Here is a 72,089-nt window from a genome sequence, read left to right as displayed (position 1 = left end):
TCTAAAGGATACACTTTTCTATATTAATGCAAAGACATGAAACGATTAGGACTCATAATATTAAGTATTCTTGTTTCTCTTTAAATATCTAGTAATTGAATTCAGATGCTCTATAAGTTGACTGATTTTCAGTTGCTTGTATTTTCGTATTTGAGAATTGCACACAAAAGTACAGTGTATTTACATTGGTTTTCTTCCCTCTGCCTTTCCATCTCCTTCAGTGACCCCACAATCACCTCCTCTGAAATTCATCAACTCATCAAATATGATTCTCCTTGATTCATCAGTCATTGGGTACCTATAGTTTTTCATCTAGGGGTGTAACTTGCTGAATTTTTCCTTCATCAATACTGGCATACCAATTGACGTGTTCTTTTCAGGATTTATATAGGAATTTTAAAACATATGATTTAGAAATCATATGTGGTACATTCATTATAATTGTTTCATTTGCATACTGTCACAATCTGTAGATGCTTCTCTCTACCGTTTCATTGCAACATTTTTTTTTCATTTTATAAAAGCATAGCTTATGGTGTTGGGGAGATTGAGCACGCTAACAACTGCTTGATTTGCAAGGTTAAGGATAGCAGTTTAATCCTTTGGATTTGGGTAAAACAAGCAAGGTATGATAGCTCACACTTGTAATTCCAGTGCTGTGGAGACAAACAGGCAGCTCTCTTGGGCAACTTGGCCAGAAAGAGTAGCCTAGGTGACAAGTTTCAGGAGACTTATAGATGTTCTCAAAAATAAGGTAGATAGTGCCTAAATAATGAAACTGTAGGTTGTCCTGTGGCCTCTATATTACAGCAATAATCAAAGTATTAATTAATTGCAACATGCCTGCACCCATCCACATGTGACTTGAGTGAATAGCTAGCCAAATATAACTTTAAAAAATTGCTGTTGTTCTAAATCTCTTTTAGTATTTATACTCTGACTATTTACAAAATCTGAAAATGACCCATTGACTTGATCATACACTTAGGGATTTTTTCGTATAGTGTGGACAATCAATGAGACTAGTTCTATTGAATCTTCTAGGCCCCAGTTTTGCTCCTCTTCATTCTGAACAAAATGACTATTTTCTTTTCTGGTTCTAGTTAGCCTCTAAGATGATCCTGTATGATCCTTTCGGAGGAACAGCAGTTACCTGAGCAGCATTTGGAATAAGACACACATAAAGTGAGAGTCTATTCTGAAAATAAAGAATAATGTCTCCAGCTTTATCCACTCCCACGAACACTGTTAATAAACTTAAAGGCTACTATGTTTGCAAGTTTATTGTTCTGTGAAAAAGATATAGTGTGATCAATCTAGGAGTAAAGACGGAACTTGAGTTGTCAAAAATCAATCTCTCATTCATAAAAGAAAACATGAAACTCACAGAAGGACGGAGAAGTTATAAAAGAAAATCATCTATCCTGTTTTATATGGAAGATATGGGCAAATAGCCTAGAAAAACACTCTATTATTTTTCCACTCAAAACAGACAACTCATGACAAATATTTTATAATGTTTGTTAAAGTTTCCATGCTCAACATTACATACCTTCAATGTACAACTTATGAAACAGCATCCAGAAAAAAAATAAAACTTTGGCAATCTCTTCCTTTTGAAATTAGCTGAAGACACAGTCCTTGATTCTGTGCTAGACAGTCATACAATATATTGTCTCAAGATCTGCCTCTGGTAGACTAATGCTCCCATTTTCTCTCTTGACAACAAGTCAATAGGCAGCTATAAAAATGCTAAATATTTCACAAAAAAGTACAGTTAATTCTCTGTCTTACTGAGGAAGTTTATCACTTAGAGGAAAGTCTGAATGTTACTTTCAGGTGATCAGGATGTCATCACACTCCTGCCACATCTCACTTGAAAATAGTCAATCTACCAGATGATGTAATCAACTTGATATATAGGTCCTCTAACTGATCTTCTCAAGATTATTTCCTAGAATTAGAAATCCCTTGCTTACTCTGTAAGCATTCGCTCCATAGCCATAATCTCACCTCAGGACAACTGTGGCAGTTAAAGAGACTCTCTGCACATTGGATTCAGCCCACTCAGACATTCTCAATCTGACATTTGCCATTTGACTTACAATTTTAATAATGCTTGACTTTGTATACTGCACACTAGAATTTCAAGAATAGAGAATACTTTTTTAATTTGGATAGAAGACAGGGATTTATGCATGCTACACAAATACCACTAAGACACAACTCTAGCTCATAGAATTTCCAGAAAAAAAAGGATTCTAAAGTTGGCTATTTCACATTTGTTAGGTGCAACAGCAGAAAAAAAAAGCCAATTACCTGCAATCAATTGCTGTTGGAAGTGAGGAGCTAGCAAACTAACTAAGCAGCATAGCAGGGTTGAGAAACACAGGAAAGTAAAGGTGAATGACTAATTCTTCTTCTGCTAGAACACTTAAAGAGAGAAAATGTTGACACTAGTTTAAACTTATGTGGCTGAAATAGGCAGCCAGAACCATTTTTGATCTTCTGCTGTGGAGTTTGAAATCCCTCTAGCATTCATCAAAACTTTACATACTGGGAGCAAGGGTTCCAAGTTTCTGCAAGATAAAATTTGAAATGCAGTTTTCCTTTCTTTATTTTTCATCCATTCCCCAAATATGCTTTGGCAATTTTCTATTGAGAATTTACACTTGAGGGCGAAAGCATGTTCAATTTAAGTTTCTCCTTCAGCAAAAATGGCTTAAATGATATTTCTTTTCCCATGCCCGTAATAATCTTTATGGCAGATAAATGGGAACTTCAATGACTTGAGCAAATGTAGTACACCATTTATTCTGCAAACTAAGCCATATAATTCTTCTAAAAATGCTACATGAGGTGAACGTCATTTTCATCACAATTTTACACTTGAGAAATTTAAGGCTTTCATAAGTCAAATAACTTGCCTGTAATTGTAAGTTATAAGTAATGTGTTAGAATAGATTGACTTCTTTACTAAACATCACCCAATGCCGCTTTCATCCTCCTAGTTCATTTTTGCATTCATCCATTTCAGGAATCATCAGACATTTTCACTGCATGTATACCTTGCTGTTATTTTAACACATTCATTTTTTTTTGTTCTTGTGAGTTTTATTTTTTTATATTTTGACTTTTTTGTTATTGTTGTTCCTATAATTTTTAAACCAAAACATATGATGAATTCATGTCCCAAAGTAAACACAGGAAATTACTGAACTTCTGACCAATTTGAAATTCATTATTTTGTGAAAAATCACTATGCATGCTATCACAATGTCATGTACTAGATTAATCACTGAGAAATAAGATTGATTCAGTATATTGTGATTGGAATGAGTAACTGGTAGCAATAGACCAGCACTAAATGGAACGTCTTTCATGAATTTGAAGGTATGCTATCACATGGCTTCATAAAAGGACACAGTCTAAGAAGCCAATGATTTTATTAGGATCAGCATTAATCACTGAATGGAAACATGCAAATGGTTTGTTAAGAACATTTTCTTCATACTCAGTCAGATGACAGGCTTCAGAATGTCAACGGTAATAGAAATGGAATTTAATTAAATTTTCCTTATTATTTACAATCATTTAATATCCTTAAACTAATTTCAAAATTCTACTATTTAGTCAAAAAATAAAAACACAAAACAGAACAATGGAACAAAATATTAATTTTTAAATTATTTGATAGCATACATAGTATAGCAGGATTAGTTTTCGTGTTATAATATCAACATGCCATGCAAGATGTGCATGTGGTATGACTCTCACTACATACATCATTACTTTCTGATTGGATTTGTTTCCTTCTTTACAGAAAGTAATATTGTGTCTGATACAATTACCCTGTTCAAAAGCCCAGACCTCGGGAGAGGTGTCATAGGCCCTAGCATAGAAACTGATATTGTTTTATTAAGAAGTTATGGTTATTAAACATTATCTTTTGAAATATTTTAATCAATTACATTATCTTTTATTTAAGACAATTTTTCATACACAGAAATTGTAAGAAAAAAGGAAATAATTAGTTTCATTTTGATACATTCGAAATTATGGAAAAGCAAATATCTGTTCAATAACTACATTTTGTAAATGTGTTCATGTTTGTGTGTGTGCCATAGATAAAGGACCCTTTTCAAATAATCTAATCATTGTAAATGACATAAATGTACAGATATGATAGCATACAGTCATTAAAACACACAAAATATGTATATATATAATTTATATTTTCTTAAAAATATATTTAAGAAAAACTTTAATATTAAAGTCCCAAAACTGAAATCAGACCAAAATTTCATTAAACACCCTCTTACAAGGATGTAAGAGAAAGATGTGGGCATTAAGTAACCTTTCAGGTGAGTTAAAATGTAACTGCGTATTAAAGCTTCACTTTAGTTGACAAGATCATTCCATAAATGATTACATGTTCATGACTCAGAATGTTTTATATAGCTTGAAAATTTAACAAAAGAATGATTAAACCAGTCATTCACCATGGCATTTGGAAATTGTAAAGAATAAAGGTGAAGGGAAAAATTGGCTCAGATGGTCATGTTTAAAAGTTGGAAATATGAGTATCACCACATTCTCTTAATACATACATATTTATGTAAGAATACAGTTATACATTTAAGTATAACTGGACATAATCATTAATATTTACATGTATATATCTTTACTCTATAAAATTAGACCCCCTGGAAGCAATGATATCCAAATTGAAATTATCATACATTTCACTCAGATCTTCATTGTACTGCCACACACCACAAAAGAAATCTAAGTCTATGAACAAATCATTGGTACAAGGACTAGGAGAGAAGTTATACAAAATTATATAACTCAATTTGTATTATTGATGCAATTTCTGAGCTCTGAAATTGAAAATCAAAGGTATATTGAATTTTTTTTCTAATGACTCTCAGAATAGAAAAACAAATTCTGGTAAAGTGTAATGAGAATGGATATTCATACATTGATAAGAGTGTAAGTTAGTGCAACCACTATAGAAATCAATGTAGATGTTTAACAAATATCTAAAATTAGAACTGCTACAAGATCCAGCTGTACAATTCCTGGTTGTATACCCAAAGAAACACAAATGAGCATACAACATCATTGACACATCCATACTTTTTATGACACTATACACAATGGCATGGTACAGAAGCACTATCAGTGCCCATCAGCAGAGCAATGGAAAAGAGAATGTATTATATACACACAGTAGAGAATTATTAAGAAGTAAATAAAAAATGAAATTATTTTATTGCCAGGAAAGAGGATGGAATTAAAGAAAAATCATGTAATAAATATTACATATGATCTATTTTTATTAAGGAAAGGAAGACCATAATTGATACTTGATTAATTATAGTCACTATTATACATGATCATAAAGATGAAACACACTTTGGAATGAAATTTTCTAAGAATTACATATTCTAACACAATTTATGAAGATATTAGAGGAATCCTACAAGTCATAATCTCATCTTTGTATTAGTCATTAATATTAATTTTTTATTTGCTAAATGGCTATTACATTAAAATGTTTGCTTTTAATATACTACCTAGGTATACTCTACATGCTTCTGTGCTTATAAAACTGTATGTCTGTCTGCCTGACATAAATGAACAATTATCTCTTGTAAATTGTGTCTACTCTGAATGGATGAGATAATCCACATCAACTTATTTGCAACATTTCAGTAGATATTTAAATTTGTCAAGTGGCACACATTTATTTACTAAAAGACACACTGGCAATTTGATTGCCTATCTTGTTGGTACAGCTGCTTGTTTTCATAATCCAGTTGCATATTAGAGTATTTCAGTTTGTAGTTACACGACTAATCTTGTTTGTTTGCTGATGACTGCCTGTGTGAATAAATGAAATCATTAGGGCTCAAAAGAGTGGGTTTTACTAACACTTTTATCCAGTGACCAACCTGGGTGTTGGTACATAAAATAACAGTATCTATATTCAAATGTTTTAGTGCAGAGAAAGGTACTTTAATGAGAATCATTCATATAGATGTCTAATTTTTGTAAAGTTAATAAATAGATTGACAGAACATATATTTAAAGGTAAATATATGTACATATACACATTAAATATAAGTTGGCCTATAGCTTTTCCTAAAATGGAAAATTTTAGACAGTAAATTAATGCATCTCTTCTCTGAACCACTAATTATGTTTGTGGTGTAAAGAATATTATTGAAAACTGTTTTGGCAAGGAGTATCATTTAACCTGATGTGACAATTTTGTAGATATTTCATACTATGCTAGCATAGCATCAGAGATATCAACCAAATAACCAATGCTTTTTGTCTTTACAGGCTGAACACAATGCAACAGTGAATATCACACTTCTATTTACTGTGAATTAAAACTAAAAAATAATTCACTTAAGATATGCTTTGATATTTTAATTGGGAATTCTCTACAGAAATTATTTAAGTAATATTTCTATATTGGCATGGAGGTCAGAGTATGTGTCATGAAGTGCTTTCTAAAGTAGGAAGGCAATTTATGGAAGTTGCTTTTCAACTAACATCATGTGTTCTCTGGGTTAGAAATCAGATATCGCTGGGCGGTGGTGGCGTATGCCTTTAATCCCAGCACTCTGGAGGCAGAGCAAGGTGGATTGCTGTGAGTTCGAGGCCAGCCTGGACTACCAAGTAAGTTCCAGGAAAGGCGCAAAGTTACACAGAGAAATCCTGTCTCGAAAAAAACAAAAACAAAAACAAACAAAAAAAGAAATCAGATATCAGTTTTGTCTGCAAGTGCTTTTACTCACTAAGAAGCTGGGCTATGGTGCTGCATGACTTTAATCCCAGCACTCAGGAGGCAGAGCCAGGCAGATCTCTGTGAGTTCAAGGCCATCCTGATCTACAGGGTCAGATCCAGGCACCAAAACAACACTGAGAAACCCTGTCTCGAAAAAAACAAATTAAAAAAAAAAAGAAAAAAAAAAAGAAAGAAAAAAACAACTCACTAATTAAGTATTTTGACACATAAGAAGTTATTTTTATGGTAAGTAGCTACACAAAATAAAATTAAAAAATGTGTCTTTCTTCCTTTGTAAAATAATGATCAAAATATATTGGATGAAAGTGGAAATAAAAAAGAAAAAATTAAATCATTGTTATTTTAAATCAGATTTTGCTTATTTATAAAGATATCTAAATATCAACTTTCTAAAACAGGAAATGAGTATTACCAGTATTGACTAATGCAATATTTAAAGGTGATGATATATATGTTAGTATTTTATGATTTATGTTATTAAAATTAGTATTAATTTGAAATATCATAATTCATAGCTGTAGTTAATATACCTAAACTACTAAATATATTACATGCTTTATGTTGTTAAAAGAAGTATAAATAATAAATACCATGATTCGTTATTATATCTAGTATACCTAAACTATCAAACATTGTATTTTAGCAGTACAATATTTTGTAAACTTTTAATTATATTTGATTTAATATGACTTATGGAGAGGTGTAATTCACTACCACTGCACATCATATCAAAAATATCATTCTAGCATGGAAAAAATCAAATTAAAAAAAAGCTAGCTTGAACTGAATATATATTTATTTTATGATAGCATGAAACCAGTATAGTATCATAAGTTGAGGATGTGCTAATTTTTACCCTCTGAATTATCTTAATTTGATGTATATGAGAGAAATATTTGTCTTTTCTAAATTCTGTGATTAGGAGCTGTGTCTGTCAAGGATATACACAATATCTATCAAGTATGTATACACACAATGACTATGATGGGTGTATCCTTACCAGGATAATGGTACTGCTAGGTCTTGTTAATCTTTAAGGAGGCCCTTAAATCTCATATTGGAGTATGGTAAAAAGAATTTGATGATCCAAGTTACTTAGATTTTCTTTTATTCAAACTTATAATGTTAACCACCACTCCAAAATGCATATCTTGCATAATATGCTTCCAAATCAGATAGTAAACCAAAAAAGAGTGACCTGGTCTTAGACGTGAACCTCCAAGGAGCTCTGAACTAAATAATCTGGCTAAATTACAGTGTTGCTAGGTTGACTAACGTATTTAGAAATAAAAAGATTTGATTCTATTTTCAAATCAGTAATATAATTTCATAATATTTTAGAATATGATAAAAAGCTAAAATCAATTATTTAGTTTTCATTTAGAACATTTACATTACCATAAAGAAAGGTGATTAAGCAAAGTTCTTTTTTACCTGTAGATCATTTTTATTTATATAGATCTTTATCTGACCATGCAATCATGGTAAATCAAGAGAACAATAAATGTTTAATACTAACATAAGACGACAAAGCAAGCAAGAGATGGCTTTATAAAAAGCAAATCATTTAATTCATTTGTTTCAATCTTTTTCTAAGCAAATGTATTTCAGAACGCCATAGAAGATGAGGAAACAAAACAATAGAATTGAGTTCTTCTATGGTAAAAAACCAAGTAAATATTTAACTGAAAGATAGTAAGTATTTTGATACCTATCATTGAACTGATCTGACAAGGCAATCTTCTGCACCTTACACTGGTGAGCAAGAGTGGCTGCTATAAAAATGCAGAGTCTCCAGAATAGTAGTTCTATAAGTTTCTCAGACATCAATGAATCTCTCATCAAGGCAGAACAATTGGATCTAAAATTGAAAGTGTCTGGGAAATCTGTTCCAGTCCCCCTTCCCAGGGAGATCCTTGCTTTCCCCATTGCATTCCTCCCTGCTACTTAGCCTTCCTGTGTGTGTAGACTGGAACATGATTATCTTTGTAGCTAATAGGTAATAACCACTTGTGAGTTCATGCCATGTTTGTCTTTCTGAGTCTGGGCTAGCTCACTCAGGATGAATATTTTCTACTTTCACACATTTGTCTGAAAATTTCATGATATCATTGTTTTTAGGAGCTGAGTAATAACCCATTGTGTATTTATACCATTTTTTTTGGTATATTCTTTAGTTGAGGGACATCTAGGTTGTTTCTGGGTATTATGAATTAAGCTGCTATGAACATAGTTGGGCAAGTGTTCTTATGGTATGATTGAGTATCCTTTGTGTACATGCTCAGGAATGGTATAGCTGGGTCTTGAGGTAGATCAATTCCCAATTTTTTGAAAAACAACCACATTGATTTACAAAGGGGCTGTACAAGTCTGCACTCCCACTAGCATTAGAGGAGTGCTCCCTTGCTCTATATCATCTCCAGCATGAGCTGTCACTTCTGGTTTTTTTATTTTAGCTAGTCTGACAGGTGTAAGGTGGACACTAAAGGTTTTGATTAGCATTTCTATGATAACTAAGGGTATCAAACATTCCCTTAAGTGTTTCTTGGCTATTTGAGACTGCTTTATTGAGAATTCTCTGTTTAGATATGTACCCCATGTTTAAATTTTATTATTCGTTTGGCAAGGTCTACTTTATTGAGTTCTTCATGTATTTTGGATATTATTCCCCTGTTTGATGAGTTAGCTGATTTTTTTTTCATTCTGTGGGCTGCTGTTTTGTCCTATAAAAAGATTTTGAGGGTGAACTTGGGTGGGTAGGGTTGGGAACAGGAGAGATCAGGTGGGAAGAAAGGGAGGGAGAAAATACTGAGTAAAAGAACTGGAATTGGAGGTAATTTGGGGATGAGGTGGAAACCTAGTGCAATGGAAACTCCATGGAATCTAAGAGAGTAACCCTAGCAAAGACTCTTAGTAATGAATGACAAATCTGACAACTGGCCAGATTCTGTAACCAAGAAAAGTCTCAAGTAGAGGGATTGGAACTACAATCCACTCATATGACCTTCAACTTACAGTTTGTCCTGGCTGCATTGTGTTCTGGAACTGAAGCCTAGCAGAATAGTTATCAAAGAGACCAGAGAGACTTCATCCAGCAACTGACAGGAGCACATGCACTAAATATTAGACAGAGCTAGGGGATCCTACAGAGGAGTGGGAGGAAGGATCTGAAAGACCAGAGGTGTCAGGGATACCAGGAGAACAGGGACCACAAAATCAACTGACCAGGACTCCTAGGAGCTCACAGAGATAAGGGAGCCTGTGGGGATCTGATTAAAGTTCTCTGCATATAGGTTATGGTAAGATAGCTTTGTCCTCTTGTGGGATTCCTGGTAGTAGGGGCATGAACTGTCTGACTCTTTTGTTTGTTTGTGGGACCCTTTACCTTCTACTGAGTTGCCTCCTCATCCAGCCTTGATGTGATGGTATGTACCTGGCCATATTGTGGCTTGTTATGACCAGTTTGGTTGACAGCCCTGGGAGACCAGCTCTTTTCTGAAGAGAAGTTGAAGGTGGATCTTGGGGAGAGGTATGGGGAGATACAGGATGGAGGGTATCTGATATATGAAATAATAATAAAAAATAAAAGGAAGTGTCTGGGAGCTAGGTAAAGGCAATCTAAAATTTGAGAGATCTAGTGAGCTTAAATGGAGTTGAACATATACAGAATTCCAAGAATTTATGTTGAGGAACCATACAATTTTCTTATTGTATGAGTCTGGGATAGCTCACTCAGGATGAATTTTTTCTACTTCCACACATTTGTCTGAAAATTTCATGATATCATTGTTTTTAGGAGCTGAGTAATAACCCATTGTGTATTTATACCATATTTTCTTGGTCTGTTCTTTAGTTCTGGGTATTATGAATAAAGCTGCTATGAACATAGTTAGGCAAGTGTTCTACAGGTTAAAACATTGTTAAAACAGTGTGAACATTGTTTTTGTAATGGACAAATTCTTGCTAAAGATATGCCTCACAAAGAACAGTTATGCAAATTACATCTTACAATTCAAACAAAAAAGTAACATTATTTATATGTGGACAATAAATACGGGCAGGCCCCAAAGACAAGTACCTAGCAAATAAGCACATGGAGAGTAGCACAGGGTCTAGTGTGCCCTGTTAAATGTGATATTAGCTTTGAGTGTATCATATTCTAACAATATCACATTAAGATAAACTACTTGTGTCTAGTTTTTTATCAACTATATCTATCACATTAATGAGATGGTTATTTGGTACTTAGGGCTCATTCTGTTAACATGGCATATCAATTTTATTTATTTCTGTGACTGAAATATTTTATAATAATAGATGAATGTCACTTGAATATTCTTTGTAATTCTGTTGATGTTCTATTGGATTCACATTGCTTATATAGTTTTCTACTCATATTCATTGTACGTGCACTTTCATATGGTATTCTCTGTTTGTATTCAGGATAACATTGGCTTTATAAATTGAATTTGGAAGTGGTTCCTGCTTTAATTTTTAGAGAAATTTTAGAATGATTGACTTTAATTCTTTTTTAAGTGTTGATATAATTCATTTTGTAAAGCCATCTGCTTTGTTTCATTAAAATGATTCAGTCTTCTAACTCATTATCAATGTGTGAAATTATCTACATTTCATGATCTATCCTGGGTCAGTTGTTCATTAAAAAATTTGTGTAACATATTCTGTTTTCCTCAGAAGCCTACAAAATTTTAGTACCTAGAACACACATGAAGGTGAAAGAAGAGAGTATGTTCCACAAAGCAGTCCTTGTCCTTTCCAGGTTCCATCAAGTGCGTGTTCCCTTACATACACAATAATGATAAAAAAAAAACCTTTTAAAAATCTTGAGAAAAACAGCAAATCATCTGAAAAGGAAATTAGGCAAACAACTATATTTAAAATAACAAAGAACAATTGTTTTAGGAGTCAAAGCAATTAAGCAGAAGAAAGACTAGTGCAATTCATACAACAAAATGTTGGTGAAAAAATTAAATGATGTACAAATGAATAGATAACAATTATGTGCTCTTATGTTAGGGAACAATACTAAAATTTTCAAGATAAGTAACATGTTTTATATATTCAATAATGAACTCATCCAAATATCAAAGGTATTTTTGATAGAAAAATCCTGAAAATGATTTCTGTGAATATGACTTTAAAATCACCTGCAGTAAAAAAAAATAGACAGTGAACCAATCTAAACTTGACTTCTACACAGCTAAAGAAACAATAAATTTAATTAAGTGTCCACATTTAGATAGGAAAAGGTATTTTAAAATTATATATCTAGTAAGATGCTAATATTCGTATTAAACAAAGATTTTCTTTAACACAAAAGGGATAGACTGAACCAAGAATGTCCCCCAACAGCTTACATAGTTAAAGACTTGTTTCCATCCCATTGTATTATTGGAAGCCAGTGGAACATTTGAAGAGTGAAACCTCACAATAGGCCTCAGGTTTTCCCTCTAAGGGATTTAGGCCTTGCTATCTCTTTCTCATTTTTCTATTCCCAGATATGGTATTCAGTTTCCACTGGCACACATTCCTACAATAATAATGTTATTATAAATGTAAAGCTAAAGAGGTAGTCTAACAAGTCTTGAAACTTAAAAAATACTATGCACCAAAATAAGTTTGCTTTATTAATTTCAGTCATTTTTCTCTAGTTAAGAAAAGTTGAATAACACAGCAGCAAAGACAAATTAATAATAATAGTAATGATAATAACAACAACAGTACCAGGAATGGTTAAAGACTATTATTTCTCCCACTTAGGAATGCATGTGGTCAGGTCAAAAAAAAATCTCTTGAGCATCATTAACTAATAAAAAGAAAACTAGATCAGCAGTATTTATTATTAGCACCCATATTGTAAAAAAGAGTTTCACTATGATATTTCCGCACATAAATGTTAGGTATTTTGATCATTTATGTCCCTTATTTCTCTTCTCTATCCTCAACCATTTTTCCACTTCTCTATGATCCCTCATGATCCCTCTGTTAATTTTAACTCCTTATCCATGCCACCTCTAATCAATATATGAGAGTAAATATATAACCTTCATATGTATTTGACTGATTTTTTTTTCACTTAACTTGATCTCTTTTGTTCTATCCATTTTGCTGATAATGAAATAATTTGTGTCTGGATGAAGAAAAAACTCTGGATGTTAAAAATTACATTTAATTAAAAGAAGTTCTACTTTTTTTTTAACCTGTGAGAGAAGTGTGCCATATATTTTCCCAAGCTGGAATATTTCCCTTTAACTAGTTACCAAAAAAGAAAGAGAAAGATGCTTTCCTCCTGCTGGGAATTTTGAGAATATCTACTCTTCATGGTTGTTAATATGGAAAAGGCTTATTACCATAAGAGTAAGCTGGGAGACTTAGATTCAGAGTCTACAAGCTTAAAACCATGTTTTAGACATGTTATTTAAAGTCTAAAACTCAATTTCATCATCTGTAATATAACTCCCAATTTACTGGCTTACTGTGAAAATTTAATGAGAAAATATGTGTAAAATGCTCGGAGTATGTCTTTGGGAACACAATATAAGATAAATGTTTTCTTATATGTGCTTTCAAGCAAAGAATCATAGTTCTTTAGGTGGCTGGGAGAATAAATAACTTCAATTTTGCCTACAGTTTCTTGAATGCTTGCTTTTAATTCTCAACATTGGCAGTTACCAACACTTTATGCTGGATCTAATTCATATACAGTTGAAAATATAAGCAGATTTTCAAAAATCTATAAAAATGGCTTGATTGAAGATGTATAAAGAGGGCTGAAGAGATAGCTCAGTGGTTAACAGCACTGACTGCTCTTACAAAAGACCTGGGTTTGGTTCCCACAGCCCACATGGTGACTCGCAACTACCTCTGTCTCCAGTTTCCAGAGTTTTAATGTAGTTTTCTGGCCTCTGAGGGCAATGCAAGCATATGGTGCATGTACATACATACATCAAAACTCCCATACAAGTGAAATAAAAATAAAATTTAAAATAAAAGAACTGTATGAAGACATCAGTAAAAACAAAATATTTAAAAGAGTTATGCAGTTAGTAAAAATCACTTATTTGATTTCACAACTTCACAGTATGTTTTGAACATATTTTATGATTAAGAATTATGTAAAATTTCAAATTATCTATGTAGACATATCACCCTGTTTTTTAGTAGAAAGATCAGTCTCAGGCTCAGCATGACACACTTCCCAATTGATGCTACAATGTCTTTCATCCAGTTTTTTATTAATAAGTTTATAGGAGCATTTTCTACAGTATAAATGAAAGCAGTATCTATTCTAGTGACAGAATTATGTGTTAAACAATTGTGATACTCTTTTGTTTTATGCATAAAATTGTGATTTTTTTGGTCTTAGAAAAAAATCTCTGATTCAACTGAATTACAATAATTGTATTTACTTGGAAATTTAGTTCATGGGTATGAAATGTTATTGACTTCTAATATATCTATGTGACTGTATTTAATAGAAATCATCACCTAGATTTACAGACAGTTAATATTTTATTATTCTGGAAAATAAATAATTTTGACAACTATACATCATTATTTATAATACTGTTTCCAATATATAAAGTATGGAAAATACTTAGTACTATAAGTCATTACAAGAAATGATACAAAATTTTTTTTCTAAGTTTAATTAAAAAAATCACATTATATTAAAAAACAATCTGCAAGTACATGCTGACTAAAAGGGAACTAGGGTCTTGAACAATCACTAAAGCAACAAAAATGAACATGAAAGATTTCTGGGTCCTAAAAAGATGGTTAATAGCTAAGAGTGAATATGCCCTAATGTGGACCCTAGTTGAGTTCCAAGCTCCCACTTTGGGCTGTGATCTGAGCAATAGGGGTTTCAAATCCTGCACTTGGCATACACAAGTACCTGTACTTACGTATGTAAACATAACCCCCATCTGCACATGCGTGCATGTGTGCAAGCATGCACATACACATACAAAGGCAAAAAACGTAAGTAAAAAATAAAAATTTACAAATATTAATAACATTTTAGGCCATACATTAGAGATAATGAGAGGGAGGAGAGAAGAGGAAAAGAAAGGAAGGGAGGAGAGAGAAGAGGATGGGTGGAGAGGGGAAGAAAGGGGAGTAGAAGGGAGAAGAGGAGAAGGGAAGTGAAGAGAGAAGAGTAGCTGGGCAGGACAGGAGGGACAGAGCAGGTTGAGGTAAGGAATTAAAATCTATAAAATCACTTAAAAGCTTTGTACCCTGCCATGGACCCTTACTAGCTTCCTGACTTCTATGATCACTCTGATTTAAATGCACATATTTGAAGTTTCAACACTAGTATCCACATATGATAGAAAAGTAATTGTGACCCTATCATTAATAGGGTCAAGAATCTTTAGGTGGGTAGGTCATAGGTGCAAAGAGAAAATATGCTACTATCTGCTAAATGGGGATAAAATTAAACCAACTCCTAAAACCTTATCATTTTACTAATAATTTCTGTATCTCTCAACCCTCATCAGAGAAACCTTTTTCTCCAGAAAAAAAGGGCAATTAACATAGAAATGCACAACCCAGGCTAGAAGAAGAAGAGTGGGGAGATTATAAGAAGAAAAAATGTAGCCAGGAAGTGGTGTCACATGCCTTTAATCTCAGCACTCAGAAGGCAGAGGCAGGTGGATCTCTGTGAGTTCAAAGCCAGCCCAGGCTACAGAGTGAGTTCAAGAAAAGGAAAAAAGCTAGACAGAGAAACCCTGTCTCAAAAAAACAAGAAGAAGAGAAGAAGAAGAAGAAGAAGAAGAAGGAGAAGGAGAAGGAGAAGGAGAAGGAGAAGGAGAAGGAGAAGAAGAAGGAGAAGAAGAAGAAACAGTGAATGAGCACAGAAAAAAGTCTTTTTCTAGACACAACATAGTGTTTTGTTTGCACAGGTGAACTCAGAGTGACTTGCGTAACATGCAGAAGGTCTGTGTAATATTAACTTAGACAAAATACTACATGAATGTAGAAGATGCAAGACAAGCTAAAAGGTTATGGGACGATAAAGTGAAGGGGTGTGTATGTGGAGTGATACAATAACACTAGACCCTAGAAAAAGTCATATAGAAACCTATGAGTGTGGAAGCCTCATAAAATATTGACATATACAGCAAGATATGAGGTGATCATGTTCCACCCCTAGCTGAGGAGCTGTTGGTAGTTTCTGGCTGTTTTACTTACCTGCACAGAGATGAATATACTGAGAGGCTCTCAGTGCTCCAGTAGATGTCCGTAAGTCCACACACAGAGAGCAACTGACTCAGTGAATTTGAGGAAGGCACATAAAATTGGAAGTAGAAGTGGTGGTTGGATAGGGTAGGAATTGTATGGAAAGAGATAGACTGTGAAGTTGGTCAAAACACATTTACATGAAGAAAATATCCACTATTACTTATTCATTAAACAAAATACAGAAAATTCATTTTGTAGTTTTTCAAACTTTCTTCTGTAAATTTAGATATATAACTTCCTCATTATTGTATTATTCATAATAAACTGTATTTAGGTCCTCCATATTCTAGGTTATTACACACCCCTGAGCATATTTTGTCAGTATTTATCTCTGCTTGGAATGTCTTGAATCTCATTTTCTCTAAAATGAATAAAAGTTTTTTGTTTGTTTCATGTTTTCTTTGAGTTCCTCTGGATCTACCTTGTGAATTCAAATATTCTCATTACTACCAGTTCATTAGATAGCTCCTGCTTCCTGGATAATTCGCTAGACACTGGAAAGGTTGGGAAATAGAGAAGTGGTTTCTTTTTTCTCTGATTTTTATAAGTAGATTGAAAATTCAACAGACCAAGGCCGGGCGGTGGTGGTGCACGCCTTTAATCCCAGCACTCGGGAGGCAGAGCCAGGCGGATCTCTGTGAGTTCGAGGCCAGCCTGGGCTACCAAGTGAGTCCCAGGAAAGGCGCAAAGCTACACAGAGAAACCCTGTCTCGAAAAACCAAAAAAAAAAAAAAAAAAAAAAAAAAAAAAAAAAAAAAAAGAAAATTCAACAGACCAAAGAATAGGCTAATTATTTATTAAAAATACATAATGAGAGAATTAAAGTAAGGATGTGTGATGGAAATCAATAAGCATGAAAATGATACGAAACTGGTTAAGACATCCTCCATAAGTTGAGTAATTTCTGGGTAGTCCTAAATTAATATAGAGCAATTATAGACTGAGGAAGCTCAGTGTAAAAAACACTAAAAAGAAAGTTTTCCAATCACTTTAGTTAGTAGAGTATTTTCAGGTCAAGAACGACATTTTAAAAAAAGGTATTACTGAATAGTCATTTATAGAAGAATAAAGGGGACATATACAATAATAAATTCATGTGTAAATCAGATGTGTATTGTGGGATAATCTTTTTGTATACTTTGAAGATGTGTCTCTGCTGAAGGTGCCTTATGATTGATTCAATAGATAAATGAATGACCAATAGCTAGGCAAGAGAGAATTGACTGAATTTCTTAGCAGAGATAAGAACTTTAGGAAAAATCTGAGGTGCATGGGATTAAGCCACTCAGACATGGAGCGAGTTGGATTAACAGAATGGAGGAGATATAAATAGCCACTTGGCAGAATGTAGACTATTAGAAATGGGCTAATTTAAGTTATAATAGCGAGTTGGGAACAAGCCTAAGCTAAGGTGAAACATTCATAATTAATAATAAGTCTCTATGTCATTATTTGGGGGTTGACAGTCCAAAGGAAGTCCAACAAGAAAGTCCTTCTACACATGTGGGTTTTTATCAATTTAACATTAATTATCTTTGAAATTTCCATATATGAGTACATTATGTATGTCATTTCCACTCCACCCCACACTCTCCTCCTCCAACACTTTACCCCCTCCTTTTTTTTACCTCCTTCACTCCTTCTCAACTAATGACCACTTCTTCAATTATTATTGCCACACACACACACACACACACACACACACACACACACACACACACAAACAAACACATGCACACCATGTATATATGAGTACTGACTTCTGATCCCATTTCATGTTGTTCAAATAAATAAATTTTTAGGGCTGACTATTTGGGTTTGGGTAATCTACCAGGTAATTCTTCCCTAGGGAAGATTAATTTTTCCACTCTGAACAACCATTAATTGGCTATAATTCTATGGGTAGGGCTTTGAGATTTCCATGATCCATGTTGGAATGTCAACTGGTGTTGTCAATATGGAAGTCTTGTTTAGGTGACCATAGTGTTAAGATTTCATGGTGCAGCCATGTGTCATATAGAGAAAACTCTTTATTATTATCATTATTTATATTTTTATATTACTGCAAACTAACAATGTGGTTCTTCGTCATTTACAATTATTCTGTCTCCATTTCTGCAAAGTTCCCTGAGCTTTAGGTGTAGACATAAGTTTGTAGATGTATCAATGAGAATTGTCATCCTACAATCAAATACTCTCTGCTTTTTGGCAAATTGTGGATTTCTGTGATAACCTCTACTGCTATTTACTCTCTCTCTATATTTTCAATATAGTACTTGAAGTCTTAGCTATACAGCAATAAGACAACTGAAGGAGACCAAGGGGATACAAATTATAAAGAAAGAAATAAAAGTATTTTTACTCACAAATGATATAATAGTATACATAAACAACCCCAAAACATTCTACCTAAGAACTCCTACAGCTGCTAAACACTTTTAGTAAAGTATCTGGATAAAATATTAACTAAAATAATCAATAGCCCTCCTATACACAAATGACAAACAGTCTGAGAAATCAGGGAAATTACACTTTTCACAATAGCCACAAATAATATAAATTATCTTGGGCTAACTCTAACCTAGTAAGTAGAAGACTTCTATGACAAAAAATTTCAAGTCCTTGAAGAAATGAATCAAGGAAGATATCAGAAGGCAGAATGATCTCCCATGCTCATGGATCTGTAGAATCCATGGTCTTAGCCTTATCTTTCTACCAGGTCCTCCATTGTAATAAGGAACCAGCCTCCAAAACTGCTGTAACCAAATCTCTCCAGTCTTAAGGGATAATTCTATTACAAGTTGAGCACAAGTTTAACATCTACTTCTTGAAAGAGGAGTGGATGCCATATGATATTATTGATTCTTTGTATTTCTTTAAATCTAACATTTGCACAGGAAATCATTCAGCTCATACATGGTTTGGGGGACAGCTATCATTTGGCAGTTCCTGTAAGGTTACTGGATAGATTAAAGTTGGCTGTTTGGAAGCCTTAGACTGTTTCTCTGTAACCTTATAATGCAATGCTGAGATTGGCTCACCTTTAAATTCTTCTGTCTGGGTCTGAATATCTCTACAATCTGTTTTAACAAGTTTTTCTAAAACTTTTATCTTGGTACTCATATTAACCAATTTTTTAATATGACAAAAAATGATCAAAGAAATAATATTTATAATTGACATTGCATGTATCCCATCAACATTAATTGTCCTCTCATTTAATTGTTCCATTTTCAGAACATCAATGGTATTATCAAACAGAGACCATATACTCTCCATTGTAAAAATATTTCCCATTTTTAATGTGGGGAAAATCTTTCCTTTAACTAATTCCTCCCTTTAAGAAATCCCAATTGATTCATCTTACCTGCTGACAATGATGATTCAGATGACAGTATGGCAGTGGCCTGAGGATAGGACCCAGAGAAAGCCAAAATGACCGGGAGAGGGAAGAATCAAAAGGTCCATCTGTCTGCACAGGGAAACATGCAAAAACAGCTAATTCCAGAATGTTTCGAGCCTGAGACTGGGAAGTTTGCTGCAGAGAGGCTACAAAACAAACTTAGCAAAGAGGTTAGGGAGTCTGGTCCAGCCAGGGTGGAGATTCTGGCCACGACTGCAAAGCCACACACAATCTTTTGTGTGTGTGTGTGTGTGTGTGTGTGTGTGTTGTGCAACAAAAGTTGGGCTCCAGATGTCACTCAAATTTTGAAGATGGAAGCCCCAATGTTACAGAGGAAACTTGGATGACTGTCTAGGCAGCCAGCTCTTTCTGTCAATTCTCACGTTTTGGAATTCTCTTGTTTGTACTTCCTGCTTACTCAGTTAATATTATTTTCTTCTCAGGTCTCTGTAGGAATTGAAGATTATATAGTTATAGTTATAGTTTTCCTTGTTAACAAATTCAGAAAAAAACTCTCTAAAGTGGTGTAAAGTATATAAATTTGAAAGACATCAAAAGATAGTTTTGGGTTGCTGATACAAGTTAGGATCCAAAGTGAATTAGGTACAAAACTTTGGACTCACCAAAATAGAATAAATAATGGAGAATTTTCTCTGAATTGGTCAAATGTTAATGGACTGGACATTGTTAATGTAATTCTTGACTGTATATTTTGTATATACTTATTGTACTTATTGTATATAATTTTTCTTATATTAGTTATAATGTTCTATTACTTTAGAAAAAAGAGGGGGAATGTAGTGATATATTGTGTACCCTAATGAACTTTGCCTGAGAATCAGAGGACAGAACAAGCCAGTTGATTTAACATAGTGGCCAGGCAGTGGTGGCACACATCTTTAATCTTAGCACTTGGGAGGCAGAGATCCGTCTGAATCTCTGTGGGTTTAAAGCCACCCTGGACTACATAAGATTGGCTCAGTCTAGGGTTGAAACAGAACCAGGCATTGGTGGCACATGCCTTTAATACTTGGGAGTCACATGCCTTTAATCCCAGCACTTGAGATACCTTATGCCTTTGCTTGGGAAGCATACCTGCCTTTAATCTCAGAAAGTGATGGCTTGCAGGCAAAGGTAAATAAGGTGTGAGGAGACAGGAACTAAGTTCTTTTAAGATGAGGAGTTGTTTAGGTAAGAGGTGGTGACTGTGGCTTTCTCTGTGGGTCTAATATTGCCTTGTTTACAGCCATTGTCAGCCTTTGTAAAAAGTCAGTAAATGATTCTTTTGATTTTTGGAAAACCTTTGAATATAGCTCAGTTGGTTTCCCTTGTTCTAGAATTTTTTTCCCAATCATTTAAAGCTGCTCTATGGCATAGGGATAAGGTAGTTTGTACATTTAAATCAGCAAAATGGCCCTCACTGAGAATTTGATCTTGAGAGATCTCAAAACCTCTGATTTTACCTTGCTGTTCAAGGGCCTTAGCCTCTTCTGTAAGCTGGATTTCCATTGTAAATACTGCCTGTACTCTTCGACAGCTGAAATAACTGATTCCAGTCATCTGGTATGATTCTATTTCTAGAAGACCACACATTTAACATCTGTTTTATATATGTTGAATGTATTTCATAGATGACTATTGCTTCCTTAATATTTTTTTAAATCTCTCATATGAATATGTTGTGAGATATATTGTATATATTCTTCAGGGTGTATATCATCTACTGGCTTCTCCTGGATGGAGACATTTTATAAGAGCCACCTGGTGATGTTATTACTTGTATGTCTCTGCCCTTCCACTTATTAATTCCTTTACTATTCTTACTGAGAGATTCCTTCAGAGCTTGATATTGATTAACTATGCCTGTTGCAGTGTTTGAACTTCCTATGTTTTAAAGGGTTCTAGAGATTTCATGGAATCTGTAGATGGGTTGCTAAATGGTCTTATTAGTAAAATACTCGGAGCCAGAACCTCGGTTTAAAGTCTGAGAGAGATCAGAGGAATAGGAAAAGCCACAGCTAACCTCACTTCACCAACTCTGCAGCTTCCAAAGTGAGCTACTTCCTGTCTACCCACACCTATATGCCTTTCTGTTTTGATCTCTCATTTGCTTTCTCAGCCCAGCTACATCACTTCCTCTTTCCTGTCCAGCTCAATCACTTCCTGTCAGTCTATAAAGACTTCCAGACCTCCATAGTTAGTGCTGGGATTAAAGGCATATATCACCATGCCTGGCTGTGTTCCCAGTGTGGCCTTTAACTCACAGAGATCCAGACAGATCCCTGCCTCCCAAGTGATAGGATTAAAGGTGTGTGCTACCATTGCCTGACTTCTATATTAATATAGTGGTTGGCTTTTTCCTCTGATCCTCAGGTAAATTTTATTGGGAGACACAGTATATTGGAGGACACAATACATCACCACATGTCCCCTTTTTTTATCTAATAAAAAGTAAATAAAAATTTAAAAAGTTATAACTAATATAAGAAAAACTATATATAATAAGTAGAATAACTATATACAATATAAACACAAACAATAAATAAATCAATAATATCTAGTCATTTGCATTTGACAAATTCAGAAAGAATATTCCATTATCTATTCTATTTTGGAGTTTGCTGCAGAGAGGCTGCAAGAAAAACTTAAACAGCAGGGTAAGGACTCTGGTCCAGATGGGGTGGAGATTCTGGCCATGTGCAGCTCTGGCTTGAGCCAGAGGCAAATGGCTTTTTCGTGAATTTTCACCCCAAAAGTTGGATGCCAGATGTAACATGAATGTTAAAATGATCTTAATAATAAAAACCCGGAGCCATATATTGGGGTAAATGCTGAAAGATCAGAGAGACAAAGGAGCAAGCTACAGCTACTTCTCACCTCGCCAACTCCATGAATCATCTCACTGAATGTCTCTGAGTCCTCAGCCAAAAAGGGTCCAGGCAAAAACGACTCCTCAGCCTAAAAGGGCTCCAGCTGAAAGGTCTTCCAGCTGAAAAAGTTCTTGTCTCCTTATGCCTTGTATACCTTTCACCACCCAGCCATATTACTTCCTTCCTAGTGCTTGGATTAAAGGCATGTTTACTTTCCAAATACTGGTAGCAAAGACATGAGATCTCAAGTGCTAGGATTAAAGGTGTGTGATTCCCAAGTCCTGGGATTGAAGGTGTGTGCTATCACAGCCTGCCTCTATTTCTCTCCTAGATGGAGTCAATCTCATGTAGTCCAGGGTGGCTTTGAATTCACAGAGATCCAAATGGATCTCTACCTCCTGAGTGCTAGGATTAAAGGTGTGTGCCACCACTGCCCTGCATCTATGTTTAATCTAGTGGCTTGTTATGTTCTCTGATCTTCAGGTAAATTTTTTTAGGGTATACAATATATCACCACATGCTTTGATATAATGGGAGTAGCCAACCAATGATTGGTCTAAATTGAGGCCCAGAACATGAGAAGGAGCCCATCACTTGAACTGCTTGTTGGCCAGAAACCCAGGAACTGGAGGGTAGATAGCTCAGAGATCTAGGACAGAAAAAAAAATCAATCAATAAAATGAATCCTAATGATATTCTGCTACACTCATTTATCAATACCTAGCCTAATCGTCAGACTGGCTTTCTTCAGCAACTGGTGGGAATTGATATAGAGATCCACATCCCATTAGTAGGCAGATCTTAGAGAACCACATTGAAAAAAAGGAAGGAATGATTGTAGGAGCCAGAGTGGTGAAAGATACTTTGAGAACATGGTCCACAGAATCAACTAAGCAGGGCTCTTAGGTGCGCACAGAGACTGAAGGGACAATCACAGATCCTGCAAGAGTCTGTGCTAGGTCCTCTGCATATATGTTATGGTTTTGTAGCTTGTTGTTCTTGAGAGACAAGTACTTGTTGGAGTGGAGGTATCTCTGACTTATTTACATAAACTTGGGACCCTTTTCCTCCTGCTGCGTTGCCTCATTCAGCTTTGATATGAGGGTTTGAGCCTAGTCTCATTGTAACTTGCTATGCTGTGTTCAGTTGATGTCCCTGCTCTTTTCTGAAAGGAAAGGGGAAAAGGAGTGGATCTTGGGGGGAGGGGAGTGGGAGGAGTAGAGAAAGGGGAAAATGCATTTGGGATGTAAAGTATGAGAGAAGAATAAATAAATTAATTAATTCAAAGCATCTTTAATTGGTAGTAAGACTTACACTTGTTCTGTGAATAAAATCATAGGTATTTTGAATTAGTTTGGAATTATACTGACTAAGTAAAGTGACAAAGAAAGTTTTCTGCCAGCATCCATGTTCTTACTAACTATAGGTATGTGGCTAAGTTTTTAGCACTAAGTTTGATCCCAGCACTCAGGAAGTAGAAGCAAGGAGATCCATGAGTTCTAGGCCAGTCTGGTCTACAAAGTGATTTCCAGGACAGCCAGGAACACATAGGGAAATCTTGTCTCAAAAAATAAAAAAAAAGTAAATAAATAAGCAAACAAAAAAAAATATCTCCCAGTGAGTGAGCATTATAACCCATAGGGTGGATACTGGTTATCCTCAAGTTACCAATGCCACTGTTGCACCTTTGAACATATCTTGCCATGTGGGTCACTGTTGACATTAATAGGATTTACAGCTTGGTTGAACTATTAATTGCTTTTTTATCTTGGCAGCTTGTGTGGCAACTTTGTTTGCAATGAGAGCTATTTCTGTTAGGTGACTTCCAAGTCATGTCTAGTTTCATTTCTACATGTTCTATATCTGAAATGTGTGGTTGTAAACAAATTTCTAAATGGTCTTAATAAATAAAAATCATGAAGCCAGAAATTTGGGTTAAAGCCTGAGAGAAAGATCAGAGGAATAGGACAAACCATGAGCTAACCTCACCTCACCAACTCCACAGCTTCCAAAGAAGTATACCCTGTATACTCATATTTATATGCCTTTTCTGTTCTGTTCTCTCATTGGCTTTCTTAGCCCAGCTACATCACTTCCTATACAGCTCTGCCACTTTCTGTCTGTCTGTATAGACCTCCAGACCTCTATAGTTGATACTGAGATTAAAGGCGTGTGTCACCACACTTGGTTCTATTCCCCAGTGTGGCTTTGAATACATAGAGATCCTGCCTGCTAAGTGATAGGATTAAGGGTGTGTGCTACCACTGCCTGACTTTTTTGTTTACTTATAATGGCTGGCCTTTTTCCTCTGATCTCCAGGCAAGCTTTATTTATTAAAGCATATAAAATATCACCACATTTAGCACAAATAAAATATTACCACATGTGGTATGTTTGGCAATGCAACAGGGTCTTACTTTTGATTTATGGGTAGCCACTAAGGACAATAGCAAAAACCATTGTTTATAGAGTCTTTATGCTCTTCTGACAAACAATAAGAGAGATTTCCAATAACTGACATTTGGATTTTTTTAGATACTATTGTGATATTAGGGGAAAAATTATCACTCTATGTGACATAATTCATAGACACAAATGCACACATGGTTTATAAAGATAGTAGCATGCAATAGAAGTGGGGGCTACAGTTCAAACTTAGTTTTCTAACAGAGATTAGATTCTTTTTAAAGAGGGAGTTACCAGGAATAATAGAAAAGGGAAGTAGAGATACACAATGTGTCAAGAAAATCAAACAGGACAACATAAAACAAAACAAAGAACAGTATCTTTCAACTTCGTCTCAACTCAGTGAATATTTACTGCATTCCATCAGTTTGTTGAAATGAAAATCATAATTTTTTATGGTTTTAATGAAAACTCCAGTATCTAACTAAACTATGGAAGTCAGGCTAGAAATATTTTTAATCTAAAGAGATATTTTTAATCTTCTTCAGTCAGTCCTGAGAATAAAAACATACTTAGCTTTAATCTGATTGCTATACAGACCCCTTTTGCTTTTGTAAAATTACTTAATCCTTCTGGTTTTATTGATGTTTGTAGGCTGAAGATAATAAGGCAGTTTTAGTTAGAAACAGGAAAACTATCATTAAAACTGAAGAAACTGACAAAAATGTAGAATTACATGGGAAGAATATTATTTTGTATTTTCTTTAGAAGTATTTTCAAAAAGTAAACAAAACCTGGATTTTATAAAATATGGTTAATTATGAGGCATAGGTTAAATCCTAGAGATTTAGGTTTCCAAAACAGAGAAGAGTCTATTTTCCTTAAAAACAAAAGAATAGTAAATGTTGTCATATATATCTGCAAACAGCCTCTAATTTAGCTGAAAATAATGTATTATTTAGAAGCTTCCATACATATAACCATAAAATACAAAGGGAATGGAAAAAATGAAGCCCTTCAGCTCTGTAGAACTGAACCATGTTACCCTTTCAGAAGAGTTTGTTTCCATTTATTAATGAAGAACTTCTTCTACAATACTGACACAACACAGTGCTGAATCCTACTTCTGCCTCAGTCGTGGAATATTGTCCAGGGGCAGAGAAGAAAACAAGGAAGGCCACATACATACAACAAACTGGGTTTCTGCCAAGATTTGCTCACTCTGAGGGAAGGACCTACTAGTGTTATCAACCTGGAACCTTGGGTTGTTTATTAGCGACACATGAGAAAGAGAGAATGGCTTTTAATTTACGACATGTCTGGAGTGAGCAGTCTCAAGCTGTAAGAATGAGAGTGGTGTAACCATTCCTGTAAAGTACTTTGAATAGATATCACTGTTGTAGTGCAATACTCTAATGAAGATTTGGATTTTTTTCTTTTGCTCTACAATTCCTTCTTTTCTTTGTATTTAATATAATTTTAGGAGTAACTCTCTGTTTTAAGGTAAAACATATATATCTGAATGATGAAACTTTTGCTTAAAATTCCAAATGGACCAATAAAACCAGAATCCTTGGTCCCAGGGATTTTAAACATCTCAAGAAGAATTAGGCATTAATGTTCTTTCTTCTTCTTCATTACAGCTGTTTTAGGGTTTGTTTACTTGTTTTTTTCTCTCTTTTGCAATCACATCAAGGCAAGGAACCATCACATATGCAGTGTGATTTAAACACAACAGAATTTTCCTGGAAGAAGAAAAGTTTGAGTCAGAAGATTTTAGTCACATCAGAGTGTCTTTATCATTCCAGCTGAAATGACAGGGCATGAATACAAATGGAGATTTAACCCTCCTACAATTTTTATATTAAACTCTTAGACATATTACAATTGAATTATGAATGAAAGAACAATCTGATCAAATAGCTAGGTATTGATTTTACATGCTTTCAGAGCATCTTCTGGCGGTGGAAAAGTCATAAATTGATTTTAGGAATGAACATCAGCTGTTCTTTTCATTTCATCAAAAAGTATTAAATATAGGAGAAAAAATCTCTTTCTCAATGATATTCAGATGAGGCCTGACAAAATTTTGTCTTGGCCGAGTAGTAAGCTTAGCACAGATCACCAGCATATATTCTGGACGTTTGATGTGGTGGTACACATGGTGCACTGAATAATCATTGCCTCAGGAAGCTGATACAAGGGAACACCAAGTCTTGGACAGCCTTGGAACCATAGTCAGACTCTCAGACTTTCTCTCATGGATTCATATATATGAAAAATAAATAAAACAGATATCTGACACCATAACAGATTTGTATGATTTTTTTCTTCTCTTTCATATGGCTCACTTCTAGGCAATTTGAAAAGTTATTATATAAATTGCAACTAATGGCATTTATCTTGTTGCAGGCATATATTTGTTAGAAATATTAACTAAATTTATGGTCTTAACAATTCTTTCATTAAATTAATTTTGCAAGAAAGTTGAGTGACTGCCTACTGAGGCACAATGATTGTGAGTGTCAGAGCCCTTTTTGACAGGATGGGAATGAAGGCCATGAATGACTAGGCTAATGCTAAGAATTTTAAGAGTGTGTTTTCTATGGGACTCATGACTTTAGTGTTTATAGTTAACAAACAATCAAACTATATTGTATTAATGTAAACTGCTAAAGGAAAAGGATTATATCTGTTATTCATTTTTCTGTAAAAGCAATACAACTAGCAAGTAAAAGTTAATGATTTGAGCAAGAATATGTAGTTAAGTTGGAAATTTTGTTACAAATATGTTCATAAAAATATTAGATGCTTAAAAATTTTTTACACAGAGATTGAGATAAAATTACAAAAGTTGAATATCAGCCCAAATTAGCTGTGTTACAATAGCAAATCTCTATATGTTTCTGTCTCTGTTGCCTTTCCACGAAAAACTGATAACGTATACTAATGCCAAGCCTTTGCAAAGAGGACAAACAGAAATGACATGAAAATATGCAAATGGGTAAAAAATTCTGAAGGAATAATTAGAAGTTCTAATGCTTTACACACACACATAAGAAAATATATTTTCTAGGGGACAGTTTGACCAAATTCCAGACTTAAGTAAAAATACAATCCTACCTTTTCAAAGCTTCAAATTGTGATGTGCTCTTTAGTACTTTATGCTGTTTAGTGTTCTCTTTTCTGCTCTTCTGTTGGTTCTGTCTCTGGTAATTGAACTGTATATTACTCTGACAAGAATAAATTTACAGTTGTTTATATTGTACTTAAAAGCATAGAGTTACGAGTTTACCAAGGAGTCTAAACAGCACCTAAGAATGCATTTCTCCATCAGATATTTTGTTATTATAAAACTAAATGAAACCAAAGAATTGGTTTGTTTCTAGCATTGTTTCCTTTCAGTTTATCTAGGGAATTGAAAGAAAACAACAGCCCATTTAATCACTTTTTACCTCGGAGGTTTTAATGTGTAGGACTAAACATGAAACACTGCTCTTGACTTGTTCCTAATAGAAAGATATATTACATCTTTATTAAACATAAATAGGTGAATAAATTAAAAATATTGTTATGTGCTATGCTTCTAACAGTCTTGGCTTAAATTTGTACAAAGTAATACAAAGACATGAAAATATAAGCTAATTAAAATTGTAAATTAGTTTGATGATTGGTAGACATTGTTTGTTTCCTTGTTTTGGCTATATTTACTTCTCCAGATTTTTTAATTTTATTGTATGATGTATTTTGTTTATGTTTATTCTGCTCTCCCAATTACTCCCACATCTTAGCCTTTCTGTGCAACTCAACATTATACTTCATATTTTTCTTTCTTTTTAAATACAAACATACATACATGCATGCACGCGTGTGCACAGACACACACACACACATACACACACACACACACACACACACACTAATAAATCATGAGGTTAGTTTCATATTGGCCAACCACTCAGGAGCATTTATCCTGCCCAGGTTATTTCAAAAAGAGAATAGATTTTCTCCTCTCCTAGTAGTTATCAATGGCAAAGAACACTTGGATAGTGGTTGAAGTTGGTGCAAATGTCTGTGTCTCCATGCTGGGATATATATATATATATACATATATATATATATATATATATATATATATATATATATATATATATATATATATATATATATATATATAGTCTCCTTATGCATGTCTTGTGCGCGCTGTCATAGCCTCACTGATGTGCTGTTTTTAAGTTATATTTAACAGGACTGCAATGGTCTCAGTGGTTAAGAGCCATTTCACCCATTTCAGAAAACGTCCAAGGCAGTTCACAACAACTTGTACCTCCAGAGCTAGGAGATCAAATGAACTCCTCTGGTCTTCAAGGCACAACACACATATTTGATGACTATACATACATACAGGCAAAACACTCATACACTCCCAATAAAATTAAATATTTAACTTCTGAAGAAAATTACACATTTCAAAATGAGCAAAAGTGGTAAGAAATGCATTGTCTATTGGAGATAATAATGAGTAATGGAGAATATGTGTAAAGAGAGTTGGACAATCTCAGAGATGGAGATAAACTGAGTAAATAATAACAGACAGAGAGGTAGGGTTGGATTTAGTGTTATATTTTACTTCCTAAGCTGTGATAAGAAGCAAATTGCTTCAAGGCAAAATATAATCTAATTTCTAAATCATAACAGGTCCAAAACCAGGATAAAGATACATTTCTTATTATTAAAAATCATCAAAAATGTTGAACACAAGGAAATGGGTTTTGTTTTTTAAACTGTTAAAATGTAGTATTTCTGCTATAAATTACAGAAGAAATATACATAAAATGTTTCACAATTGTCAAAATATTATTAAATTATTAAGTTCCTTTCATTTGCCAGAAATCATTTTACAAATAGTAATTTTGAGAGATGGGAACTATTGCCACTTTAAATACTGAATTCTACATTTTCATGGGTCTGGAATTCATGTAAACCAGAATTCACATGTAGATATATATACAATATTTTTTCTGTTCAATATTTTCTGTGTGTGATCCCTTAATTACCTGTATTAATAAATTTATTTAATTTAATTGATTGCAATTTGAGAGAATTGACATGTGCTTGTTCATTTCTGAACATGCATGTAATAGGGTGGCTATTTCCTCCAAAATGAAACACTGTCTTTAGGAGGGATAAAGGAGGTGCATAAGCTTGGGGAAACTAAGGAAACTTAAAAGGCCCAGAAATCTCAGAAAGTTGCAGAATTGGCTAGGGCCATTTCAAAAATAAGAAAGCTAACAATAAACACAAAATAAACAAAGATCAACAACAACAAAACAAAAACAGTTTGAGAAAAATCAGTAATATTGCCAAATGCTTAGCCAAAAACTAAAAATCAGAGAGAGAAAATCCAAACGAACAAAATTAGAGACAAAAAGAGGGATATAATAATAGACACATGGGAAATATTAAGAGTCATTAAGATGTACTTTAAAAACTACAATCCACCAAATGGGAAATTTAAAAAATGGATAATTTCTCTACATATACAAATTACCAAAGTTAAGTTAACATTAAGTAAGCAATGTAAACTAACCTATAGCTGCTAGTGGAATAGAAACAGTAATTTAAAATCTCACAAACAACAAAAAAAGAAAAAGAAAGAGGGAAAAAAAAGGACTAGTTCCAGATGACGTTAGCACAGAATTCTGCCAGACATTCACAGAAGAATTAATGTCAATACTCCTCAAATTATTCCACAAAAAACCCAGAAAACTGATCATATCTTTTTACCTTCTATATTGCCAGATATATATATATATATATATATATATATATATATATATATATATATATATATATATACCAATTAAAGACCCAATAAAAAAAGAGAATTAAAGACCAATGTGCCTTATGATCATAGATACAAAAGTTCTCAAAAATAGTACTTGTAAACCAAATCCAAGAAAATATCAAACAGTTGACTTCCTCTCAGAGAAGCAGAGACACTTCAGCACAAGTAAATTGATTACTGCAATCCACACATAAACAGAGAGAAAGACAAAAAAAATCCCCATGGTCATTTCATTAGATGCAGGGAAGTCTTTTCAAAATATCTAATACCACTTCATGATAAAAGTCCTAAAGGGATAAGGCATACAAGAGACATCTTCAACCAAATGAAGACAAATTTGCACTGAGCCCATAGCCAACACCAACTTTAATGGAGATAAACTCAAACCATTCCCACTAAGATTAGGAACAAGACAAGGTTGTCCTCTTTTTGCAAACCTATCCAAGAAGCCTTAGCAAGGGCAATAAAATCAGCTGAAGGAGATCAAGGGGATACAAATTGGAAAGGAAGAAGTCAAAGTGTCTTTATTTTCAGATAATGTGATTTTATATGTAAGTGACCCTAAAAATTCTACCAGGAAACTCCTTCAGAGAATAAACACTTTCAGCAAATTAACAGGACACAGGGTAAAAGTACAAAAATCAGTGTTCTTACTATATACAAATGTCATATGTAATGTGAAAGAAATCAGGAAAACAACACCTTTCTAATAACCTCAAAAAAGTTCTTCAGTCACTCTTAACAAACAAGTGAAAATGTTTATGTTAAACCATTAAGATATTGAAGAAAGAAATTGAAGAAGATACCAGAAAATGGAAAATCTCCCATGAACATGGATTAGAAAAATTAATATAGAAAAAGTCCCATCCTAGCAAAAGCAAACTACAGATTCAATGCAGTCTCCATCCCCATCAAAATCCTAGGACAATTCTTTATAGAACTTTAAGGGACAATTTTCTGCTTCATATGGAAAGACAACAAAAAATCCAGGATAACCAAAACAAATTTCATTTTTCTGAATACTATAATGATAACAAAAGCACTAAGAACAACAATTAATAAAAGATATCTGAAACTGAAAAGTTTCTGCATGGAAAAGGACACCATCATTAGGACAAAATAGTAGTCCTCAAAATGAAAAAAAAAATTAGCAGTTAGACACCCGATAGAGGCCTATTATCCAAAATATAAACACAACATAAAACTAAACATATTATTTGGAAACAACCCAATTTAAATTTGGAATCAGATCTAAACAGAGACATCTGAAAAGAAGAAATGCAAATGGCTGACAAGCATTTAAATAAATGTTCAAAAACATTTAGCCACAAGAGAAATGCAAATCAACACTACTTTAAGATTTCCTCTTACATCAATCATAACGGTGAGGATCATTAAAAAAAAAATCACAGTTCTTGCTATAGAGACTTTGGGGGTAAGGAGAACATTCATCTGTTACTGGTGGTACTATAAACTTGTAAAGCCACTATGAAAATTATCTTGGTGGTTTCTCAGAAAAGTTGGCATAGCTTTACTCCAAGATCCAGCTATAGTAATCTTGGGCATATACCCAAAGGATGTTTCATCCTATCATAGAGACATTTGCTCAAAGATGTTCATTGCTACTTTATTCATTATAGTAAGAATTTGGAAACAGGCTATATGAGTGTCAATAAATGAATAAAGAAAATGTGGTACATTTACACAATGGAATATTACTCAGACATTAAAAATGAAAGTATGAAATTTGCAGGTAAATGAATGGAAATAGAAAAAAATATTCTGAGTCAAGTGACTCATATTCAAAAATATGATAATAATATTTTTTAAATTAAATATAATTATGTGAATATTAGCTCTTAAGTCATTGATAAGTTAGCTTATATTCATATACACACAGAGTTTAGGTAGAGAGAAAGGGACCTGGGGTGAGGTGTTAATCTTCCTAGGAATGGGAAATAGAATAGATCGATATGAGCTGGAAAGGGAAGATCAAACAGAGAAGAGAAGGGAATATTGGGTTGAGGGAGGTAATATGGGCAGTGACAGCTAAAACCAAGAGCCATTTGAGACCTAATACAGTAGAAGCATCCTGTAATATGTACATATATGAAGGCAATAAAAATGAAATCACCCAAAATTAGGAAAACAGTGCCTCAGCTGGACATCTCTTATCACTAAATGAAGGTGACAGTACTGAGAGTGATTATGTCTAATTGAGTTCTTAGCCTAAGGTGTTCCATGGGAACCCTCTGTAGCTATTATCAAGGCTATTGTCAAATCTACAGACACGGAAGGTAAGCTCCAATTCCTGAAATAACACCTACACAACTCATTGAACATGTAGGAGTACCTATCTAGGGCCTTCACCCCTATGGACTGGAATTCCAAATTCCAATATTCTTGGTACTGGAAGGTATTGCCCATGCTACTAAAGGAGAAAGGTAACACAAACTCAGCTACAAATCCTTTGACCTACAAGAGTCACCAGCCAGCAAGAGACACTGGTAAAATAGTGGCAAGCATCATATGGGAATAATCAACCAATATCTGATTTGCTTTAAGTCCTACTCCATGAATTGGAACCCATATATTGCTTTTGTGGCCAAGAACCTAAAACTATATAGGCCAGGAATATTCTTATGCTTCCTCTAGCTATCTGGCTTTGGGGTGATTCTTGGTCCAGGTACTGACTTCTTGGTTTGTCTTTGTTGGGCAGAAATTTTGGGGGACCACTAAAGGTCAGATCAGGGGAAGAGATGGAGGTTGAGAGTTGAGGAGAGACAGCTGTAATTGGGGGTCATTTACAGTATGGTGTGATAATATACTACAGTGGAAATCTCCTAGAATCTATGAGGGTGACCTTTGTGAGGACTCCTAGTAATGGAGGATATGGAGTCTGAAATGGCCATCTTTTGTAGTCAAGCAAGGCTTCTAGTTGGGGGACTTGGTTACATGCAATCGAGTTGTTGGTCAAGGAAGTCTTGTGGAGATCCAGAAACAACCCAGGCTGATGCTAGGACAGAAGGTCACTTTCCAAAACCTGACAGCAGGACCTTATTCCCACAGACAACTTCCACACACTAATTGAACATAGAGAGGTGATATAGATATAATAGGATGAAAGTATAGATTATTGAATCTACTTTTAAAGAGTAATTACTTGTTTGAAAAGTTTTACATTGCTATTGATTTTGGTTTATGATACAAATTTAAAGCTAATTTTATTATATATATTTCTATTCTTGTTCATGGTATTATGTTTATGCAACTGATTTAAAATTGTAATATATAATTAAAAATACAGAATAACTAGTCATTTATGAAAATCAAACTTAGAGTCATGTTAATTAAGATTTTTATATATACAAAGATATATTTCAATTAGGTAGGTAATCTTCAAATACTTCAAAGACCTAAGAATATTGCATTTAAAATGTTTTAAAAATTTAGACTTTTCTGGTCAATGAAACACATCTGCTTCTGGCAGTACCAATTTACTTCAAAGAGGAAGATGGGCATTGAAGACACTCCATATGGAGTTTATCTTCTTGGCAAGTTTCTGGCCTTTTGGGCAAGAAACTTCTTATGCCTGGACTGCTTGATAATATGTTGTATAAACTGATCATACAGGACCCATAAAAAATAACCACTAAATTTTGCCAAAACAAGGCAAAATAGTGCTTCTCAGAAGACACTGCTGGACATCCTACAAGACACAGGAAAAAGCAACTAAAAGACTTTAGGCCTATAGGCTAAAGATGGATTCCCCAACATTATAGATGAACTTTGGATGACTGTACAGGCAGCCAGTCTCTATTATTTCTAGAATTATGGAAGTTGCTTGCAATGCACTTCCTGTTTACTCAGGTAATATCATATCCTTCTGGGGTCTTTGATGAAATTAAAGACTAGATAGCTATAATTATAGTTTCCTTAGCCATGACAAAAATAAATTAGATATAAAACTTTAGACTCACAAAAATAGGATAGATGGTAGAATATTTTCTAAATTTGCAAAATATAAAAAAAAGTAGATATTGTAACTATAATTCTTGTTTGATAACTGTTTTTTAAATGTAATTTTACTATGTTAAAATTAAAACCTTCCTTTTTGAATAGTCAGAAAAGGGGAAGTACTGTGAGATGTCTTTCTGTACACTGTGAATATGTGTTGCTCTAATTGGCTGATAAATAGAGTTACATTGGCCTATGGCAGGGCAGGATGGAGCCAAGTGATAAAATCCAAGAGAGATGTTAAATGATGTAATGGGTAGCTATTCTTGAAGCACCACCCATAGTGAGGTAGCAGGTAACTGTTACACCTGCCTATGACCTTGAAATACATGCCTCTGGAGAATGGTCACTTGGGACCCTTAAGACTTGTATGCTTTGAATTTTTGCTCAGTGTTATTGTGGGAGTACTAACAGTGGGAGCTGCAGTTTCTCTGAGTCTTTTGCTTGCTCTTGAGATCCCTTTACTCCAACTGGGTTGCCTGTCCAGCATCTATAAGAGGGCTTTTGTCTTGCCTTATTGTATCTTTTTTTTTTTTTTTTCTGTTTCGCTATTGTCTCTTGGAAGGCTGCTATTTCTGAAAAGGAAATGGACCAAGAATGGATCTGGGTTCAATAAAAATAGTTTTCCATTGGAAAAAAAAATGAAAATTTAGTTTATTCAAGGTAGTCTCACTAGGTATACAAACTAATTTTAAAGGTATGCCCCATGCCCTGCTGCAGATGGCCAACACAAATGAACTCAACAGTATCTTATCTTTGATGTTTGTCTCATGATGTTAAGTAAGGGCATTGCTTGTTTGTTTTGCATCACAGACCCTTCCCATTTCAATTATGCCTTTAGGTTTGGGGTTTTTATGGAGTTCCTCTGTGTGTGAACTCGTGTGTCCGCATCTATATGTGTTTCTTGAGCTTTTTCTTTGGCTCTTTTTCTTGTTTGAATATTTTGCCATACTCTGGTTTGATTTTTTAAAAAAATTGCATGTTATTATTATTACTTTGATGCTTGTTTGTTTCTAAGGAGAGACTGAAAGAATATGCATCTGGATTGGAGGGAAAATAGGGAGGAACAGGGATGAGTATGGGGATGAGAGAAAGTAATTAAATATAGTATTCTTAAAAAATCTATTTTCAATAAAGACAAATAATTCCCAAAGGGAAAAAAAAGCAACAAAATAGGCGTGTTAGCACACACCTTTCATCCCAGCAGTTTACAGGCAAAAGGCAAATGAATTTCTATGAATTTGGACTAGTCTGATCTACTTAGCAAGTTCCAGGTTATCTAGTTCCAGGTTATCTAGTTCCAGGTTACTTAGTGATAAAGTGCCTCAAAACAAAACAAAAAAGCAAGCTAAGATACCAGTAAAGTTAAATAATTCTTGGAGAGAGGAGACTATGTAAGGTGCAAGTAAATTTGCCTGGGAACTCCAGGGATGTGGCTTTTGTGTTATCGCACAAGATGAAGTAGTCTATTTGAAGATGAAACATCCCTTCAATTAATGATGATCCCTGATCAGTTTTTGACAACTTATACAAGCTTAGACATACCTGGTATGCCGGCTAGTTCTATGTCAACATGACTCTAGCTAGGGTCATGTGAAAGGAGGGAACCTCATCTGAGAAAATACCCTCATAAGATCAGGCTGTAGGCACTCGCATAGGGCATTTTCTTACTAAGAGTTTGATGTGGGAGGGCACAAGCCATTGTGGATGGGGACACCTCTAGGATGCTGGTCCTAGGTGCTATAAGAAGGCAGGGTGAGTAAGCCATGTAAGTGCTTACAACCTAGTAAGCAGCACTTCTCTAAGGCGTCCTCATCAGCTCCTGCTTCCATGTTCCTGCCCTGTTTGAGTTTCTGCCTGGCTTCCCTCAGTGAATTCAGAAATTTTCTGTACATAGTTGTAAATGTAACAATTTTCCCCTCTTGTGAGCGATATATAAATATGCAAGTATGTACACAACGATAACTACTTTATAATAACCAAATAATACAATCTATAATGGAAACTGATTAGATCACTGATTATTAAAGTATATGAGAAAGTTCTCTTTCTGATAATAATTTTTAAAGAAAGTGAAGAAAATATTCACTTACTGTCATGTTAGAATTAAACAATTTGTAAAGTGTTATAGGGATAAATATAAGAGACAGGACTCTGTATATGACAACTTAACATGTAGAATATTTTACATTCTGGTAATTTGCAAATTCTGGAAGCATTTTAGAATAAAGGCAAAAAAATGAGCGTTCACTATGTAACCTGTAACAACGACAGCGACGGTGTGAACAGCAGTTTTACTTGACTAAGGTTTGAGCAGGAGGCAACACCATAAAATTAAAGATATTTGTAGGAAGGATACTATAATGATTATTACTGTTAGTGTTGTTTACAAAATAACACGGAAGTCACAGTTATAGCACAGATGGTCCATGTTAGTTCAAGTCCCAGTGGCTTCAATACAAGGTAACAAGGGATACATAACTTTGAAGTGATGCTTAATCTAAGACAGTAGTTTGCATGAGAAAGTCATATCAAGGCCCTTTACGTGTAGCAATGCTGTCAAACTTTTGTCTAATATCTGAATAAATTCTGTCTCATAACAGCAGTAGCTATTATAATATTGGATGTAAATGATTACATAAGCTTGTGCAGATTTCAAAACTCTATTGAAAAGTTTACCTGTACCAATTCTATATGGAAGGTGTCATCTCATAGTTTGGTAGCATATAGTGGCATTCAAATCAATCCACTTCAGCTTTGAATCTAGTAGATAGTTCACATGCTGATTTTTTTCAGTTTATTGGAAAATTTTGAAGAGGCTGGTGAGTATATCTGCATTTGAAATGTAAACTGCCTACAAATGTCAACAAGCACAGGGACCAGCTCATGAGCATTAACACTTTCATCACTTTCATTTTCCTTCTATAAAATCAAATCAAATCAAACAAAGCTAAACCAAGTGATCTAAACTGTTATGTTTTATGTAAAGAATCTTCATTCATTAATATGGTCATGTGAATATTAATATATCACAGAATTTATAAAAGCATTAACTTTCTTATTTAAAGGTACATTATCCTTAATATATGTCTGTTTTAAGGATAGTTGTACTTATGTATATGCACAGTTTTTACTAGTCTCCCTAAATAACAAGATCACTGCTCTATATAATCTAATAGAACACATGGGTAACCACTTTGCTTCATGCTCTAATTTAGATTTTACAAACCTCTGATAAATATGAAACTCATTAAATGGGGCATAAAGTTGTTTGGATTTTATGTAAATTGAATTGGCTTTTAATGTTCTAATATGCTTGCAAATTTAAAAATCACAGTATAACATTTTTATATAACCAAGAGTCATGTTGCACAAAATCATCATTAAGATTATCTAAGAAAATTGGGGTGTTCATGTATAAAGATTTGGTAACGGTAGAATATACTCTTGATGGGTCCAGCCTCAGCTCAGGTTCAGCTCCTGAGACAGGGAAGGGGTGTTAGCACAAGGAAAACTTCTGACCTCTAAGAAGATTGCACTCAAGTGGCCCTGAATAGCTTGAGCCATCTTTATTTAAACTTTAACAGAGTTTTTCTCACCAGGGTTGCATGAATAGCTTTTTATTGGCTCCTATTTTTGACTTTTAAGAAATACATCATATTTTAAGAAATACATCATAGTCATTATAAAAGTCCTCATTGTTCCCCTTTATGCTTCCCCAAATACACCTTCCCACCCCTACATAACTTTATTCTAGACATATAGTTCAACATTTTTCAGGCTTAACTAAACATCGAGCCAGACAATTCAGCTGGCAGCTACTGTGGTTACACAGTTAAAAAGTAATAGACATGGGTACAATGCTTTAAGGACAACAATATTCAAACACAGACAATTCTTTCATGTCTGCAAGATATGCTTTTATAGAGTTCCCTTTTCTACAAGAGGGTCCTGAGTTTCAATCTCTCTGTAAAAGGCAGACTTTGATAAGGCATTCTTTTCCCATCTCATTATACAACACTTTTTCACCCATATAATCTCCTGTGTATGTTAAAGATGGATCTTTCCATCACATATTTTGCATTGCATTTTTCCCATTGGATCATACTAGATTCGATCATTGATTCTATAATCTTGGTGTATAGGGAACTTACTCTCAACAGTTGGCACTATGTTTATTCCTGAGGCTTTTTTCCCTACTCTGTGTATGCATACCTTACTCTCCTTTCCAGAACTGTGAGATTTGGTTAATACTCCAAGTGTTGTTTTCTTATATGTACCTGTCTCTATTGAGTCAGAAAAGTTTCCAGGATTAGCAGTAGTAGTTATCAATTCTAGATGAGAGATTTGAGAAACATTAGTCACCTGTTTAATCTTAGGAGGAAATATTCAAGAAAGAACAGACTTTCCAGGGAAAATTACAGCTATTGCATGTGTGACTGAAAAAGCAAAACTAAAAACCGCCTCTAGAATCACCAATATATTAAGAGAGAAAAGAGCCTGCAAGCTGAACAAATTTTTCAAATTCCCATGATGTCATATGGAGTCCCTTTCTATGGGTGCCTTGTTCTGAGGAAAACCATTGGACAGGTAGTCCTATACTGACTCAAGACTAGACTGCATGGCTCCTAACATTTCATCATATGTCAGATCATTCACATTACTCACTATCAAAGCACAGTTAAAGACATACTGAGGCAATTAAAAAATTAAATTCCTCTCTTAATGTAAGACTTCTTTTTAACAAATAAATAAATTTTAATGCCCTTATGATTTATGGCAATGTTCATAGCACTATTACTTTTTTCCATATTAAAATTTTAATTTTTAATATATTTATTTCCTTAATTTGCCTCAATTGTGACAAAATTTTTATACTCTAAAAACAAAAACATAAGGATGATTGATAACTTCTTAGTAAATCAACGTTACATAAGGAATGCTTCATATTGCACCTTCATTTCCCCTTTAAAGTATTTTTCAAAATCTTCATGTGGTAGCAGATATCTATTATACAAGAGCTTACACAACTAAAGCAGAAATATTATGAAAAGGAGAGCAACCTGGGCTATAAAATGAGATAGGAGTTTTTAATTATTTATTAAAAACAATTTTTAAATTTCAATATATTTTGATCATAGTTTTCTCCTTACCCAAGTCCTTCCAAATCCTTCCCCCTTCCTACCCACTCAACTTTAAATTCTTTCTCAAAAACAAAGTTCCAACACAGCAAAAAAAACCCACCCCAATTCCAAGAAAACAATAAAATACCACTTGAAAAGAAAACAAAAATTAAATTAAAAACAAAAACTTCCCCTGTTGCTGATTGTTTTTCCTCTTTTGTGGGGCCTGCCACCCAGTTCGAAAATAAATCACACACAGAGGCTTATCTTTAATTATAAATGCCTGGACTTAGCTTGGCTTATTTCTAACCAGCTTTTCTTAACTTAAATTATCCCTATCTGTCTTTTGCCTCTTGGCTTTTACCTTTCTTTATTTTTGCATACCTTATCTTTCCTTCTTACTCCATGTCTGTCTGTGTAGCTGGCCCCTGAAGTCCTCTTCTCCTTGTTCTCTCACTCTTTCTCTCTTTTCCTCACAGATTTCTCCTTCTATTTGTTCTCTCTGCCTGCCAGCCCCACCTATCTTTTCTGCTGCCTCACTATTAGCTGTTCAGTTCTTTATTAAACCATCAGGTGTTTGAGACAGACACGGTAACACAGCTTCACATAGTTAAACAAATGCAACATAAAAGAATGCAACACATCTTTGCATCATTAAACAAATGTTCCACTGCATAAAGAAATTCACACCTGTTAAAATAATATTCTACAACCTGCCTCAAACTATAACCAAATAAAAGCACACAGTGAAGAATCTGTAAAGTCCATTATATGTAGTCAACTACTCCTGAATGTAAGGCCTTTCCTGGAGTGGTTGATAAATACGGTGTCACTCTGTTGGAGAAAACTGATTTTCCCTCTAACAACAAGTATAAATAATAGTTCAGTTGTTAACAACTATGCTAGTGGTGAGGTTTTCATTCATTTATTTATTAATTGATTCATTTTGAAATGTAACAAAATAAAATGCAATATGATAAAACAAAAATTATCAATTTGAATTTCGACAGGACAAACCAAAAGAAAGGGGCCCAGAAGAAGGCAAGAAATTCAAAGACCCATTGTTTTGTATTTTAAGGAATCCCATAAAAAATACTTAACTGGAAGCCATAATATAAATGCAGAGGACCTGGTGCAGACCTGTGTAGGCCCTGTGTATGCTGCTTCAGTCTCTCTGAGTTCATATAGCTTCACTCATGTTGATTTAGAGGCCTTGTTTTCTTGGTGTTCTCTATCTTCTCCGGATTTTACATTCTTTTGGCCTCCTCCTCTGGAGACAGGGGTGGTTCCCTGAACTCTGAGTTGAGGGATTGGTGAAGATATCTATGGGTGAGTATTTCAAAATTTCTTTATCTGCCTGATGTTTGTCTCTTGCTTTCAATAGTTGTTCCTGTCTGCTTCAGGAGGAAGCTTCTCTGATGATGGCTGAACAAGGCACTAATCTAAGTGTAGGGCCGAATGTCATTAGTAGTCATTTTATTTCCACATTGTTTTTCTTTCTTAAGACCAGTATTACTTGGTGTTACTCTAGTTTCCAGGGCTATCTAGTCTCAGGTTTTAATCCCTAAAGCCGTGTTATATATGAGTTCCATCTTGTAAAGTTGGCCATAAATTCAACCAGTTATTTGTTAATTACCTCCAAAGGTTTTGTAACATCATTATCCTCACATATCTTGCAGGTAGTACACTACTGTAGATAAAGGGTTTGTTACTAGCTTCATATTCATGCTTCTCTTTCGACATCATGGAGAATATCTTCCTGTTCCAAAGATGTTGGAAAGTATAGGTGCAGGCTCTGTGTAGGTACCAGATGACATCCTCATGTTCAATGTGTTTTATATGTTTTGTCTTCAGCAAGGATGCCTTGCTTTCAGATTGTGGAGAACAACCCTGTTATAGGTTTTTGATTTGAGGTACATAATGAGTTCAAGGCTATCCTAGGCTGGTAATAATAGCCTGTCTCAACTCCTCAGTGTATAAAGTGACAATATAACCACTCCAAGGTATGGATAAGGGAAAGTTTTTTTATTGTAGATATGAAAGAGAGAAGATCCATAGGCATCTGGAAGAATGTAGAGCGGAGAGAGAAGGAAGTAGACTAAACACAGCCGAACAGACTAGATGTGGCCAGAAGAGAAGCAGGAGCAGAACATAGCTGAGTTAGAAGGAAGGGGGAGAGAGAGGGAGAGTGAGACACAAACAGACTGAGAGATGGGGGCATAAAGAGAGAGAGAGTATGGGAGAGCAGAGAGGGGGAGGAGGGAGATAAACAGGGAGGGCAGGCAGAGCTGAAATAGAATGGATGTATGGAAAATAAGTTGAGGGGAGCGGAGGAGGTGGGAAGAGCTAGGAAGTTAGCATGGACTTTGAAATGTGTGATAGGTTCTTGTGATACTGAGGGAGCCTGGAGACAACATGGGCTTTGATATGCTAATAATCACCACATAGAGCTATTTTTTCATTCTGTCTTTTATAATTTGGGGAAAGGGAGTTTCCTTTTGACCTGACACTACAGAAATAACAATAAAACTAAATGGCAATCATAAGAATGAAGACTTAATAATGCTGAAAAACCTTGGAATGCTTAAAGGAAGCTTATACTTTAACGATGAAATCATTTAACAAGTGCTTCATATAAAGTTATATCATATCATCTTACTTTAATTAATGTGTTTACTCTAATTTTGACTCTGCTCTTCAATTCAGTTTACTACATAATGTAGAGTTAATACAGTCTTGAATTATCAATGAGCACAGCCATGGCAAGAACCCCAGTGCCTCACAGGGAAATAACAAGACCTTCCCTGGATCAGGCTCAAAGGAATTGCAAAGCCCTCCCCCTGGCAGAGTAAATGTTACCATGGTATGCAGTCACCATCATTCACTGTTTCCTTTTTTTTTTTAGATGACTGAAACCTGAGACTCCTCCCCTACAAGTGCTCTTCCTGAGATAAGATAATCTACCTCCTCCACTCCAATGTTGTTTATAACAAACGTGCTCTTACCAGTATGCTGCTGGTGTGCCTCTATCAGACTGTACAGCCTACCCCAATTTTCTGTATGTTTGTCTATCTTTTCTTCGTTGCCTGTTACCCCATTAATGTCAATCCCCAAACCATGCAGGTCAAGGTACTATATACTGAATAAAGGTGATCTTCCATTTCCTTTCATTTGCCCTTAGATTCTGCAAGCATGTTTTAGCAAATGTTTAGAAGGTAGACAATAAAACATATTATAAACTTACTCCATGGGTTGCTCTTGGTGTGCTATGTTTTTATTAATACCACGTTTTTGGTTTTGTTATCTTCTTTTTCAGGAAGCCTAGGTCCAAGGTAAAACAATTTCCTTCCATTTCTCCTTTAGGAGGATCAATATAACATGAATAAATGTGGCCAATACCTGAGTGCTCCGACCTCTTTGAAATCCTTAAACACTCCTTTGACACTAACTACCACTCTTTAACACAACTCTAATACAACAACATATCTGTGTGTGTGTGTGTGTGTGTGTGTGTGTGCGTGCATGTGTGAATAAGCCTGTGACAACTTTGATTGGCATATATTCTAAAATAGTTATGTAAAATATACCTATTGGAAATGAGAAAGACATTAGCTCATTAAAACATACAATTTCAGCCTTGATCTTTTTTTTTTTTTTAATTTGTTGGTTTTGCTTGTTTGTTTCATACTGATGATTTATTTATTGATTGTTTTCCATTTTGTTTTTGTTTTGAGGACAAAGTTTCATGTGTTCAAGGTTGACCTTAGATTGGGTATGAAGCTGAAAATGACATTGATCTTCTTGTTTCTACCTTTGAGGTACTGTGATAATTGGCATTCACCACCATGCTTGGATCTTATTCATAAATAAAAGATAAAGCTTATTAACACTGTGTATTGGAATTATTCTATTATTTAAATCTATTTAATTAAAAAGTTTAAAATATAGTTAGCTTTACTAGTGCAAATGAATGAAAATCTTTCATTTTGGACCTTTGTATCTACAAATGTGAAACCAGAAAGCTGTAAATGAATGAAAATATATCAAAGCTATGAGGAAAATAAAACTACCTTTTGTATATATTAAGTAGTTTCAAAAGACTAAAATCTTATAGATTTCATTTAGTATAATTTAATTCTCAATAGTGAAAGAATTTTTATATTGTAATTGCTACCCTGTCACAGATAATGACTACATGTAACTTCTATTTAAAATTTCAGAGGTATTCAGAAAACATACAATTGTGAATATTTTGACCTTCAAGAAAGGGAATGTAAGAAACTGATTGTATAAATAATAACCTAAAATTGATTTAGTAAGATAATTGCATTATGGAACACAAGTAGACCAGTTACAGTTGATAACATGTGCCATTTTTAGTTTTGCTACACGGAATAGGCTTATAAATTCGATTTTTCAAGCTAAGAAAACTATGATTTCCAATATAATTATGGCAAAATGATATGAAAATATCTGGACATATAATCATAGTTTCAGAAATAACAATATTAAAATTGGTAGTGTAGCTTGAGTTTTCCTGCCTGGCCCACAGTCAGGGCAAATCTCTCTCACCCCCCAGTCCCACAGCCACTCAGACCCGACCAAGTAAACACAGAGACTTACATTGGTTACAAACTGTATGGCCGTGGCAGGCTTCTTGCTAACTGTTCTTATATCTTAAATTAATCCATTTCCATTAATCTATACCTTGCCACATGGCTCGTGGCTTACTGGCATCTTCACATGCGGCTTGTCATGGTGGCGGCTGGCAGTGTCTCTCTGACTCAGCCTTCCACTTCCCAGAATTCTTTTCCTTGTCCCGCCTATACTTCCTGCCTAGCCAATGGCCAATCAGTGATTTATTTACTGACCAATCAGCAACACACTTGACATACAGACCATCCCACAGCATGGTAGGATACATTTTTTAGTGCTTAAGATATTAATAAACAATCAAAAATATACTGTTGATTTTAAATTTTGTGTTTAAGATTTAACTCCAGAATATTCTCTCTAATGTTCACTACTTTCAACATATATGTATTGATTAGGTTTCTGCATTCATATGTCAGTAAAGTTGAGATGAAACATAGATATTACAAATATCCCTGGGAAGCATAGATAATTAAAGTTAAATTACTAAAGGAAATAAATGTCAAAACTCAATGAGCATCCTGACAGCATGGTCACACATGGATAAGAATGGCTGAGAGAAAGAATGGAGTTACTTTGATTCGTTTGAATTTTTATAACAATGTTTTTTAATTTATTTGCAAATGAAAATAATAAAATGAATAGTTATTAAAAACTCAATGTAATATAATCAGAAAAGTTAAATACATGCTTATTTCAAACTTGTTATAAGTTCATACCATAACAGGAGAGAAGTATTAACTGAAAAATAGTGTGTGTGCCTCAACCATCCATATAAAACAACTGTTAGCTAAAATTGACTCCATATTTCATAGTTTTTCTTCAAAAGGAGCTATACTTCAGGAGTTCCAGGATGCCTTCATACTGTTTTCTAAGATTTGTAGCTTTAGTTATTTTTCTTGTAGTTGTGACCAAATCCTTGACCAGAAGCAATTTAAGAGAGGGCAGAGTTTATTCTAGGTTACATCAGGAAAAACAAAAAACAAAAAAAAAAAACAAAAAAAGAACAGCTGGTGACATCGCAATCTCAGTCAGGAAGCAGGCACAGGTGAGTGCTAGTGCTCCATTTAGTGCTCCATTTGCTCTCCCTTGTTAATCAAGTCCAGGAGCCCAGACTGTGGAATGGTGATGCTCATAGTGTATGTGTTTCTTGTCACCTCACTTATTCAGAGACTTTACGTAGTAGAATATTATTTTAGATGTGTTACTTTTGTTTATATGGCATTTGTTTAACTCTGTGAGACTCTGTTACTGTGCCTGTGTAAAACACCTGATGGTCTAATAAAGAACTGAACGGCCAATAGCAAGGCAGGAGAAAGGATAGGCGGGGCTGGCAAGCAGAGAGTATATATAGAAGGAGAAAACTGGGAGGAGGAATCTAAGGTTAGGAGCCAGAGAAGAAGGAGGACTCTAGGGGCCAGCCATCCAGCTACACAGCAAGACACGGAATAAGAGTAGGATTTACCGAAATTAGAGAATGGGAAAAGCCCAGAGGCAAAAGGTAGAGGGGTTAATTTCAGGAAGTCTGGCCAGAAACTAAGCCAAGCTAAGGCCGGGCAACAAGTGTGATTTATTTGGGAGATGGGTGGCAGGCCCCCTAAGAAAAGAGTAAAAACAAACAACTTTACCCATAGATGATTTTAAGTCATGCCAACTTGATAATCAATATTAATCTTTATATTTGAAAAATGAGTAGATATTCTGAAATCAATGTGCCAGGTGTTTACTGGTGGTAAAGGGGATTACTAACAAAGGAAGCAGCAATGAATAATATCGTGCTGACTTGGATGCAGATAAACAAGCAAGGACAACAGTGCATAGAAAAGTAAGCAGGTAAGCAAACGATTAGATAGGTGGTAGGAACAAAACATGCACGAGTATCCACACCAGGGCCATATATGTTCACACATGGTGAAAGTTAATATAATGAAGAATACATATACACAATATACTCCCTAATAATTTCCTCCATGGTACTTGAATTAAACTAACTCAAGACTAGATCTGAAATACTCAGATAACTTTTGAATAATCTACCACACTCTACGAACTTGGATATTTTCTAAGCAAAAGGGAGCTTGTTGAAAGTCATAGGAACAGGCTTAAAGATACACATGACAACAATATGTGGGGACAATTTAATCATCAAAATGGTGATGACATGATTAACTGGGATTTTGCTGTATATTCAATGAACATCCAGAAAGACTACCAATATTCAATTATTAACTAAAAATACATTCAGAATTGTACATTGGAAAATGCATGTTTTTTTACATGGAAAAGAGGAATCAAAGATGTATTAATGACAAAGTTTAAATATTTAGACATATGATTCATAAGCCAAAGTAGTTATATCAATTAAAGTATAGCTATAAGGGGATGGCTAAGTAAAGCGCCTGCTGTACATGAATGAAGATCTGACTTCTGATTACCACATAAAAAAATGAGGGCATGGCTACACATGCTTACAACTCTTATAATCCAAGAGTGGACAATAAAAAATGTGGATATTGGAGCTTTCTCATAAGCCAAATTACCAGAAATGCAAGATCCTAGATCTCAGAGAAACAATGAATCAAAAAATATAATGGACAGTAACTGAAGGAGGATATCTAATGTTGACTTATAGACTTTACATGCATACAATATGCCAGATATCCATACATTACACTGGCAAAGACAGACAGACAGACACACACACCATAAAACTGTAAATAAAACAATAATAGGAAAACTATAAGTATAATCTCAAAGACTTAGATTTATTCTATTTTTCAGTCTAAAATCATTCTGATAAAATTTCCTTTCCCAATAAAATTATCTAAAATGAAACTAACAGTGAAGCTAAGTTCTTAATTACATATATCCACAAACTGATGAGTGACTTGACATTAGTGTTGGTATTCTATATATTTTCCTTAATAATAGAAGTAAATACTTCTCTTTTAAGGACTTGAAGCAATTATCTTGGATATCTGTTATTCCCTTCAAATATTAGGTAAGAAGTATGAAGGCATGCCTAAAAAGTTGCTGTCCATATATTCTGCTCTTGTCACATTAATTTTAATGTTTGCTCATGATTCCTATTTCTACCGTTCTGTGTGTTTCCATCACATAAATTCAGAGTAAGAACCATTTCAAAATAGATTTCCCTTTTATATCACTGAGGGCAAGGTAGTGTAGTTACTTTCACCTTGCTCATGAGTGTTTTGTATTTTTATAAAACTATTACATGTTGGTTTATCTCTTCTCATTAGACAGTTCAAAACAGCAAGCAAACTTTTTAAGTTGATTGCAACAGTGATAAAAATAGACAAGTAGTTATAAATATAAAATTTTAATGTCAAGAGACTTCATTTTATTTATATTTCAGATGATAAAATGAGTGGCTAATTCATAAAACTATTATATATCTTGTCTATTATCTAAATTATTTATTCATACCATTTAAATAACTTAACTTGATTCCCCGACATTTAATTTTAAATGTTGTTTTATTCAAGAATGATTCAAATGGCATTCTTAATACATACGATTTCTCTTAATTAATGCTATCTTAAGACCATCATTAATTTATTGTAAGACATTACTGGTGAAGAAACTGTGTACCCAGATCATAGGTCCTATGGAAATCCAGCTCTTACAGATACAGAAGTGTCTTCCCCACTCACTGTCTTTCATAGCCTGTGAGGTGCTATGCACATTACTGGGGAGAAAAATCCTCAATAGTTTTAAACATCTGTGAATGCTGCAAAGTTCATAATGTCTATAATGTCTTCCCTGTAAAAATAGTCTCACTGTTGTTATAATGGATTGAATGTTTTCTTATGCTTCAATCATTTTCTGATTACAATCCTGACCCACACAAGAAGGTGGAACTCATCACTGGTATTGTTAACTGGCCAAAAATCTGTGGCTGGGAAGGTCAGGGGTACTAGGGGGAGACTTACTACTATTATTTTTCTAAATGGACATAGTACTAAACTGCTGCTTAAATTATGAATACTATTTTACTCATAGATTAGTACCTCCCAGTCCTCATCAGTGAAACATGTATTGGTCATGCATAATAATATAGTAATGCACAACTAGTTATCATGCAGAGAATAAGAAATTATGGAATGCTCAGCCATAGATGGAACATCTATAGCACATCATTTTCCCCTAAGGCTCAGGAGAATCAACTCAAGGACAGGGGTGATAAAATGATTTTATGAGGCAGATATAATGAAGTACTGTTGTGAATATGTTTTTGAATAACAGCAGCATTGTACACATGAGCTCACAGAAGTTATGATTACATTCATAAGATCAAGCCAACCAAAATTCCAGCACAAATCAAGGAGGAACTCATGAATTCCCACCTTTGTCTGAGGATTGATTGACAACTAATGCCTGCTAGAAGTAGAGTCACTTTACTTCAGGTACTGCTCTATAAGCTGCCTGGGTTGCAAAGGGTGGCCCTCCATGCATTCACATACTCACAACACCAAGGCTACTCAGTCTATTAAAAAGAGTGCATGAAGATGGGAGGGAAAAGGTGGAGGCATAGGGAAGAACTAGAGGGAAATTTGATGGCAGTGGAATTGATCAAAAACATTTGCTATTCATTTACTAAATCTCAATCAATATATTTTAAAATAAAGTTAGTATAATGCCTAAATTTTAATGTTTAATGACATAAAAATGAGAATAAAGTTTGTTTCATGAAGAAATGTAAGTATGCAAGCCAATTCAGAGAGAAGTAGTCAGCTGAAAAGTGAACAGAAAGCATCATTTCTCCAGGGAAAGCTCCCATTCTAATTATTGATATGTATACTCTTCTCCCTTTTGGGACATTACTACTGCTTTCTCTATTATATCAATTTATTTTCTAAACTCAGGAGTTTCAAAAATATTATTGTTTGAAATCATATAACTAAGATCTAGTTATATTATTTGTTGTATTATTTAAGATACTTTCTTACCAAATACAATTCAATTCAAAACCCTGGTATAGAGTTTTGGATGAATGATTTCAAGACACAGATTTCCATAATTAACTTAATTTGCAGTTTCCAAGGAAACAGCACTTTAGGGACACTTTGAAGTCTAAAGCCAATGCTTGCTTGTTTACACACATGCTTACATGTGACTCTATTTCATTTGAAATACACTTTATTTCATTGTTTTCCTCAAAAAGCTATAATAATACTAACTATTGCTACCTACTTTGAGGTACCTTTTATTTTTCTGCTTTATAGTTTTCACAATATAATTATCCATAAAAATATTTTTTCAGTGTGCAGGAATATATATATATATATATATATATATATATATATATATATATATATATATATATATATATATAGGTCCTGGCCTGATCTACCTAGGACAACAATACATTTTTACTAATGTATTAGGAAAGTAAGCTTCTAGTGATTAAAGAGAAAGATAGATAACAAGAAAAAAATTCACAAGAATTTCTATTTTGGTAAAATAAAAGCATTTTAAAAATCTAAAGAAATTAGCCGGGTGGTGGTGGTGCACGCCTTTAATCCCAGCACTCGGGAGGCAGAGCCAGGCGGATCTCTGTGAGTTCGAGGCCAGCCTGGACTACCAAGTGAGTTCCAGGAAAGGCGCAAAGCTACACAGAGAAATCCTGTCTTGAAAAACCAAAAAAAAAAAAAAAAAAAAAAAAAAAAAAATCTAAAGAAATTGTATTTTGTCTAAAGAATAGAGTAATAATTACCATACTGAAGAGAAAATGAAATAGTATTTACTTAGAGATGAAGAAAAAGAAAATGATATGTAATATTTTGTAATTGTCAAATCTTCTAAAAAAGTGACCGATTTTAATTAATATTTAATTGTATTATCAAGAGTATCATATATATTTACATTATGTTGTTCATATTTCACATTATTTAATTCATATTTTAGGTTTTTTTCTATTTTTACCTGAATGACAATAAATTATTCTTCTAAGATATATAATGACTATGTTGGCCTAAGAATCATGAATAACTTATAAAGAATACACCACAAACAAGAAAACAGCACTAGTATAAAATATATATCTTTCTTATAGCACCAGGAAATGGCACTATGTCATTGCTAGTCAAGAAAACAAGCTACATAACACCACTTCAAATCTATAGTCCTAGTTAGTCCCATAGTCACCTGTTCTGAAAATTGACAGGTATTTATGTTGTGTGAATGAACCAAGACATACATACATACATACACACATGCAAACACACACACATTAGAAGATGGTGCTCATAGAACTTGCGCTCATAAAAGTGTAAGTCTATCTATATTATTCTTATGGCTTGTAGCGAAGATCCTGATTTTGTTTTTAGATCTGTGGCTCTAAATGTTTTAGAAGATAAATACAAAGAAAATAAGCAGCTGTATAATCCAGGTTTACCTTTTTTTGTACTAAATAAACAAGAAAAGCAACTTAAAGAAGGAAATGTGTTAAGATCATGTTACAGATAAGTAAGCAAGTCATGGCAAACTGAGCAGATCTCCTCTTGGTTTCTAGAAAGCATGAAAAGGGAAATCAGGAAGAAGCCTGAATAAGATACAAGCTCTAAGAACACATAACCAGTGAGCCAGCTCTTCAAACTATCCCACTTTCTACTTTTGACCATTTCTCAATATTGTCATCAATATTTATGTGTGTGCACATGTGGTGCCAGAGGTAGATGTTGGGATGTCCCTTTATGCTTCTACATACCCTGTTTTGTTTATAGTCTCTTCCCACTAATCTTCACACTCTGTTTTAACTAATCTAGTAGCCAGCAGGCACCATTAATTCTTCTGTCTCTCTCAGCCTTGGGGATGATGATGTATGCCTATACCTGATTTCACATAGGCCTTGGACTTGTGCCACAAGCAATTTACCCACTTATCCACCGCCCCTTCCCATAAAATGCATTTCTTAATTTACTCAAGTTGACAATTAAAATTGACAACATCATAGTATAATGTGAGTTGAAATATATTCAGCAGGAATGTGCAAAGGCAGTGAAACAGGAATCTAGAGAAGATAATCTTACTTTCACTTGGAAGCTATGAAGTCTTACTGGATGTGTGAAAACACAAACTTGATCTACATGCATGCTTTATTCATGTACTATTGGGAGTTCCTGATATTTGTTCTCACTAAGAACCAGGCAGATGATATGAGCAGGATGGTTGTACCCTTCTGATTACTGCAAATTAGTTGTGTATTGAATTTTCAAAGTAAAATCTTCAAATACTTCATGTTAAATTCTTCAAATAAGTAATATAAGGATCTCTAATCATATATTTGAGGAGAAATATTAAAGCTGTGGTCTCTATTGAAGGGGTCTAACTGAAGGCTACATTGGAGAAAGGAACATTAAGAGCTGTAATAGTTTACTAAGTGACTCTGGCAGACAGTGAGCTTGCTTACTATGTGTAAGTTTCTTTCCCTGAGTTCAGTATCCAACAGCAAACATAATTTGGGGAAAGAATTCACAGATGTCTATCTATCAACTATCTACCATCTCTGTCTGTCTATCCATATGTCTATCTGTCTATCATTTATCATCATCTACCTATCTATATCATCTCTTGTTTATATATCACCTAATAGATCATCTGTATACCTTCCAATCCTTCCACCTATGCTTTGATCCACCCAACCATTTATCTATCAATTCATGCATCTAGCTGCCTAATTTTTGATATATGTTTCTATTTAACCTGATGACCTCTGATTCCCATGACAAGAATTCCAATTATTGTGGGGGAAGAAGGCAGGAGTGTTATGTAAAATGTTGTTTCAGAATTTAACCTAAATAAACAGACATTTATTTTCTGATCATCATTCTGATTACGTGTTTTAAAATGGAGCCGTTAAGATTTTCTGATGCACTGGATGGCTCTTGGAGACATATATATAGGCTCCTCTGTAGTGATGACAGCTTTAATTTTTATCCTTCCACGGCAACAGATGCTGTCTTCCAACATCTGTAGGCACCAGACACACAAGTAATACACACAAATGCATGCAAGGAAACACTCATACTTATAAAATAAACTAAACAAATCTAAAAAGATTTAAGTTTAGTTTAAACATTCATAAATAGTCTTTGGATTGCAATGCTATGCTAAATGCAGTTATCTTAATTGGCACACTCCTTTTTTAAATGGATCATATATGTAATTACAACAAATGATGCTATTTTCATCTAAGACATCAAATTTTGTGTCCATTTACTAATTACTACTTAAAAAATAAATCTCTTGATTTAAAAAGTATTTATTTGTATACATGTTTCTTCTATACATATTATACAGTTTTTCTTGCAGGAATGAAAGTATGTCTTTAAACTTTAGTGTACTTAATTATATTTTTAAAAGTTTCTTTGAGAATTTAAAGAAAACTGACTTTTAATGATTAAATTTGCATTTCCTTAATTTCTCCTGACATTTAACATGTTATTTGTGTTTTGTCTCATTTTCCATTACTTGATATTTCCTAAGCATCCCATGCTTACATAATTTCAGTATGTCAGTACATTCTAAAGATGTGAAACTGCTCCAACAAATATGCTAAAATTTTACTCCATATTTTCAAGAAAAAGGAGTATCTAGATAAATTACAGTTGCTCTGCAAAAGGTACTTGTGTGTCCTCCCAGGTATATGTGTTTCCATTCATTGAGCTCAACACAGAATCAGTATTGAAGTTTCGTTGACTATTGTAACCAAAGCAATGATTTTTGTATTTTAACAAGGCAAAACATTGACAGTCTCATAGTTTGCAGGAATGTAAAGTCAAAGTGTTACTGAGCCATGTTCCTTTAAGGGATTCCAGGAGTCTTACAGTTTCCAATCCAGTTGGCTCATGACATTCATTAGTGTTGTTTGGCCTGTTGAGTATGTGATTCCATTCTCTGTGTCTATGTTCATGTGGTCTCTATGTGACTCCCTTAAACTATGCCAGTTTGATGCTCCATCCTATCACAAGCACACTGGTTCAACTAAGTTCATAGTACTTTCAGTCATAATAGCCAGAAATGGGAAACAATCTAGATGTCCCTAACCCAAACAATGGGTAAAGAAAATGTGGAGTTTTATTCAGCTGTTAAAAAAAAATGACATCATAAAATTTGGAGGCAAATGGATGGAAGTAGAAGAAAATCATCCTGAGTGATATAACACAGAAAGACCTTATATGTACTCACCTATAGGTGGATATTAACTATGAAGTAAAAGATAATCATGCTATAGTCTGGAAATCTACCCAGGCTAAGTAACAAGGAAGGCTTAAGGGGGATGCAAGGATCTCCCTGACAAGGGGAAATAAAATAGATTTTGTTGATGAAATGAAGTGGGTGGGGTTGGGAACAGAAGGGGTAAAGTGAGGGGGAAGAAAATACTGAGAGAAATGACTGGAATTGAGGATCATTTCAGGGACAAGGTAGAAGACCTAGAGCAATGGAAACTCCATGGAATCTACAAGAGTAACCCTGGGGAGACTCCTAGTAGTGGGGACCATCTAGCCTGAACTAGCCATCTTCTGTAACCAGGTGAGGCCAAAGTGGAGGGACTGGAACTTCAACTCAGTCACAAGACCTTCCACCTACCTTTTGTCCTGCCTGTGGAGTGTTCGGGGACCAGAGCCTAGCAGAATCCTCATCAAAGACACTAGAGAGACTTTATCCAGCAACTGATGGGAGCAAATGTAGAGTCCCACAACCAAATTTTAGGCAGAGCTTGAGGAATCCTGTGGAGGTGGGGGAGGAAGGATTGGAGGAACCAGAGGGGTCAGTGACACTTCTGGAACGTGGTCCACAGAATCTACTGACTAGGACTCATGGGATCCTGTAGAGATCAGGCAGCCTGTAAGGGTCTGACCTATGCCTCCTGGATATGGTATGGCTGAGTAGCTTGTTCTTCTTGTGGGATCCCCAGTAGTGGGAGCACAAGCTGTCTCTGTCTCTTTTGCCTGCTTGTGGGACTCTTTTCCCCCATACTAGGTTGCCTCATCCAGCCATGATGTGACAGTGTATGCCTGGTCTTATTGTAGCATAGTATGCAATGTTTCATTGATGACCCTGGGAGGCCTGCTATTTTCTCAGGGGAGACAGAGTGAACAATGAAAGTGGTGGAGAGGGGTGTGGGGGTAGAGCCTGGCGATAGGGGAGGGAGGGGAAATTGCTGTCAGGATGTAACATAGGAGAAAAGAATTTAAAAATATCTATGCCATTTTTAATTTTTTTTCTAAAATTTCCAGCCATTTTATAAAGGGCTCAGTCCTTAAAGATAGGATAATTTAATCATGAGAACATTATTTAATTACTTGGTGAAAATTTGCTTTCAAGTAACATTGTATTCTCAAGTACCATGTATGACCACATAGGCATATCTTTTAAGGAATCAACTCATCCTATTGTATTGATATATCTATATCTATATCTATATATATATGTGTGTGTGTGTGTGTGTGTTTGTGTGTGTGTGTATCTGTAAGTGCAATAATATATATGTGTATATGTATATATGTTAGATCTTAATATATAGTCTAATGCTGTTAATAATTTTGTATTTTAAAATGTGTCAACTTTAATAATGTTTACATTTTTCTATCATATAATAATCATACAAAACAATGACTCTAATCAGGACATTTCCATCTATGAATATAAATTATTTGATCATATTGATCCCATCCCTATTCTATCCTCACTTTTACTAGGAACTTAGTTTCCAGCTCTATCTAATGTTCTTATTATGGAAGATGATTCATATACAATGAATATTTTACTCTGGTCTTTAAAGCAATCATTGTTCTGGTAACTGTTTTATTTTCCTGACAACTAAATGGTAATAGAAACCACAACAGGCATATAAGGTGCAGTTATTGCCACTTCCTGGTCTCCTCTGAAGATGTTTGCCAACCACTGTACATATATAATCTCACATATTTTCTCTAGAAATGTCTAATCAAGCGGAAAGTGAGTTAATCACTTTCTTCAACTGTATTCTTTGCCCATATGTTCCCTTTATCTGTCTTTTCTTGCTTCCTTGTATGTCATTCTAAACTGTGAATAACCCGACTCTCACCATCTGCTATCCATTTGCTTAATTGTTCAGTTCTGCTACATGTGGACTAGTTTGGGAATTGTTAACCTGTGGGGTTTTGTTTGTTTGTTTGTTTTATATTTTTCTTTGCTTTGATTTTCTGATTGGTATATTGAAACCCATATGCACATAAGGTAATTATTGATTTGTTATTGTTTTGTCTATTTTTTCATAATTGTATTTGTTTCTTGGGGTTTTAATTCTTCTGTTTCTCTTTTATTTTCTAATGAGCAAAAAATAGTTTTTTAGTTTCAATATTTTTGTTTAATGTAAAAAGGAATTTTTTTAAATCAGGTTATTCTCTAGCACACTTGCTGCTATATTTTTCTGTAATTGATTCCCTTCCCCAATTCCCCCCACCCAGTACGTCTTTGTCCCTTTAAGCCGACTCTCTTTCTTTCATGCCATTACCTGTTCCGCTTTCTTGTGTTATTCCACTATGCACTCTATTTTCTCCTCCATGAAGACTTCTTACTTTCAGTTTTGTGCATTTAAAAAGCACATTAGTAAACAGTTTCCTCAATTAAAAGTCATGAGTACATGAATGAACAAACTGATTCTCACTGTGGAAATCTGATGTTTTCATTACTCACATTACTACATCACTACCATCACTACCATCCCTTCCACCACTACCACCACCACCACCACAACTATCAACCACATTAGTGAAGGGCTAAACATGTTATTACATACTTATAATTTCAGCACAGAAGTAGGAGAAACGCAAAATATTTGAGGATACTCTGGTCTGCATAGTGAATTTTAAGTCTGTCAACAATGTATAGTAAGACTCTGTCTAAAAAAAAAATACTTATAGCCTTTAATCTGATGCTTACAGCTAAACTTCCCTCTATCCAGAAGCCAAGGCAACATAAACCAGTGTCAAGCATATTGGCAAGATTCCTGGTAAGTAAGCCACCCAAATCATAACTACCAATACAAACAATCTTGCCAATATCAATCACCATTAGACTCAAAAAATTCATATAAATCCTCAGAGCCTAGGCACTTATAACCACACATCTCCTGTTTGATATAATCTTTGAATCCTCTATGGCATTTAGCACTCTTGTCCTAAGCATGCTTGATCTCAAATCTTCTCAGAGCAAGGACTTGTAGTATCTCAACCAATTACAGGAGTATTTTTCTTTTATATACAACTTTCTCAGATGATGTAATTATTCTTAATTGAAGCTCATACTCATATTGGAATGAGTCAAGCATTCTTTCATCTCTAGAAGTCCCAAGGCTTCCCAAAACAAATTAGATGATGTTACAAATGTAACCTCTAGATTTCTATTTTGCAGGTTCATATTTTCACATGTGAATACATGTATGTTGCCTCCAATATTATAATGTGCAAATTCCAGCAACATGAATAAGCAGTTGACTCTTTATTTGCTATTCTTTGGTCAGTATATAAAACAAAATCCCATATTCATAAATGGTAGAATAAGTGATGATCTTTTTTTTTTTTTTTTAGTTTTTTTTTTTTTTTTTTTAATTTTTATTTTGCAATACAATTCAGTTCTACATATCAGCCACAGATTCCCTTGTTCTCCCCCCTCCCGCCCCCCTCGCCTTCCCCCCAGCCCGCCCCCCATTCCAATCTCCTCCAGGGCAAAGCCTTCCCCACAGACTGAGATCAACCTGGTGGACTCAGTCCAGGTAGGTCCAGTCCCCTCCTCCCATGCTGAGCCAAGGGACCCTGCATAGGCCCCAGGTTTCAAACAGCCAACTCATGCAATGAGCACAGGACCCGGTCCCACTGCCTGGATGCCTCCCAAACAGATCAGGCCAATCAACTGTCTCACCCACTCAGAGGGCCTGATCCAGTTGGTGACCCCTCAGCCATTGGTTCATATTTCATGTGTTTCCGTTTGTTTGGCTATTTGTCTCTGTGCTTTATCCGACCTTGGTCTCAACAATTCTCTCTCATATAAACCCTCCTCATTCTCGCTAATTGGACTCCCAGAGATCCACCTGGGGCCTAGTCATGGATCTCTGCCTCCAGGTCCATCAGTAGTTGGATGAGGTTTCTAGCACGACAATTAGGGTGTTTGGCCATCCCATCACCAGAGTAGGTCAGTTCGGATTGTCGCTCGACCATTGCCAGCAGTCTGTTGTGGGGGTATCTTTGTGGATTTCTGTGGGCCTCTCTAGCACTTTGTTTCTTCCTATTCTCATGTGGTCTTCATTTACCATGGTCTCCTATTCCTTGTTCTCCCTCTCTGTTTTTGATCCAGCTGGGATCTCCCACTCACCCAAGCTCTCTTTCCCTCGACCCTCGCCCTTCACTACCCCCACTCCTGTCCAGGCTGTTCATGTAGATCTCATTCCATTTCTCTGTCGTTGGGCGATCCCTGTGTCTTTCTTGGGGTCCTGTTTTCCAGGTAGCCTGCCTGGTGATGTGAGTAGCAGTCCAGTCATCCTTGTTCCACATCTAGTATCCTGTTATGAGTGAGTACATACCATGTTTGTCTTTCTGAGTCTGGGATACCTCACTCAGGATGATTTTTTCTAGATCCATCCATTTGTCTGCAAACCTCATGATGTCATTGTTTTTCTCTGCTGAGTAGTATTCCATTGTGTATATGTACCACAATTTGTTTATCCATTCTTCAGTTGAAGGGCATCTAGGTTGTTTCCATGTTCTGGCTATTACAAACAACGCTGATATGAACATAGCTGAACAAGTGCTCTTGTGGTGTGGTTGAGCATTCCTTGGGTATATGCCCAAGAGTGGTATAGCTGGATCTTGGGGGAGATGGATTCCCAATTTTCTAAGAAATCGCCATATTGATTTCCAAAGTGGTTGTACAAGCTTGCATTCCCACCAGCAGTGGAGGAGAGTTCCCCTAGCTCCACATCCTCTCCAGCATAAGGTGTCTTCAGTGTTTTTGATCTTAGCCATTCTGACAGGCGTAAGGTGGTATCTCAGAGTTGTTTTGATTTGCATTTCCCTGATGATTAGGGATGTTGAGCAATTCCTTATATGTCTTTCAGCCATTTGAGTTTCCTCTGTTGAGAATTCTCTGTTTAGTTCTATAGCCCATTTCTTAATTGGACTGTTGGGCATTTTGATGTCTAATTTCTTGAGTTCCTTATATATTCTGGATATCAGTCCTCTGTCAGATGTGGGATTGGTGAAGATCTTTTCCCATTCTGTAGGCTGTCGCTTTGCTTTGTTGACCGTATCCTTTGCCCTACAAAAGCTTCTCAGTTTCAAGAGGTCCCATTGATTGATTGTTTCTCTCAGTGTCTGTGCTACTGGTGTTCTATTTAGAAAGTGGTCTCCTATGCCAATGTGTTCAAGACTACTTCCTACTTTCTCTTCTAGCAGGTTCAGAGTAGCTGGATTTATGTTGAGGTCCTTGATCCACTTGGACTTAAGTTTTGTGCACGGTGATAGATATGGATCTATTTGCAGCCTTCTACATGTTGATATCCAGTTTTGCCAGCACCATTTGTTGAAGATGCTTTCTTTTTTCCATTGTGCACTTTTGGCTTCTTTGTCAAAAATTATTTGTTCATAGGTGTGCGGATTAATATCAGGGTCTTCAATTCGATTCCATTGGTCCACATGTCGGTTTTTATGCCAGTACCAAGCTGTTTTTATTACTGTAGCTCTATAGTACAGCTTGAAGTCAGGGATCGTGATGCCTCCAGAGGTTGTTTTATTGTACAGGATTCTTTTGGCTATCCTGGGTTTTTTTGTTTTTCCATATGAAGTTGAGTATTATTCTTTCCAGGTCTGTGAAGAATTGTGTTGGTATTTTGATGGGGATTGCATTGAATCTGTAGATTGCTTTTGGTAAGATTGCCATTTTTACTATGTTAGTTCTGCCTATCCATGAGCATGGGAGATCTTTCCATTTTCTGACATCTTCTTCAATTTCTTTTTTCAGGGACTTAAAGTTCTTGTCATATAGGTCCTTCACTTGCTTGGTTAGTATTACCCCAAGGTATTTTATGTCATTTGTGGCTATAGTAAAGGGTGATGTATCTCTGATTTCCTTCTCCGCTTTTTTGTCCATTGTATATAGGAGGGCTACTGATTTTTTGGAGTTGATCTTGTATCCTGCTATGTTGCTGAAGGTGTTTATAAGCTGTATCAGTTCCTTGGTGGAATCTTTGGGGTTGCTCAAGTATACTATCATGTCATCTGCAAATAGGGAAAGCTTGACTTCTTCCTTTCCAATTTGTATCCCCTTAATCTCCTTATGTTGTCTTATTGCTCTGGCTAGAACTTCAAGTACTATATTGAATAAGTATGGGGAGAGCGGACAGCCTTGCCTCGTTCCTGATTTTAGTGGAATTGCTTTGAGTTTCTCTCCATTTAATTCGATGTTGGCTGTTGGCTTGCTGTAAATTGCCTTTATTATGTTTAGGTATGTTCCCTGTATTCCTGATCGCTCCAAGGCCTTTATCATGAAGGGGTGTTGGATTTTGTCAAATGCCTTTTCAGCATCTAGTGAGATGATCATGTGGTTTTTTTCTTTGAGTTTGTTTATATGGTGTATCACATTGACAGACTTTCGTATGTTGAACCATCCTTGCATCCCTGGAATGAATCCTACTTGATCATGGTGGATAATTGTTTTGATGTGGTCTTGGAGTCTGTTTGCCAGTATTTTATTGAGTATTTTTGCATCAATGTTCATGAGGGAGATCGGTCTGTAGTTCTCTTTCTTTGTTGTATCCTTGTTTGGTTTGGGAATCAGGGTAATTGTAGCCTCATAGAAGGAGTTTGGTAATGTTCCTTCTGTTTCTATTGTATGGAACAATTTAGAGAGTATTGGTATTAACTCTTCTTTGAAGATCTGGTAGAATTCTGCACTGAAACCATCTGGTCCTGGGCTTTTTTTGGTTGGGAGACTTTTAATGACTGTTTCTATTTCGTTAGGGGTTATTGGACTATTTAAATAGTTTATCTGGTCTTGATTTAATTTAGGTATGTGGTACCTATCCAGAAAATTATCCATTTCTTTTAGGTTTTCCAGTTTTGTGGAATAGAGGTTTTTGAAGTATGACCTGATGATTCTCTGGATTTCCTCAATGTCTGTTGTTATGTCCCCCTTTTCATTTCTGATTTTGTTGATTTGGATGCTCTCTCTCTGTCTTTTGGTTAGTTTGGATAAGGGCTTGTCTATCTTGTTGATTTTCTCAAAGAACCAACTCTTTGTTTCATTAATTTTTTGTATTGTTCTCTTTGTTTCTATTTTATTGATTTCAGCTCTCACTTTGATAATTTCCTGGCATCTATTTTTCCTGGGAGACTTTGCTTCTTCTTGTTCTAGAACTTTCAGGTGTGCTGTTAAGTCACTAGTGTGAGATTTCTCCAGCTTATTTATGTGGGCGTTTAGTGCTATGAATTTCCCTCTTAGTACTGCTTTCATAGTGTCCCATAGGTTTGGATATGTGGTGTCTTCATTTTCGTTGATCTCTAGGAAGTCTTTAATTTCTTTCTTTATTTCTTCCTTAACCCATTGGTGATTCAGGTGGGTATTGTTCAGTTTCCATGAGATTGTAGGTTTTCTGTAGTTTTTGTTGTTGTTGAAATCCAACTTTAGACCATGGTGGTCTGATAGAACACAGGAGGTTATTCTAATTGTTTTGTATCTGTTTAGATTTGCTTTGTGACCAAGTATGTGGTCAATTTTAGAGAAGGTTCCATGGGGTGCTGAGAAGAAGGTATATTCTTTTTTGTTAGGATGGAATGTTCTGTAGATGTCGATTAAGTCCATTTGAGTCATGACATCAATTAAGTCCTTTATTTCTCTGTTAAGTTTCGATTTGGGGGATCTGTCCAGTGGTGAAAGTGGGGTGTTGAGGTCTCCCACTATTAATGTGTGGGGTTTTATATGTGATTTAAGCTTTAATAATGTTTCTTTTACATATGTGGGTGCCCTTGTGTTTGGGGCATAAATGTTCAGAATTGAGACTTCATCTTGGTGGATCTTTCCTGTGATGAGTATGTAATGCCCTTCTTGATCTCTTTTGATTGATTTTAGTTTGAAGTCTATTTTGCTGGATATCAGGATGGCTACACCCACTTGTTTCTTAAGACTGTTTGATTGGAAAGTCTTTTCCCAGCCTTTTATTTTTAGGTAGTGTCTATCTTTGAATTTGAGATGTGTTTCTTGTATGCAGCAGAAAGATGGGTCCTGCTTTCGTATCCATTCTGTAAGCCTATGTCTTTTTATAGGTGAATTAAGTCCATTGATATTGAGGGATATTAATGTCCAGTGATTGTTCATTCCTGTTATTTTTTGGTGGTGATGTGTGTGTACTTTTCTTCGTTGGGGTCTACTGCTGTGGCTTTATCTATTGCCTGTGTTTTCGAGGTTGTATCTGACTTCCTTAGGTTGGAATTTTCCTTCTAGTGCTTTCTGTAGGGCTGGGTTTGTGGATAAATATTGTTTAAATCTGGCTTTGTCATGGAATGTCTTGTTCACTCCATCTATGACGATTGAAAGTTTTGCTGGGTATATTAGTCTAGGCTGACATCCATGGTCTCTTAATGTCTGCATTACATCTGTCCAGGACCTTCTGGCTTTCAAAGTCTCCATTGAGAAATCGGGTGTTATTCTGATAGGTTTGCCTTTATATGTCACTTGGCCTTTTTCCTTTGCTGCTCTTAATATTCTTTCTTTATTCTGTACGTTTAATTGTTTAATTATTATGTGGCGAGGGGACTTTTTTTGGGGGTCTAGTCTGTTTGGTGTTCTATAGGCTTCCTGTATCTTCATAGGCATTTCCTTCTTTAAGTTGGGAAAGTTTTCTTCTATGATCTTGTTGAATATATTTTCTGTGCCCTTGAGTTGGTATTCTTCTCCTTCTTCTACCCCTATTATTCGTAGGTTTGGTCTTTTCATGGTGTCCCAAATTTCTTGGACATTTTGGTTCATGACTTTGTTGACTTTAGTGTTTTCTTTGACTGATGAATCTATTTCTTCTATTGTATCTTCAACGCTAGAGATCCTCTCTTCCATCTCTTGCATTCTGTTGATTATACTTGCATCTGAAGTTCCCAATCGTTTTCTCAGGTTTTCTATTTCCAGCATTCCCTCTGTTTGTGTCTTCTTCATTTTTTCTATTTCCTTTTTCAGGTCTTGGACTGTTTCCTTCATTTGTTTCATTGATTTTTCTTGATTTTCTTTCAGTATTTTATTGTTCTCTTCCAGGACTTTATTGATTTCTTCTAATTTGTTTGCCCTTTCCTCTAGTTGTTTACAGCGTTCTTCACATTTTTTTGTCTTTTCCTCTACACGAGCCTCTAGCTTCTTCATGATGACATTCATAAGGCTATTTTCTTCTGCTTCTTCCAATTTCTGATGTTCAGGTCTAGGTGTTGGAGGAGGGCTAGGGCCTGGTGATGGTGTATTACTATTCATTTTGTTGTATGTGTTTCTGCCTTGACGTCTGCCCATCTCCTTGTGGTTCGTTCCTGGCCTTATCCGCACACTTGGTTCAGAGCTGACAGATTCAGGAAGTCTCTCTCTCTTGTCCAGATGGGAGCTCTCTTGTCCAAATTGGAAGTCCGGGGCAGGATGGAAGCTCTTGTTCAGAAGGGAAGTCCGGGGGAGGATGGGTGCTCTCCTCTCTCTCTCTCTCTCTCTCTCTCTCCTCCAGATGGGAAATCCACGGCAAGATGGGAGCTGGGGGCCAGCCTCTAAGTCTCAAGAAGAGGCTTGGGGCTCAGGCGGATGGGCGTGGGGGCAGGGCGTGGAGACTGCAGGGTCTGCCAGGGGTCTTGGAGAAGGAGATCCTTCCCGGTGGGGCTAGAAGGGCACCTGCCCGGGGACCAGAACCTGGGCCCAAGTTGGGCAGGTCTTCCCCGGAGTGGCTGGTGCCCAGGGATGGGGTCGGGGGCAAGCTAGGGCACTCACCTGTGCTTCAGAAGGGAAGTCCTGGGCAAGATGGGAGCTGGGGGGCCTGGCCTCTAAGTCTCAGGCAGAGGCTTGGGGCTCAGGCGGATGGGCGTGGGGGCAGGGCGTGGAGACTGCAGGGTCTGCCAGGGGTCTTGGAGAGGGGGATCCTTCCCAGTGGGGCTAGAAGGGCACCTGCCCGGGGAGCAGTACCTGGGCCCAAGTTGGGCAGGTCTTCCCCGGAGTGGCTGGTGCCCAGGGATGGGGTCGGGGGCAAGCTAGGGCACTCACCTGTGCTTCAGAAGGGAAGTCCTGGGCAAGATGGGAGCTGGGGGCTGGCCTCTAAGTCTCAGGAAGAGGCTTGGGGCTCAGGCAGATGGGCGTGGGGGCAGGGCGTGGAGACTGCAGGGTCTGCCAGGGGTCTTGGAGAAGGGGATCCTTCCCGGTTGGGGTAGAAGGGCACCTGCCCGGGGTCCAGAACCTGGGCCCAAGTTGGGCAGGTCTTCCCCGGAGTGGCTGGTGCCCAGGGATGGGGTCGGGGGCAAGCTAGGGCACTCACCTGTGCTTCAGAAGGGAAGTCCTGGGCAAGATGGGAGCTGGGGGCCGGCCTCTAAGTCTCAGGAAGAGGCTTGGGGCTCAGGCAGATGGGCGTGGGGGCAGGGCGTGGAGACTGCAGGGTCTGCCAGGGGTCTTGGAGAAGGGGATCCTTCCCGGTTGGGGTAGAAGGGCACCTGCCCGGGGTCCAGAACCTGGGCCCAAGTTGGGCAGGTCTTCCCCGGAGTGGCTGGTGCCCAGGGATGGGGTCGGGGGCAAGCTAGGGCACTCACCTGTGCTTCAGAAGGGAAGTCCTGGGCAAGATCAGTGATGATCTTTTTAACGTTTCTCTATAGAGACAAAGATAAAATTTAGTTACTAAGGAATGACTATTTCATAATATAAATTAATTAATATGTAATTATTCCCTCTTCCATAGTGGCAAAATATCATGCAACTTCTGTAGCTAGCTATGATTTCAAGAATTATAGATAATTGGGGAACTTCAAGGGTGAGATAGAAATGAAATCAAGGAAAAACAGTTAAATATAAGATCTGCATAAGTTTGAATTTAGATTTAGAGAATATTTTGATAAAATAATATAAAAGTCACTTAAATAATGAGATCAATAATCAAACAAAGGTATTTCTATCACTTTATACATAATTTGTTTTAATGTAAATGAATTATTCAGCCAGCAAACTTTCATAATCCTGCTTTCTTAACATTGTTATTAACAAAGTCATCCTTTGCCAAATATTTATTGATCTTACAAAAGTGTCAGACACTGGATTTGCAGACATTTTAAGAAAAGATTTAGATTTATATGGATTCATTATGGATCTTTGAAGTATCAAATTCAATTAAAATGAAAATGAGCAAGGGCTGTCTAGTATGAAAATCAAATGCATATGAATGACTTTGATTCAGTCAGATATTCATAGAAAAGACATCTTTGCACTGCAGAAAAGAAATATGAAATGTTGATGAAGTTTGAGCTAGAGATCCAAAGCATACTACATTTAAATATCAGGTTATCATTATATCACCATTCATGAAGAAATTTAAAGGAACAGATGTACATAACTGATTTGAAAAATATCAAAAAATCCTGTTTTTTTTTCTCTTTTCTGAATAATAGGTAGAGATAAAAAAAAAAAACCTGGGATTCAGGAGATGATATGATCTGGAGCTTCATCCCACCTGTAAATCTCAGTTGTTCCATAGAAAAGAAAACATAGCCTTAAGGCATGTATTCCTATAAAATAGTAATTTTATTTTAAAATTTCTTTTTCCGTGTATATTGAACATGGTTTTTCATATCCACTTACACCTTAGCAATATGCAGCAGACAACCACTGCTGCTATTATTTTTAATTTTATTTATTAAATTTTTGCTCAAGAATTTTGTACATGTTTCAGTGTATTTTAATCATATCTACTTCATATTCACCTAATCCTTGTCCTCTAGAAGTCCTCTCCATCTTCCAACTTCATGTTCTCTACTTTTCTTCCTTTTTCAACTCACTACCTGTGATTCTTAATTATTGTAACAAATGCTGCAGTGAACATCAATTCAGATGTCTTTTTGACATAGTGATATCAGCTTAGTTGTGTATAGCATGCATCATTTTACGACATTTTATCTGAAAAACGTGATCAGCCTCCATATCTGTCTTTTGAAACTCTTTAGCTCTATATCAGTTATTTCTGAACACAGGGACTGCACCAAGTGTAGGTATCAGGGCAGTAAGATCCATGCTGTAAAGTTTAATTCTTTAAACATTTCATGAGTTTTTTAACACACATGGGATGCATGTGATAGCATATTTTTGCAATTGTGACTTATGCATGAGGTCAGAGGTCAGCTTTATTGAGTTATTTCTCTCCTGTCTTTACATGGGTGCAAGAGATTAAACTCAGGTTATCAGGAGTGTGAGGTAATTCTTTGCTGAGTCATCTCACAAGCACTGAATTTTAAAGAAGATTTAAGAACATTTATGAGTAAGATAGTAAAGTTATAAGATAAGGTATTTTTCCCCTCCTAAATCTCAGTTGGAATTATTTTATGGGGTATTTATCCCCATGGTCCTACACAAATAAAACAAACAAACAAACAAACAGAAGCACATAGGTCAGGGGAGCTCCCAAACCATAGTGTAAGTGGTATGAAAATGACATCAAGAACTTTTGAATATGCAGCACCACTTAGGTGACAGACTGTCTAGCCCAGTAGCTTCTCTCTCTCATGCCCAGAAATGAGGTCATGCTGCACTGTACTCTCTCTATGGAAGAGAATTGATGGAAGAACACAATGAGCTGTAATTGTACAGCCGCTCTTCTCATAGAATAGTAAGATAAGTTTATGGTTTTGTCTAGTGCCTGCCTCCAAGCCCCTTAGCATACATGCTAAGACAAGCTAAGTTATATGGTGTGAAGCACCAATGTATACTGTAAACTGTAAAAGTCAGAACTGCGGTCATATATCATGAACCCCAATAAAACTTATCTGGGGATCAGAGGAGAGAGCCAGCCACTAGATTAGACAGACAAAGAGGCCAGACAGTGGTGGCACATACCCTTAATCCTATCACTTGGGAGGCAGAGATCCATCTGGATCTCTGTGAGTTCAAGGTGACACTGGGAACAGAGTCAGGCAGTGGTGGCACACGCCTTTAATCCCAGCACTTGAGATCTCATGCCTTTGCTTGGAAAGTACACACACCTTTAATCCCAGGAAGTGATGTGGCTGAGTGGAGAAAAAGGCATGAGAAGATAGGAACTCAGTAACAGTTCAACTGAGACACTCAGGGGTGAGGAATCAAAGGCTTTCAGTCTGAGGATTTGTGGAAACAGGATCGACTGAGGACTTGGCAAAGTGAGGTTGGCTGTGGATTGTTCTGCTTCTCTGTTCTTTCAGTTTTCATCCCAATATCTGGTTCCAGGTTTTTGTTAATAAGACTTTTTAAGATTTTTGTTACACTGAACACCCTTTGATCCCTTTGAGTCTGCTCTCTCTTGAGGACCTCTGTAGTTGGAAGTTTTTCTGTTTCCCGGCCGGCCAGCGGTCAGGACAAATGTCTCCCACTCGTGTCCCCCAAGTAAACACACAGAGGCTTATATTAATTATAACTGCTCAGCCATTAGCTCAGACTTATTACTGACTAGCTCTTACACTTAAATTAACCCATAATTCTTACTTATATTTAGCCATGTGGCTTGGTACCTTTTCTCAGTTCTACCTTGTCATCTTGCTTCCTCTGTGTCTGGCTGGTGACTCCTGACTCAGCCCTTCCTCTTCCCAGAATTCTTTTTGTCTGATTGTCCCACCTATACTTCCTACCTGGCTACTTGCCAATCAGCATTTTATTAAACCAGTGTACAACAGCATTATCCCACAGCATACTTCCATTATTGCTTCATTAGTGACTACCTCACCGAATGCTGTCCCATTCCAAGGCTTGACTTAATGCAATTGGTGTTCATGAGGTCTTTCTTAATGAAGCTACTTCTGAAGGGTAACCACATTGCTAGCTCCTTTTTACCTTCCAATATTTGGGTGCTGATATATTGCATGACAACAATATAAGCTAAGAGTAATTGTTCTACCTACACTGCTTTCATTTTTTATTTGCCTTCAGTCTAATGCCACCTCACAACTGTTAGTGTTATAGTACTCATAAAACAGTCCACAACCATGAGGACTTTTTCCTCCTGCCAGGGTTCTGATGGCTATTCTCTTCCCCTCTGGACATTTTGGCCCATTGAAGGATCTGCCTTCCCACTTCTGTTCATACTGGCCTCAGGCCCTGGATAGGATCTCATCTTCAATTGCTTCCTCTAGTGTTATTTTTTTGGCTTGTATCATGATGATCCTCCTGTGTTTCCTGCTTCAGCTTACCCATTTTACCTCCAGAAGATCTCTGTTCCTACATTTCAGGTTGAGATCTTTGTTTCCACAGGGAACCTCTGCCTTCAGCCTCTCAGACCTTTGTTCATCTGTCCAGGGTCCTGATGCCACATGCAGGTCATCTAGTACATTCAGGCTTTCACCTTCAGGCTCAATCTCCTAATCTGCAGACTGAATCTAAGCTCCATTAGGTAGGCTGTTCTGCTGTCCCTTAATCTTGATTGCCTCACCCGGATGTCTGGCCCTGTCAGCCTCTGGCTTCCCTCTCCTCTCTTCTTCATCTTGCTCTCCTCCAGTCCTTAAGCTGTGTACTTGGTCCTGGCACTCGCTCTTGGCGGATCCTCCCTGATCCACTTCCCATTGACCACAGATGCTTCAAAGCTTCAGTGCTGCTTGAGGAACTCCCATTCTTCTTTGCCGTGGCCAAATAGCTCTTCCTGACACTGGTCTGTTACTCCTGGTACTCACCATCTCAAGAACTATAAAGTCTTTAGAGAGCTTCATCTTCTTCTTTCCTTCCCTTTTTCCCTCAAGGTCCACCCACTCACCCATCTCATCCTCTGAAACTTATCTTTCCTGTCTTCTCTGACCCTTTCCCATGCTCTAATACACCTGGAGGCTCAAATATAACCTCAATTCCCTTTTCATATTCCCAAGACCCCTCCCCACCTTCCAGCCACATATCCTATTTTCTTTTTTTTTTTTTTTTAACAGTTTTCTTGACCTTCAGGACTTCTCTTAAATTTTCCTACTTTTCCTTTTTTAAAAGGCAGAGTTTATCTGTCTGCATGATGTCCACGCTACTTGCAAGCTACTGATTTCTCTGGACCTGGCTTGATTCCCACCATGGTCATACTTTAAAAGTAAAGCTGCCAGTGGCTTTCTCTTTGCTATGGGCTCTAGATTCTCACAAAATTAGCCAGGTGTGGGGAGGAATGAGTGGACCCTGTTCCTGAGGGTTCCTTAGAACATAGCTCTCCTTGTAGGCTCACTGAGAGATGGCTGCCTCCCAGGCTGTTTCACCAACAGAACATTTTTAAGCTCTCAGAGATTTTACTTCTGTCCTTTCCTACACCTTATGTCTCAGATAAAAACAAAACAAAACAAACCAAAACAAAACACAAAATTCAAAACAATTTTGGGGCCCCAGTTGCTAACTCATCGGTTGTGGCCTTTCTCCTTCCCATTCTCCTCCCCCAATATCTGTGTGAGGTAAGTTCATCACAAACAGACTTATACCAGGGCGAAATTGCCTTTCTAGTTTGGCTAAAGCCAGAAACTCACTCTGGCTTACCAACAAGCTTTCTTTTCCCTCTCTGTAGCTTGAGTTTCTCCCTCCTAGACCACTGTTACACATCTGAGGCACAGGGATCTGTACCCACCACACTTTCCCTGAAGGCAACCATAAGACTCCCTGACAAGAGCCCCAAAACTTAGAAAAAATGATAACAATAAGTAAATAAATAAATAAATAAATAAATAAATATCCCATTAATGTAAAAAGACTATTTTCATCGTAGATGGGAAGAATTACACTCATATCATTAAGATGCTTTTATATTCAAAACATTATTAGAATTTTTCTTGATATATTTATGAAAGTTAAGATGATGTTCATCTCAATTTTATTAAGATTACTTTAGAACAAGGTATTTTGTGTTTATATTAATCATTTTTGATATATTTATTTGCTTACCAAAGCCTTCTACCTAATGTAAACCAAATTTTTACTTTGCTAAGGCTCGGACCTACTAATGATAACTAAAAATTTTAACTAAATCCAATCAATTAGAGTGGTACTCTTCTAATATTAACTCCATAGTTCTAGATACCTAAGGATTTTTAATTAATTATTCAAATATAAAGTGCCTATATTCTTAATATACCTACTTTATTTCTTAGAGATATACTATGTTTTCAATGATTTAAAAACATTTATTTTCTGTGTTTTAAATTGTTTAACAACTCTTTAGATGTGTGTATATATTGTGTCTGAACATATGTACATCAGCTGTCTGCAAATGCCCTCAGAGGCCAAATAAAATTCAGGATCCAAAGAAGCTGGGGTTTCAGATGGCTGTGACCCTCCCACGTAGGGTCCTAAGAACTGAACCTAATCCTCTGCAGAGTCAAGGAGTGCTCTGAAATACTGAGCCAACTCTTTTCTCTCAGTTCCTCTCTTGTGTGCCTATAAACTCAATTTATTCACACTACAGTTAAGCATGCTACACTGAGTCATATAGACCATGTCCTCCTGATTCATAAATCCCGACACAAGCTGACCAGAGAACACAAGCACAAGACAACCAGCTATCAGACAAGCTAGCCCTACTTGAATCCTCTAATGTCTCAATCCAGCATGAAGAATTGTTAAAGTGAATTTGACAGTCACCATCCATGGTGCTTACTATCTCCCTTTCTTGTAAATTTTTTCTTTATAACTTTTCTAACTTTTTAAAGTCATTCTGTGAGTTTCAAAACTAAGGAATTGTCATAAAAACTGGTGTCAGAGTTTTACAATAGATTGTCATGCCATTAGGATTGGGCTAGGGGTTACTCAGTCCATGTCCACCTGCTTCATTCTTTTTTTTTTTTTTTTTTTTTTTTTTTGGTTTTTCGAGACAGGGTTTCTCTGTGTAGCTTTGCGCCTTTCCTGGGACTCACTTGGTAGTCCAGGCTGGCCTCGAACTCACAGAGATCCGCCTGGCTCTGCCTCCCGAGTGCTGGGATTAAAGGCGTGCGCCACCACCGCCCGGCCACCTGCTTCATTCTTTATCCTCAGTGCTTCTGCCAAAGAAACGGTGGGTACAATACTTTAGGAACACCTCACTTCTTACAGGAAGCTAACTAATCACCCTAGGGTACCAGAGCCTATGGGTGGCACATGGCATATGATAACACACATGAAAAAGAAGAACTAAACTTTCTTTATTCTCTGGCCCCAGGGAATCAGAGACAACTTTATTTTGAGTGTTAATTGTGTGCCACTCATTATCTAAATGCAATGAGATCTCCCTTGTTTTTTTCTTTCTTCTGATATCAGTAAGATGGGAGCATCTGCTTACCCTTGCGTGCATGAGCTATGAGCTTTCCTCATAGCCCTTATCTTGCTGTCTTTCTGTGACATTTAAAACTCCACTTATGGCTGGGCAGTGGTGGCACATGCCTCTATCCCAGCACTCAGGAGGCAGAGCCAGGAGGATCTCTGTGAGTTTGAGGCCAGCCTGGTCTGCAGAGCGAGATCCAGGATAGGAACCAAAACTACACAAAGATACCCTGTCTCAAAAAAAAAAAAACCCATTCATAAATATTTTAACCCAAAGACAACCTGCCTTAGTGCTCTTCTCAAACCACTAAGTCTGAGACCTTACGACATCTCAAACATGGACTCAGCTTTTATGAGTATAGACTCTCTTATCTAAGGATGAATGAATATGTCTATTTGCCATATGACAACACTATAGACTTTCTCTTTTATAATCATATTCCTTGTTGATACAAATATAAATTGTTTTGATATTCCTGTTTAAGATAATTTGTATATTGATACAAATACAGAACTATATTTGTTATAATGTACATATATTTCTACTCTTATTTGAAATATTTGTATATTGATACAAATGTAAATTTATATCTGTCATACTGTATGTATGTTCCACTTCTGTTTAGGATATTCTGTATATTGATATATATTTAAGATTATTGTCATATTGCATATCGCACTATACATTCTTACCTCTGTTATAAACATCTTGTGTATTGTCACAATTTTGAAGTCATCATTCTTTACCATACATTTGCTTATAGACTGTTTACCATGTTTACATGAAGCCTTAGTCCTTAGGTTATTTCTGTAGATAAGACTTATAGATTTATAGTCACCTATGCTTGTCATCTCTATAGTTATGTTAGTTAGGTTATCCAGATTTACAGATACATAGGTCAGATGGACAGGTAATCTTCAAACACTTCATAGACCTAGAGAATATGGCATTTAAATAACTTAGAATTCTGTTGACGTGAGACACAATTGCTCCTGGCAGCACCAATTTGATCCTGAGAGAACATTGGGCTTCTAAGACATTTCCATTTTGAAGTTTGTCTTCTTGGCACAAAATGGCCTATTGGGCAAAGAACTGCCCTTGCCTCAACTGCTGACAATATGAGTGCTGTCCTTCTGGACAAGTGGGACACAAGGAAAAGTGACTTCTGAACTCTGCCAAGACAGGGTAAGATGGTCT

The 72,089-nt window shown here is 35.8% G+C and overlaps 1 long non-coding RNA gene across 1 annotated transcript; it reads left to right on the top strand.

Moving 5' to 3' along the window:
- The first annotated feature begins 45,484 nt into the window (after positions 1 to 45,484).
- On the top strand, positions 45,485 to 56,435 carry LOC131919155 (uncharacterized). The gene is made up of 3 exons (XR_009381177.1): positions 45,485 to 45,555; positions 46,113 to 46,249; positions 56,368 to 56,435. It is a non-coding gene; the product is annotated as an uncharacterized LOC131919155 (long non-coding RNA).
- Positions 56,436 to 72,089: the final 15,654 nt, after the last annotated feature.

Source organism: Peromyscus eremicus, chromosome 9 (assembly GCF_949786415.1).
Source record: "Peromyscus eremicus chromosome 9, PerEre_H2_v1, whole genome shotgun sequence".
In the NCBI taxonomy this organism is placed as follows: domain Eukaryota; kingdom Metazoa; phylum Chordata; class Mammalia; order Rodentia; family Cricetidae; genus Peromyscus; species Peromyscus eremicus.
This window is presented reverse-complemented; position numbering and strand designations above follow the sequence as displayed.